General features: G+C 32.2%; 3 protein-coding genes across 3 annotated transcripts; all 3 read right to left on the bottom strand.

The window, feature by feature from the left end:
* Positions 1-13,687: 13,687 nt before the first annotated feature.
* On the bottom strand, positions 13,688-19,117 carry LOC7489764 (casein kinase II subunit alpha). Its single transcript, XM_002306465.4, has 10 exons — positions 18,527-19,117; positions 18,161-18,290; positions 17,101-17,295; positions 16,323-16,480; positions 15,530-15,620; positions 15,160-15,225; positions 14,528-14,610; positions 14,371-14,434; positions 14,209-14,277; positions 13,688-14,002 (listed from the first exon to the last, which is right to left on the bottom strand). The coding sequence occupies exons 1-10, from the start codon at positions 18,946-18,948 to the stop codon at positions 13,946-13,948; spliced, it is 1,335 nt and encodes a 444-aa protein (XP_002306501.2). The 5' UTR covers positions 18,949-19,117; the 3' UTR covers positions 13,688-13,945.
* A 7,470-nt stretch (positions 19,118-26,587) lies between these two features.
* On the bottom strand, positions 26,588-31,482 carry LOC7489763 (casein kinase II subunit alpha-2). The gene is made up of 10 exons (XM_002306464.4): positions 31,202-31,482; positions 29,962-30,091; positions 29,633-29,827; positions 29,108-29,265; positions 28,366-28,456; positions 28,180-28,245; positions 27,961-28,043; positions 27,737-27,800; positions 27,567-27,635; positions 26,588-26,925 (listed from the first exon to the last, which is right to left on the bottom strand). Exons 1-10 carry the CDS (start codon positions 31,285-31,287, stop codon positions 26,866-26,868), a joined length of 1,002 nt encoding a protein of 333 aa, XP_002306500.3. The 5' UTR covers positions 31,288-31,482; the 3' UTR covers positions 26,588-26,865.
* Positions 31,483-36,150: 4,668 nt separating this feature from the next.
* On the bottom strand, positions 36,151-38,590 carry LOC7476422 (uncharacterized). The gene is made up of 3 exons (XM_002306463.4): positions 38,304-38,590; positions 36,996-37,197; positions 36,151-36,908 (listed from the first exon to the last, which is right to left on the bottom strand). Exons 2-3 carry the CDS (start codon positions 37,074-37,076, stop codon positions 36,345-36,347), a joined length of 645 nt encoding a protein of 214 aa, XP_002306499.3. The 5' UTR covers positions 37,077-37,197; positions 38,304-38,590; the 3' UTR covers positions 36,151-36,344.
* Positions 38,591-72,089: the final 33,499 nt, after the last annotated feature.

Below are 72,089 nucleotides of genomic sequence, written 5' to 3'. Positions count from 1 at the left end.
CTTTGTCAACAGGCCTTGTGTGGTGGCGATTGAGTTGCTCTCTAGGCTCTTGTCTGAGACATTGTTTTCTTACTCTTTAACTCACATTTATGCTTTCATTCACACACCTTTTTCTTTTTCCTGCCCTTTCTCCAACTGCTAGAGCTTGCCTTGCTTCTGTTCCGAGGCAGGAAGTGACGCGCATAGGATCTGCGCACTCAGTGGTGCTTGCTAGGTGAGCAAACTGAACGAGCCTTGGCTTGTTCGTAGCCAGAAGGTATGTTGGTTGCAGCATGGCTCTTCATCTGTCAAAAATATACTATCAAATATCAAAGTTTGTATTTTTGAACCTCCTCAACCAATTTCAATCCATTTTTGGGTGCTTCGGCATCCTTTTCTTACTGTTATTATTTTTTTTAGGATTTTTTATTTTTAGTCCGAATATATTTTTTGATTTTTGGAAGAGAAAAAATGAATTTGAGAAATAATCTAAAAATGGGTATGACAAATATTTTCTTAACCTTTCAAAGAGCTTTCTTAGGATCTGGACATAACTTCTTTCTTTAACTTGGCAATCAAATCATCAACATGCACATCAATCTCTCATATCATGGAATAGAGTCACCATTGCTCATTAATAGGTTGTCCTTATGTTTTTTTTTTAATTCAAATAGCATGACTTTGTAACAAAAGGTTCCTCAAGGCGTGAAAAATCTTTCGCCATCCAAATCTAATTCTATCTAAAAACTCCATCCAAGAAAGAATAAGTGGAACTCCTAGCAACATTATCTACAAGGACTTGTATATGAGACGAAGGAAAATCATTTTTTAGGCTTGCTTTGTTCATATCTCAAAAATCAACACACACCATAATCTTGTTGATTTTTTTAAAGAATGCTATAATATTTGACACCTATTGAGGGTACTTAACCACTTTCAGAAAATTAGCATCTTATTGCTTTTGCACTTCTTCCTTGACCTTATTTGGTACATCGAGCCTTATTCTTTTTAAATTTTACTTAACCGGCTTGTAGGCTGGGATTAATGGTAGCCTTTTGTACCACAATATTTGTATCTAAACCTAACATATTAGTATAAGACCATGAAAATGCATTTGCATATTCTTTCAAAAGGGCCATCAAGCTTCTTTTCTTATCCATGAAGATCAAAACCCCTATTTGTAACTCTTTTTATTTCTGATTAGTAGCTACATTTACTTGTTTCTACTCTTATTGATTGGGTTTCCAAGCACATTCTCAATGTTTTACTAACCTAGTAAATTCTTTGACATCTCTCCCTTTCCATTCTTCTTTATCCATGGCAATTACGTTTTCATCAAAGTTAGACCAATTATTTTCAATGCAATGGTTTGTGTTTTTATTGAGGATTTGCTTTTCACGATTCCTAATAGCGAAAAGTATATTTTTTTAGTGTGCAAGTTTTATATGGACATATAAGAAAAAATAAAAGGCATAATTTGAACAAAAAATGCATGATTTCATTAATAGAAAATTTTTTAAAGCTTAACACAAGTAAAATCCTTTGTCAGCATCTGGAGTCATAATCTCTAACAGGGTAAAAGTACCATGAAAACAAGATAATTACTTTGGATAAACAATGAGGATTTCCTAGTACTTCCTATTATTGAGTTCTTCCCCCACAACACATCTTCATACAAACTTTATAGTTTGTTAGGTCTCTTCCAGTGTGTTCACAGTAAGTTGAGGCAATATCATATTCTGGTGAACATCATTTTTTAGTGCAAAGTTTGCATCACATACAATATTCCTACTCTTCTTCAGGTGATGTATTGAGAAATTAGCAAACATCTAATTCATATTTTTCTCTTTTTTTCTCTGGCTCCATCATGTAAGCTAGGTGTGGAAAAGTTCCTATCTTTGCTTCTTCTTTTTTATTTCAATATAAGGGATCGATACATTCTTAGCTAGGGATAGGGTTTCTTTAGCCTTTATAGTTATAACCTCCCATCACTACAAACATAAGTCTTTAATGTAGGGAAGATGTTACGGCACCAGCAAAATGGATCCAGGGCCATCCAAGAGAAAAGTTGTAGGATGGTTGAATATCCAATACTTGTAATATCACTTGAGTAGGTTATAGCTTGATAACTAGCTCAATATCAATGTTCTCAATCACCTGTCTTTGTGATCTATTATACGCTCTAGTCATCATAATGTTTGGTCTCATCTACAAGGCATCAATAGGAAGGTGATCCAACATGTGTTTGGATAACACATTAAGGGCCAACCCATTATCAATGAGAATTATTACAATCACAAAGTCTTTGCATTTCACATTATGTATAATAGCTTATTGTGTCATATTCCCTTGGGAACCAACTTATCTTTTAAGAAGTACATATAATTTATAGCCTGGATTCTTTGGATCAAATGCTTTATTGAGTCTAGTGTGATATCCTAGGGAACATAAGCTTTATTTAGAACGTTCTATAATGTCTTCTTATACAACTTTGAGCTCAGGATAGATAAGAGTAGGGAAATCTGAGTTGAAGTCTTTTTTAGTTGTTCTATTATGCTATGCTTAGTGTGCTTCATTAGTTTCAGAAACTTTAAGGATTCTTCTTCACTTATTGGTTTGTTAACCTTATTATCCTTAGTAAACTCTTCAACTACTTTTCATTTCATCATTTTTTATCTTTCTAGTTCATCAGGTGTGAAACCCCTTTCACTTCTCGTCAACCCTTATATTTCAGCTTACATAACCGGAAATAGTACCATAACATCGAAGGTATACCTATAGCTATGAGATAATGCAATATGATCTATATTATCTTGACAAATTGGCTTTGTTAAAATTATTTTGGGTGGGTCATTTGCAGTTAATTGATTTTTGCATACCTCTATCTTTTCTTTTTTAAATGTCACCATCCCTACTTCACACTAGGGGCTGTTTGGAAGTGTGGTTGCGGTTGCTTTTCAAAGTGCTTTGCATTCTGAAATACATTAAAATAATATTTTTTTTTCATTTTTAAAAAATTATTTTTGAGATTAGCGCATTAAAACAATTCAAAACATAAAAAAAAAAAAATTAGCAAAAATAAAATTGAATTTTTTAAAAACACGGATTGACCCACGTTTCCATACACTCGCTAAACATAGGCTAAAATTTCAATAGGCTAAACACTAGTTAAATGTGGGTGAAACTATCGAATAATATGGTTGCATCAAATACCCTCACACTTAGCTCTTGCTCGTCCTCGAGAAAGGATAAATAAAATCAAATTGACAATAACTATGATCAATCTCTTAATCCCCCATCAATGTCCAAGAATATATGCATTATAAACCAGAATACAATCAAGAAGGATAAAGAGTATAAATTTTCATGCAAACTTCAAAACTCAATTAATCGTCGGGATTTAAATGAAATCTATGCCATGCCAAAGTGATAGGTCCTCTTACCTGTTTCTCTTATTGTTTCTAAAAAATGATATTTTAAACAAGATATTCCATCAAAGCACATAAATTTTCCATCTTTAATCACCAATGCTTAACTTCTTTTGATTTCAAGCTTTTTCAAGATAAAATCATAAGAACATAAAGGAACACTTCTTCTTTCTTTTCACATAATATCCAACCATAATTCCATGAAATATCACAAGTATATGCTCTACTAATCCTTGGCTAGGGGAAAAGGAAAACATATATAAAGTTAAGGATTATACATGAATAAAGCAAAGAAAAGATAAACAAGCTCAAAAGGGGTTTACTAAGAATAATTTGCTTTAAGTTGGCTTTTTGGCTTAAGTGGTTAAAATTTATAATGCCTTTATCATCTTCATGTATATATGTAATGCGAATGTAATCTCAACAAGATATGAATCAAGTTCTAGAGATACATATCATTGAAAGAATGCACAATCAAAAAATATAATGTTAAAGGCTCAAAAGCTTGCATTGGTATAACACCATAAAGTCAACATGGCAAATTCTCAAAGTCAAAATCCCTAAACCAATTAAACATTAAAACTTGCATGCACACTCATTCATTTGATTTATATCTTCATCTATCTCAACTAATTCTCATACATAATACTCATATTCTCAAAACCCATTGGGAGTTCAAAAGATCAAACATAATTTTTTTTTGAAAAATAACAAAGAAAACCAAAATTCTCTTAATACCCCCACACTTAAAACACAACATTGTCTTCAATGTTGAAATAAAAGAAAAGGAATATAGGAGAATGACAAAAATAAAGTAAAATGCAAAAAATAAAAGATAAGGGAAAAAGAAAGCAAATCTGAAATTTTTTTTTTATGCTGGGTTGCCTCCCAGTAAGCGCTGTTGTTTTATGTCATTGGCTCGACATGCTGCATGCTCATTCTTCATAGATTGGTTCAGCTAACTCCACAGAAGTGGTGAGTTCTGTTGTCCAACCTTCATAGAAAGGTTTCAAGCGATGCCCATTGACCTTGAGTACTTTGTTGGTTTCTAAACTTGTAATTTCAACAGCACCATAAGGAAAAACATTAGAAACAACAAATGGTCCAATCTAACGAGAACATAACTTTCTAGGAAAAAGTTTCAAACGCGAATGATAAAGAAGGACTTTGTCTCTAACAAGAAACTCCTTTCTTGTAAGCATTCGGTCATGAAGACTCTTAGTCTTTTCTTTGTAAATCCTTGTATTCTCGTAAGCATCATTTCGAATCTCTTCCAACTCTTGCAATTGCAACTTTCTTGCAATCCCAGCAGCATCATAATCCATGTTACATTGTTTAATGGCCCAAAAAGCTTTGTGTTCAAGCTCTACCGGTAGATGACATGTTTTCCCGTAAATCATCCTATAAGGTGACATCCCTATAGGTGATTTGTAAGCAGTCCGATAAGCCCAAAGTGCATCACCAAGTCGTAGACTCCAATCTCGCCGGTTAGGTTGCACTGTCTTCTCCAAAATAGACTTGATTTCTCGATTTAAAATTTCAGCTTGGCCATTCGTTTGAGGGTGGTAAGTTGTTGAAGTCCGATGCGTCACATGATATTTGCGTAACAATTCTTCCATTGAACGATTGCAAAAATGAGTGCCACGATCACTAATGATAGCTTTAGGGATTCCAAACCTGTCAAATATGTGAGTCCTGACAAAATCTAAAACAACCTTAGCATCGTTAGTTCATGTGGCTTTCGCTTCAATCCACTTAGACACATAATCAACAGCAAGAAGGATATAAAGATTGCCAAAAGAAGAAGGAAATGGACCCATAAAATCAATACCCCAAACATCAAAAATTTCACTTACAAGAATATTCGTTAAAGGCATTTGATTATTATGATTGATATTACCTGTTCTTTGGCATTTCTCACATGATTTGCATAAGTGATATGCATCTTTAAAAATAGAAGGCCAATAGAAACCACTTTCAAGTATCTTATGAGCCGTTCTTTTTGCTCCAAAATGCCCACCACAAGAATGAGAATGACAAAAAGTGAGAATGAAATGAAATCCATCCTGTGGTACACATCTCCTTACTACTTGATCCACACAAAATTTCCACAAGTAAGGAGTATCCTAAAAATAATATTGAGCATCAGCTCGTAACTTGTCCTTTTGGGATGTAGACAAACCTAAAGGGAATTCTTTGGTGACTAAATAGTTCACCTAATCAGCATACCATGGTCTTGTAGAGGAATGTAGCACATACAACTGTTCATCGGGGAATGTTTCTCTTATTGTTTCGGTATGTATATCCTCGGTCCTTAGTCGGCTCAAGTGATCAGCCACATGGTTTTCGGCACCTTTTTTTGTCTTTGATCTCAAGATCAAATTCTTGCAAAAGCAAGATCCACCTAATCAATCTTGGTTTGGACTCCTTTTTCTTCAAAAGATACCTTAAAGCTGCATGGTCAGTAAAAACAATGACTTTTATACCAAGTAGATATGACCTGAACTTTTCAAGAGCAAACACCACTGCAAAAAGTTCCTTTTCAGTTGTATGGTAATTGCATTGCGCTCCGTCCAACATGCGGGAAGCATAGGCGATAACATGCAAATTTTTCCCTATTCTTTGCCCAAGCACAGCGCCTACTGCATAGTCACTCGCATCACACATTATCTCAAAAGGCTCATCCCAGTTTGGTGGTTGGATTATAGGGGCAGATGTGACACGCCTCTTAAGCTCATCATGGGCATCTTTACATGCTTGATCAAACACAAAATCCATTTCTTTGGCTAATAGTTTGCACAAGGGTGCTGTAATCTTCTAGAAATCTTTGATAAAGCGTCGATAGAAACCTGCATGACCTAGAAAAGAACGAACTTCCCTCACGCATGAGGGGTAAAGCAATGATGAAATAACATCTATTTTAGCTTGATCAACCTCTAATCCACGTGAAGACACAACATGCCCAAGAACTATTCCTTGTTCTACCATAAAATAACATTTTTCATAGTTCAAGACAAGGTTAATTTCAATACACCTTTTCAAGATCAAAGATAAATTTTCTAGACACTTATCAAAAGAATCACCATATATCATGAAATCATCCATGAAAACCTCAATTATTCTTTCAACATAGTCAGAAAAAATACTCATCATGCATCTTTGAAAAGTTGCGGGTGCATTACAGAGACCAAAGGGCATTCTCCTATATGCATATATACCAAATGGACATGTAAATGTAGTTTTTTCTTGATCCTCATGATTAATAACAATCTGATTGTATCCACTATATCCATCAAGAAAGCAATAAAAAGACTTACCTGCTAGGCGTTCAAGCATTTAATCCATGAATGGTAATGGGAAATGATCTTTGCGTGTAGCAAGATTTAGCTTTCTGTAAACAACACACATTCTCCATCCACTCGAGATGCGAGTAGGAATGAGTTCATCATTTTTGTTTTTCACCAACGTGATTCCGGTCTTCTAGGGCACCACATGGATTGACGCCACCCATTTACTGTCCGTGATGGGGTAAATGACACCTGCATCTAACAGTTTCAAAATTCCAGCTTTCACTACCTCCATCATAGGCAGGTTCAACCTCTTTTGCATTTCCCTTGTTGGTTTCACATTGTCCTCCAATAGTATATGATGCATACACATTGAGGGACTAATGCCCTTAATGTCGGCTAAAGTCCATCCAATGGCCGTCTTGTGATCACACAACAACTTCACAAGTTTTTTCTCTTGCGTACTTGTCAAACCTTTTGCGATGATAACAGGAAGTGTATTGTTGTCGCCAATGAATACATACTTTAAATTATCGGGCAAAGGTTTCAATTCTAGCTCGGGGCCTGTAAAATAGATGGCAAAAGCTTTTTATGTGAAAGTACTAAATCAACAAAGACATTACCATGGGAAACGGTTTGCAAAGCTTGCAAAGCCAATGCTGATTCGTGCACGTTTTGGGGAACACCTATGTGCCTCTCCATCTCTTCTATCTCGGTAAAATCATAGTCATAGCTCAAAGCTACGCTTAATCCATCCTCACAATCAAAATCAAAAACTTGATGCACACACTTATCAACTTGATCATAGCATGTGATAGAATAAACATTGTTATAAAAATATTTCATTGCATCATGAAAATTAAATTCAATCTTTTCATCTTGTACTTCCATAGACAAAGTATCATTACCACAATCAATCTTTGTATTGGCAGTTTTCAAGAATGATCTCCCAAACAATATAGGAGTGTTGTTTGATGAATCACAAGAATCATGTTCCATATCAAGAATATAAAAGTCATATGGAATGACCAAACTATCAATCTTGACTAGGACATCTTCTATCACACCAAGTGGATAAACAAAACTACGATCCGCAAGTTGTATTACAATACTAGTTGTATTCAAAGGCTCAAGACTAAGAGAATCATAAACATGTTTAGGCATAACACTAATGGATGCACCTAAATCATATAAGGCTCTTTTAAAACTAGCATTACCAATAACACATGGGACAGTAAACACACCTGGGTCTTTTTGCTTCAAAGGCATATTCTTTTGAACAACAACAGATACAACTTCACCCATACTTACCGTTTCATAACCTTTCAGTTTGAAAGCTCTCTTGGTAGTACACAACTCCTTCAAGAATTTGGCATACTTGGGAATTTGCTTGATAGCATCAAACAAAGGAATGTTAAGTTCCACTTTCTTGAAAACCTCTAAAATCTCTTTTTCTTTGTCTTCTTTCTTTGACCTAGAAGAACTCACAGGAAAGGGTGGAATTGTTTTTAAATTAGAATTCATTGAGTGAGGAATTACCTTTGGAGTATTGGTCGTTGTTTCAGTTTGGGAAGGAGAAGGATGTTTCTTCTTTGTACTCAATTTAGTTTCTATCTCTTTTTCTTCCTCCATCTCAATCTGTTTCGACCTTTGTCTTTCAAGTTCTTTCCCACTTTATAGCATTATTGCACTAACATTCTCTTTTGGATTCAAAGCTTGGGAGGGCAATTTTCCATTCATTTTTGCCTCCAATTTCCCTACACTTGAAGCTACTTGCCCCATTTGCTTTTCCAAGTTGTGAATACTTGACCTTGTTTCCTGTTGAAAAGACATGACATTTTGTTGCAAGGTCACAGTGTTAGAAGCCAAAGTTTTCATCATCTCACGAAGATCATCACTAGATAACGACCCCATAATATTGGAGTTTGTGAATGGAGGGGGTTATCTTACTTGATAATTCTGTTGGGATTGAAATCCATGGGGATGGAACTGTCGGCCTTGATTGCCTTGTTGACGTGGGTTTCCATAGCGTAAGTTGGGATGATCTCTCCATCCAGGATTGTATATGTTGGAAAAGGGATCATATTTACGCTGGGGCTGTCCGTTGAATGCTCCATTAACTGCATTAGCATGTTCAATGTAATCTTCTTGCATTGTTGGGCACATATCTGAGGCATGTCCTTGTAAGGAACATATGCTACAAACTTTCACCTGCTGTATATTTCCACAAGCCAAAGAACGCACAAAAGAAGTAAGATCATTAACTTTATTTTCAAGGTTAGAAATACTTACCTCATTAACTCGTTTGTTTGAGAAGTCTCCACGGGTGCCAAACTGTTTTGAGTTGGCTGCCATGTTTGAAATCAATTGGCGTGCAGCCTAGGGTGTCTTATCTATCAATGCCCCTCCACTTGCAGCATCAATGATACTATGGTCAGTAGGCATCAATCCTTCATAGAAATATTAAATGAGTAGCTGATCGGGTATTTGATGATGAGGACATTGAATGCAGAGTTGCTCAAATCTTTCCCAATAGTCGGAGAGTGTCTCTCAATCAAATTGCTGAATCCCACATATTTCTTTCCTTATGTTGGCAACTCGAGATGTTGGAAAATACTTTTCAAGGAAAATCTTCTTCATACCATTCCAAGTTCCAATTGAACCTGGGAGAATGGAGAAAAGCCATGCCTTTGCTGCCCCTTTTAAAGAGAAAGGGAAAGCTTTCAACTTAACATGTTCTTCATCAACTCCGTTCGGTTTCATGCCAACATAAACCATATAGAACTCCTTGAGATGAGTATGAGGATCTTCTCCTGCAAGATCATTAAATGTTGGTAGCAAATGTATAAAACCAGATTTGAGCTCAAAGTTTACATTATTGTCGATGTTTATGCACAGTGGCTGATTTTCCACGTTAGGAGCAGCAAGCTCCTTGAGTGTTTGTTGTCGTGCAATAGCCATGGTGTTTAGGCGAGCTTCCTTTCGTAACCTGCGTAAAGTTTTTTCTATTTCGAGATCCAACTGCATTTGACTTTGATTAGTAGAACGAGTTACTGGCATAAATCATTAAGAAAACTCAAAAGAAACCAACCACACAAGAGATCGTAAACAATGCAAATTGTATGAAAATCCTACGGTAGAAAACTAAAACTGCCTAAAAACACTAGAAAACAGCGGAATTTGGCCTTGATAGGGTGGGCTAGTGGAAACCACTAGTCCTGTTCAGAATGTCGTTTCCTTTCAGGAAACAAAAGGCCGATACCTAATTCCACCAAAAAATCTGTTTTGAACAGTACCGCTGCCGTAAGTGAACAGTACCGCTGCAAGCAAAAATTCTGTTTCTCTTTTTTAAAAAAACATAACTAAACAAATAAATAAATAATAGTCACAACAAATAAAAATAACAGTACAAGCACAAGGATCAACTAAAATTACCTCCCCGGCAACGACGCCAAAATTTGTTGCGATGTCGCGGTCGCACAAATTAATTACCCTAGCTTAAAACACAACACACAAGATAGTATAGAGCAAGCAAGGGGTCGATCCCACAAGAAAGATTTAGTTCAGATTTTTATGCTATACGTTATACAATTGGGGGGTTTTGATTTGTGATGATCTAAACTATGAAAGAAATTAAACTAGCAAACAAAATCAATTGAAACCGAAATTTATCAAGAAAACAAACCTTGGTCGCAAGCACACATCCACCAACGGAAATTAGAACTGATCCTTGAAACGAAACTTCAATTTATATTCTGAAATTTTATCTTTTCTTAACATTGGTTAATTAACGGATCCGCCGTATAACTAACTCTAACCAACAAACAATCACAATGTCTGCATTAATGATTTAGTTCAATGGCAGCCCTAAGAACTAGATAAATTGAAAGCTGTCCGCAGCTTGTGTTTCCTTTGTTTGAGTGTTCTCTCTAAGTTTAATAACGTAGTTCCGCCACAATTATCAAGCTTAGTTGCTTCACAAGTTCATATATCACAACTCTGGTTTTGATATCAAACTTAGCAATAGATTGTTCACAATAATAATTTAGAGTACGCTCTAGCAATTATCAACAACAATCATAGAAAATATGCATAGGAAAACAATCATACTTATTCATAATATAAACTGAAAATAAAAGGAAGAATAAATCTCATGGTTCTTGAAATCTGAAGGTTTGTTGTGTCCTTGCAACCAAGAAAACGAGCTTAGCCTTGCATATCTATGGAACAACTACTCTTAAAGATAGAAGAAAGCATTATTTCTGGTTTGTAGAGAGGAGAGTTTGTGTTTCTTCCTTCTGGCTGCTGCCTCTTTTTTGCCCTCTTTCCCTTCTCTCTTTCTTTTTATATGCTAAGAAACCCTAGTCCCTATTTTACAAAATAGTCCTCCCTTAAGTTGACAGTTTACATTTAAGTACTTCAATAACTATTTTCCTAAAAAGAAGAAATAGCCTTGCATTAAATCTTCAAGCTTTGACTTAGAGGAGCTAAATTGCTGAAATAAAAACTTGGACGCCGGTTTAGATGCTTCGAAACGTAATTTGGACATGTTCCTTCACGAAACCTGTTTTCTGGCAGAATTCAGCTGTCATCTTTGAAAATTAATATCTCCCTCATATGACATCGTTTTTGGCTGAAATTTGGAGCATTGATAGCTCTTTAAGTCAGGAATCCAACAAAATTGAGTTTGCATCAATTAGACTTCTGTAGCTCCAGATATTGAATTTTGGATGGACAAAGGTCAACATTGGCAGAATGCGAGATTTGACTTTGAAGGATGTGATTTCCATGATCTTTCTCTTTTTATTTTTCTTGCATTAAATTTCCAGAAAGGTATGAATGTTTGCTTTTTAGTGCTACTGGAATCACTTCATTTCGACTCTAGAACTCACGCTCTGCACAAAACATCGACTAAACGTCAAATCTGTCAATTACCTCAAATTTACTCATTTTTGCATCTTTCATCCAAAAGTGCCTTCAAAATATAAAATAAGGAATATCAATGCATTTTATATATATAACATAGACTAAACACTAGTTAAATATGGGTAAAACTATCGAATAATATAGTTGCATCAAGCTTTATCCATTTCTTATTAACTTTTTCAAATATAAAACAACATTCTAAAGAATATTACTGAATTAATGACCGTATGAAACCACTAAAAACAAACGATGGAATAATAGTACAATTAAAACAAAATCTAATAACTCTAGGAATCCCAAGCTTATTAAGCTAAAAATATATATTTTAAACACTATCAAATTTACTTTTGAAATTCGTTCAAATAGAATCATTTTTACTATAATTTAACGTGATGTGTATCATTTATAATTAAAAAAATGATCCAATATTAAAATTTATTCCCTTTGATATAGTTAGAAAAAAATATAAACTAATTTGAAAATTAGTAAAAACAAAATCATTAATAACAAATCAAAACTAGATTGTTGCTATTTAAACAACATTAAATTAATTGCATATAGATATACAAATGTTTTTTTTCCAACATAATATAAATACAAATAAAATATAAAATAATATTAATGAGACCCACAAAATATGGGTCTTTTATCATTTAAACACAATTTGATAAAGTTTTGGAAAAATAACAGATTAGAAAAATAACACAATATGAACACAATCGCTATTAAAAATAGAAATTACACACAACTACTATTGGAAATAATGATTCACATCTTATTCAAATTAATCAAGATGCACAAAAGTCATTTTATGAAGATCCAATAGATAAAAAATAAAATTTAAGATCCAATGGACAATAAATAAAAAAGAAAATAAACTAATATGGCATAAGAGGGAAAAAAAAAAATGAGTCATCGAGGATACACCAAAGCTCTATTTTCAACACAACTGGTACCATTGGAAAGATTTTAATGAGACAATTTCAACAACTTGAAAAATCACAAAACAAGGTCGCAATTGATTGGAGATTTATTCAGGGTTAATTACGGCATTATTGTGATTTTTCAATGTATAGTTAGAATAGCCTTATCAAGATCTTTTCAACAATACCAGGTGTGTCAAAAAATAAAACCTCAGTGTGTTCATGTTGACTCATTCTTTCTTTTTCTTTTTTTTTCTTTATAATTTATCATTCTTGCCACGTCATCTTATCTCCCCTTTTTTTCATGTTCATTAGCATTGAATATTTTTAAAATTTTAAGTTAATTTTTATTTAAGTTAATTAATTTGCAAAAAACATAGTTTGAAACATGATTAAACAAATATCAATTGTGAACAAAACAATATTCAGAGAAACACAATTGTATTTAAACTATGCATATTATCCAAATACTTTTCCATCCTATATCATTCTCCCAAAAATTTTACCAACTACATAATTTTTTTAAAAAAAATCCAAAAGATAAGATCCTTAAAACCACTTATCCTAAAAACCTAATGCAAAATAAATAAATAAACTATTGCAAGTTTACGAGAGTACAATCAAGTATAAAATACATTTTGATAAATCGATGTCATCCCACAGGATGTGATGCGAAGCTTTACCTGAGCAGATTAAAATACTATAAATAAAAGAATTTATAAAATTTAAATATGCAGTACATGCAATTCAGTCATACAATTTTATCACTATATTATGGAAAAAATAAAAATAAAAATAAAAATAAAAATAAACATATCTCGATTAATGAGCTCAGTAGATGCATATTTTAATTATTATTTTGTTTATATTTATATTTTGTGTTTCTTGATTCCACGTTTACTTCTCATGAAGTGAAACAATGCAAAGGTATATTTGATCCAATGAAGATTCTACACTATCAAATTTCACAAGTATAGGGATCGAAAAACCTTTGTTTCGTTGGATTTGGTATCATTTTACAACAGAAGAGGGATAAATTGAGTTGCCTCGCCCCAAACCTCGAATTTCTTAATGAAAAAAAATCCTCGACAAAGTCAAAATTCAAATGTATCTTCTAAACATAAAAGGAGTGAAATGCCAAGCAAAACAAAAAATCAGAAATCAGTATTTCATTCCCAGATTAGGAGCACATAAATTCAGATTAAAAAAAAACAAAAAACAGTATATTCAGTCAGGAGAAGCTTAAATTGAGCAATTTAAATATGGCTGGCTTTATAACAGAAACATGGAAGACTTTCCTAAATGCAAAGGAAAGTCTTGAGATGCCAGGACAAATTACATAGGAAGGCCGCAACAAAGAACAATGAGATGCCAGGACTAAACAGCATCTTGAGATTTGAAACTAGGTACGAGTTCTGCTGCTTTCTGCATTTCTAATTGGATAGAAGTATGGATGAGCCTGCATGGTATGTGGTATGAAGGTCTGTCATAACTTACAAGGCAAAGATACGAGTTGATGGGAAGGGGAAAAAAAAAAAAAACCCAACACAATCTTCTATAACATACACCACTCAATCATGGAGTCATTAATCTGGGAAGTCGACATGGACAAGGCAAAAACCACCACTCATGGATGTTTGTCAAGGATAAGTAGTAGAGGCTTACCATAGCTTCTTTTGCGGTTGGCCTTTCCAGGTGATCATATCGCAACAACTTGTCAAGGAAGTCAACAGCCTTTGAAGAGGAAAAAAAAGATAAAAAAAAAACAACTTAAAATTATATTTAACAGAATAAATGATACTTTTACATTTGCAAATTAAATTCTACCTCAGGAACTGCCAAATGTTGATTGTCAACATTAGTAAACTTGGACCATGGTTTGCGGCTATGCCTTTAAAATAAAATAAAATAAAAAATCTCAATCAAGAGAACTGGATCGGTAAACATAATTAATTGATAAGAGTTATCAGCACATATGACCAACCTCCCAACAAGGGCAGCAAGATGTGGATCTAACTCTATGCGATACTTATTCAAATATGCATTCAGGTCATCTGTTCCAAGCACCTGGGCAGAAGGGAAAGAATAATTACATTTCCATCATCTGTTCCACTCTTCATAGGCATATTACAGCTAGATTCCCACAGATACAGAGGACTTGATGTAAGATGGCAATTCTGCCATATCAGTTCTCAGGCACGGCCAAGCACATTGGGGGGAAAAAAATTCTCCAAGAGTAACGGACATTCCTTAGAAGGCAAGCACATGCACACTCACAGGATGAAGTATGTGCCCCATACCTCTCCAAATTTGCAACTTTCATCCTTAGAATTTTACAACTCCCGATCTCCATGGGTTGTCAAATTGTTCTAACATTGTCCTTACTGTCCAGATAGATGACAGGGCTGGGGTGAAATTTGACTGACAGAACACAACATGAACTTTCCAAACCAGACTGGACAATACAAAAATTCACATGGACCAAAAGATACCCAAAGACCAATATGACTTGCTTATATGTAGTCATCTAGAAAGTGATGACGAGATGATTTACAAAATCGGATATGCGTGCCTGTTGCTTTTTACTCTAATCTTTTATCCAATTATTCCACATACCTTGGCTATTTTGACCAGCTGATCATAATTATCATGCCCATAGAAGAATGGCTCCTTACGGAATATCTGCACAATACAATATCAATAAAGAGATTACCACGTGTATCTTGACATTATCTCAAACTTCATAGTAACCTATCTGCCATCCAAGCAAGAATATGCCAGCAGACCAAGGTCCATTTGTCTATGAAGAATACTATCATAGAAACTAATACATGGACAATGGGCAATAGCAGGCCAGTCATGCAAGTTCATGGAGAAGCAAGTTCCTTCTGGGCAGTCCCCCAATTCTTGTAAGGACATGTGTTCTTGCAAAGCACAGCATGGAACATGAAAGACAAGGAAAGTGGAATTTGGGGAGGACACTCACCATTCCAGCAAACATGCAACCAAGGCTCCACAAGTCCAAAGAATAGTCATAGTCTTGCAGATCAACAAGAAGTTCTGGGCCTTTAAAGTATCTGCAGAGCAGAAATGGAAAAACAGGAGAGACAAAAAAGTGACCATATCAGTTCACCATCAAGAAAAATGATGAAATCTAAGGAGGGCTTAATTAACTCAGAAACAGATGAGTTCATATATCATCTAAGAACCAGCAATAACCACAAGGAAGCATAGGAGTATGATCAAACACAACATCAAGTTTTAATATAGTGCTATAAACTCTATCATGTTGCATTTATCTTAGTTATATGATTACTACTGTGTTTATTTAGTTAGATTATTAAACAAACAAGTGCATTGCATAAAATATACTGAAAGTCGCTCAAGATTTGGGGCTGCTGTCACCATGACCATTAGATTACGCCAGCAAAAGCCATGATCACAACCATGATTAAGACTACAATTTAAGACATACTAGGTTCTACATCAATAAGTAAGCTGTCGTAATAGAACATATGTAGCTAGGACCATGCCTTGGTACATTTGTCATAAATAACTTTTTAGAGGTTACCAAGTGCATGGCAGATTGAAAGGAGAAAAACCAAGGAGCATTTCAGCAATAACAACAGCAAAGCCTTCACCCCAAACAAAACTGGGGAACATTAATTCACTAAAAACAGCTTGGGGAAGCAAAAGAACAACATGCGATATTGAAGAAAAATAAAGGAAACAATACCTGGGAATGCAAATTGTTAAAAGCTAATGAATAGGAAACAAACCTTGAAGCAACCCGAACATTGTATTCTTTCCCAGGGTGATAAAATTCTGCTAGGCCCCAATCTATCAGACGAAGTTTCCTCTGCTCATGATCAATCATGACGTTATGAGGCTTCACATCTCGATGCATGATACCTTGTGAGTGGCAATAATCTAAAGCCTACAAAAAGGATACATAGTACTTGAACATTAAACAAAACAATTTATGTTCCACAATGCTAACATTAAACAACAGAATTTCAATTTCAGATAAATTTTATAGCAAATATGAATCAAACAATTATATCTGAAAATTAGGCCAGTATTTCCAAAACCAAACTAAAAAAAAACTACTTTCAATACATCATCCACAGCCTCATCATTTGTCATAGTAGCAGAAGATGTCACTAGAACGACAACTAAATGCAACATTGATTTTGTTCAAACAATATTTACGATAGCGTAATATTTTCAACACCATCAAAATGAATTACAATAAAGAGAGAAGATGAACTGCATTGCTGAAGCATCCAACAAAAATCACTTTCACCATTGCACTAGGGAGAGAACAAGAGCAATACAATTGACAACAGCTACCTTCCTACCTGGCTATGCTATCTAATCTATGTACACAATAAATAGAAACTTCAACCTTCCAACACTAAGAAAAAATTGGGGGCAAAAAGCATTAAGTAGGTCACTGTCGATGTCTTTTCTGTCTTTTTAAATGCACGTGTCAATGTCCTTGTATGCTGTTAATGCTGATCTTGTAAAATGGAGAGAAGTAAATGATGTGCTTACCTTCAGAAGCTCGTAGATGTAATACCTAGTATCAAAGTCTGAAAGTGTCGGATAAAGCACTTTAAAATCAGTATTTTTCACATATTCAAAAATGAGACTCGGAGTCTTTGATTGTTGATCTCTAACAATATCAAGCAACTTCACAATATTCGGTCCTCCACAGAGATTCTGCAGTATTTTAATCTCTCTTTTAATCTGCATCATGTAGGAGAAAACAAAGTCAACCTAAAAAGCACAGGCTGGGTCCACAAGCCAGGAATTAGCAAGAATAAAAAAAGGGATGGATATAGAGTCTACTAAATGACATGCACAAAGAAAACTTCACTTTAGGTCATAATCCAGGGGCACCATGAAGCTACTGGCATAAGCTATCGCTCTAAAAACATCTCAAGGTTGCTTTGGGTCATAATCCAAGGGCACCATGAGGCTACAAAGAGGCTTGCTAATAAGGTATGAAAATTGAGAAAGTGCAAAGCAATTAGCTAAAAGGGGTGAGAATTGAGAAAGTGTAAGAATTATCTAGATTAAAGTAACATGATTAAACATTATCCACTAGACATACAGAGTCACAACATCTCTGAGTGAGAATGACGGTAAATGACAATAAAGCCATACTTTTTTGGTTGATGAATGATAAAAACAACTCAACAATATCATAAAAGATAATTGTAGAAAACATCCACAAAATAAAATAAATAAATAAAATCATAGAAAGACCTTCACTCCATAACTTCTAAATAAACAATACATAGGAGAGAAACAAGATTATTCTAGAAGCATAGATATCTTTCAAGAATGGAAACTCTCTTATATGCACATGCGCATGCAGTTGCTACCAGCAAAATAAATCCAATCTAATGGTCAGACAAAATTAAATATTTATTTCATATAAAAAAAATACAAAATGCTCAATACTCATGTGTATAGGCTAAATAATAATAGTTAACAGCACTGAAAACAGCTAAGATTAAGAATTAAAGAAGAAAAGAATCAATCAACAGAGCAAATCCACTAACAAAAGAAAAGGATCGATTAACAATGCTTATCTATTATAACTCACTTTCTTTTTCTTCACTGGTTTGAGAATCTTAATTATGCATTTCTCATTATCCGTGCAATGCATCCCCTCGAAAACCTCACTGTATTTCCCTCTCCCAACCTTCTTTACCACCATATAATCATCCTGCTCCCTGCACACCATTAAAGCCAAAAAAAAATTATAACCACTCGAAAATAAATCAACTCAACGCGGCAATCACCAATCTTAACTGTCTCGGTTCAACAAATTTTCACAACACGTTATTGTCTATAATAAAAACTAAATATTTAAGTTCAACAATCAATCAATCAATCGAAACAAAAGAAAGAAGAAAAAATAAAAAATCGAAGAGAGTAATGATAGGGCAGGGGCAAAAGACGAATATACCCCCATTGAACGGTGAGAGACTCATAGTCCCAGTAGTCTTTAGGACGTATCACATTGGCATCAGCATAAACCCTAGCCTTGGAAGGGGCACCGGGTCGGCGAAACGATTTGCCAATTTTCTGCGCCAGCGTGTCCGGAAGAGGCACCGAGGACCTAAATCGATGAGGAAAACGGTGCAGTATCTGATGATTTGGTGGTGGTTGTTCTTGTTGTCTTTGTCTTTGGTGTTGGCGAGAAAAAGCAGTGCTTGAAAAAGCCAATTGACGGAAGCAAGTAGGAATGGATGATTGAGAAGAAGAAAAGAGAAGAGGATTATTGTTGGAAATAAATGAAGGAGAACAAAAGAGGGTTTTGTCCTTCTTCTTCTGGTGGTGGTTCAAGATTGTTGTGATTTTTTTCTGTAGCAAAGGCCTTATGGCCATCAAATCAAATTCGTTTAGGCACAGGTAGTTGTAATAAAAAAAATTGTGCTCCTTTTATCTTCGTTGTTTTAGTGAGCCGCCAACGGAATCGCATTCTCTACCTCCATTTTCTTTTCTTTTTTCAAAACCTTGGAGCGCTCCTCCAGCTATATGTGTTTTCTCGATTTAGCTCACTGACTACCAACTTTGTCAAATTTAATTCTCTGTATATCACATTCTTTTTTAATAGAATTAGAAATTGGAAATTGTTATTTTATTCTAGTATTTTCTAGAAATATATTATTCATTTCATATTTAGATTTGAATGAATTCTTTTATAATAACAATGTAAATATTATTATGAATTTAGCATTTATACAAATAGTTTATATGTACTTAATTTAGAAATACTCATGTTAAATATAAATAATAATAAAAATAGGTAATTAATTCTATTTATGATATAAAAATAAATATTTTATAACGTTTACTAATAATAATTCTAGATATAATTATATGTATTTGATGAAATATAAATATTAATCATTTAAAATGTTTAAAGAATTTAAAAATGGATAATATTGGATATTTAGCTTAAAGTTCAAATACAAGAACTCCATAAATCTAATAAATAGGTCACATTATATACCAAATATATATAAACTTCTCATAAAGTTAAAAATAATGAGTTGTTTATAGGTCTAAGAAATATTTAATATTAATTTATAGAAATAGCTTGAGTATATAAAATTTAAAAATAATTACATTGATGTTGGTTGAATAAAACTCATTGAATATAAATAGATGTTTAAGAGAAATAATGGAAGAGGCATGATTGTTGGACTGCTTCCATACCACCTTATAAAATCTATTCAATTGCTGCTTTGATTGGTCAATATGATAACAAGTTTTAGGTCTTATTTATTTTTGTATTTTAAAAGTATTTTTAAAAGAATTTAAAAATATTTTTTTTATTTTGCTTCAAATTAATATTTTATTTGTGTTTTTAGATCATTTTGATGTACTGATGTTAAAAATAATTTTTAAAAAATAAAAAAAAATTATTTTAATACATTTTAAAAATAAAAAACACTTTAAAAAACAACCACAATCACACTCCCAGACACATGAAAAATCGAATGCTTGGTTCCATTCAATGTTGGGTTTTTTTCCCCGTAGCATTCCTAACATGGGCACATTTCTCTTTGCAGGTTATTCGCATTAACATTTGTTGAGGATCCATTTTGAACTCCTCGTTTTGTGAGATGGCTTACAAAGGCCTTCTATATCTCTGTTATCCTCATTTTGCTGACAGATCCATTGCTGCATTTTGAGCTAATGATCCTCTTTCTTTTACGTTTCGCATCAAATGTCAAACCCTATCATGTATGTATGTTCTTCTTTGTTGCTGTCAGAACTTTCATTATTATGTCGAACAAACTTTGCAAGAAAGCATCGTTTGGTTAGCAGACTCTGCTGCCCTGTTTCTGTTTGTCTATTCGTTTCTTTTTCTTCTTTTTCTTTTTTCGTCTCCCCTCTTTTTCTTACACTTCTTACTGTTTTGCTTAGGCCTCTTTTCATGCAATTCAATTTTACCTGCTGTCTCTTGCAATCGGCAGCTTTGGCAGCTCTGTTTCTTACTTTTCTATTTTTCCTAGATCGGTGAAACTTATATGATCACTGCACTATAGGGCCAGTAGCTGTCCAGCGGTGCCTTAGTGCTTTCGAAAATTCGGATGGCTGCCTGAAATTTTGCAATGCTGAAGAAGCTCTGTTTGTCTCCTCAGCTGCAGTTTCTTCGTCAGCTGTCTTCCACCCCCTCCTCTCCTAATGACTCTGTTTCTAGCATGCTTAAACATATGTTATGCTAGCAATCTGCCACTGTTGCTGTGGATCTTAACACATGCTTTAGCCTATACAATGCTTTCAGAACCACTGTTGGTTGATTTTTTCGAGTTTTGAGTTTTTAGACGTGGTGGGGTGGAATGGGAATCGATGGTTCCAACTTACTGTTCCAAAAGAACTTGTGGCTTTGATGTCATGTCACGCTTTAAGGAAGAAGTGTTAGAGCTGTTCTTGTGAAACTTGCTACCAAAGATTGAATGATTGACTATAATTGATGTTGAGATACCGCTTTCTTTCCTTTCTTCATGCTTTCTTCTCTTTGGCATCATATAACTTCAAGGAGTTGAGGCTGTACTGTATTCCCTTGAAAGGTCAAATAATTTGTAGGAAATAGCCGATCCATGTGGGGAAAGATTGACCGTGACAAGCTCTATTTCGAAGTTTATTTTGTGGCATAAAAGTAGGTATTTAAATTTAAACATGTCTTAATTTAATTACAACTTCTAACCTCAATCTCAACATAATTTTTAATTAATAAAAAACAAATAACAATTTAAGAACTTAGATGTAACACTTTAAAATTTTATAAAAAATAAGCACAAAATAATGTGAATCTGTGCAAGTTTCAAGCCCAAAAAGCTTTCACTTGAGAAGGTGTATTAGAGAATAATATAAATCATATTTTGGGACCTTACCTAGAAGTTTAAGTTATTGGTTTGAGATGATTCTTAGACACATTCCAACAACATCTACACATTAAGCCTTAGTCTTCTCAACCAATCAACCACTTTGTCATTACATAGTAATATTTATAAAACATTCTAAACTATAACACATGGTTTACATTAAGGGTCAATTATATATATATATTAAATACAATACAATTTTACTCAAATACTAGCCAAGTTGCAAACTCCATTTTTAGCTTATGATACAGCCCTCTGAAAAATATAAGTTTAATATGAAACTTCCCAATTATAGCTTAATAGTAATCGAAATCAGCATGCCTTAAAATCATCACTAGAAGATTTCTATTACCATATCTCATATAGTATATAAGGAATCCATATAATATATAAGGAATCTATATGCATATCAATCATATCCCTTCATGCCCTACCTTAATAGACATTTCTTTCCCTATACAACATCAAGTCTTTATTCACCCTTTTTTTCCTTACCCTTTTACGAATCTTTTACCTTGATTCCCATTTCTATCTATGTTATTAACTTGAACTCATCATCGTGTAAAAATCATTATCAACCTTTAAAATGTTTAATCATCTCTCTGAAGAATATAAAAGGCACAACTCCTTACCAGGAAGTAACGTCCCATGCAAAACATTCCCTGCGGAGGCTAATTCCTCTAAACCCCCACCTCGAAGGTGTATTTCTTACGTCAGTCCATCTCGCGGCATTATCCCTCATGATCTACGGAGGTAGGATGAGTCCTAACCTGAAACTCTTGTCACACACGCATCTAAAACATAGAAACTATGTCTTGTACCTCCCTACAATTTACGCAATAATAATCAATATTTTAGAGATCATCCCCGTGCATTGATCATTTAATGTTCATTTAAACCCATGTTAGTCTGTACCATACACATCATCACCAATTTGTATCGGCCATATTTCTTGTATATATACATGACTAGGGCATTACATGCATACCCACCACTTGAGCTAAGGTTCTTAACACATAAACATGTTTTCTCAAGATCAAAGGGTTTAAATCGAGTTACTATACCAACCCTTCTTCATCCCACTTCTAGGATCGCCCTAAAGGCGTATTTCTCTTTACTTTTTAGTTAATGTATCAGTCATCACCTCAATATATTTAAATTATCATAACAACCATCAGTTGTTACACATTTACACTGTCAAAAGCAACTTTGATTATACCATTTTTACACCATCAAAACATCCCCAAATAATCCACATTTACACCGACATAACCAGCCCCAATTACACCTTATCCACGTTATCAAAATAGGTCCCAAACACATCATGTTATGCTAACAACTCAACCCCTAATGTATCACTTATTCACTGCAAAAAATAAACCCAATAACTCACTTTCATGTTGTCGTAATAGCCCTAAATATTCTATATTTATGTTGTTAAAAGTAACCCTATTTGCACTTGTTCATGCTATCAAATTAACTTGAAAACACATAAAATCTCGCTTACAAAACAACCCCAACTCAGGCTACAATTCCATTATCAAAACAAGCCTGAAAGCACACAATTTTTATGTCATTAACTCGAACTTATCATCATATTTTTATTTACCATTCCCACAACCTGGAACTCGGTTATATACCATCCATGTTCTATAAAAATATCATATCTTATTTATTTTAAAAAATCTTCCAAACACACTTATTAACAAGTAAGCATCAGTAAAATATAGCATTCACCACCACATAATAATTCAACATCAACAATTTCTTTTTTTCAGTCATGGTTCCCAGAGAAGTCCATTTTCCTTTTAAATACTCAAAATCTCTTCCTGAGTATTTGCTTAGTAAGTAATCCTTAATCTGCCATCTTTACATGTGACCAACCATATAATTCTGATATCAGTATCAATTGATATTGTTAGTCTTCACCTCATGGAAGACTAATCATAACTAATTCTGCTATTAATATCAATTGATATCATTAGTCTTCACCTCTTGACATATTAATAAAAACAAATCACAGTATCAGTATCAACCAATATCATTAGTCTCCACCTCGTGGCAGACTAATAAAAACAAATCCCAGTATCAATATTAACTAATACCATTAGTTTTCATAACATGACAGACTAATCAGTCCTTCATAATAATATTTTCCTTTCTTATCCTTTCTTTTTTCCCCATTTTTTATGCATTCATTTGTTTTTTCAGAATCAATGCACAATTTAAACAAATAAAACTACTATGGAATACTTAATTTAAAATTTGTTATTTAGGTATCGAACACCTACCTGCTGCTCGTGACGATCTCACTTCTCCCTTCTATGGTCTAGCTCCTAAAGCCTCCTTTGTCATAACAAGATTTACCAATCATTTTCATCATATCCATTTTACCTAGGAACCATATCCTGATTCCACAATTAACACACATTCACAATTTCTAATTATAGTTATTTCATATCTCATCCATATATGCAATGCATTCATGTTTGGAAAACATGCTTTCCATATTTATTTCAACCATCCTAAAATAATTTAGGCTAAAATCATGTCATATCATCATTCATACACATCAAGTAAAATTTATATCTTAAGGTTCTAAGCATTACCCTTATCATGATAACACCTTCACTTATTAACACATTATCTTTTTTACCCAACTTTTTTTTACACATGTTGCATCATTATATGAATTAAATCTTCAGCACAATTTCATTTAGTATAATGACCTATTTCCTGCCCTTTTTCTTAATACATGTTTTTTGGTAATAAAAAGAAAAAAAATCATCCATTGCATTACTTTTCTCTTTCAACATTTACTAAACCTATTAAATTTAACATTTCAAACCTAGATTAGAAATTAGAACATATCAATCCCTCTATGTCATTTGAAATTCCTTCCAATTACATTTAGCCCAAAACACATCCTTAGACTAAATAAACATATTATCCCTTTTCGCTTTCCAATTAACACATTTTAAGCAACTCATTTCTTCCATCAAATGGAAGTTTCAGCCACAAAGAACATATTTGCTTGTTTTTAATTCCTAACTCAAACTCATCTAATAATAACAACTTCCATCTTTTTTATTGGCAAAAGTTTCGGCCTAAGGGATTTTCATTCCTTGGAATTTTCTTCATCTTTCATTATGTTTCCGGACATTAATAACACTACTTTAAAACATAAAGTTTGAGCCAAATAAGGTCTCACACCCGAGCATTTTCATCATTTTCCCAATTTATTTTTATGCATCAACAACATTATAAAGGTCATATAACATGATTTCAATCAACAATTCCTTCTTCTCAAACTTTCTAAACCCTACCCCACATATTTCAACATAGTAAGATTTTCAATTCTTCAAATTACTCATCATAAGCAAAAGAATTAAGAGAAAGAACACTTACCCAAGTGTTTTGAAGATAGATTTAAACATGTTCTCAAAGCCATTTTCTTCCAAAGCTTATGTTCTCTCTCTTGAGCTTACATTTTTCCTCACTTAAATCCATCTTTTTTCCTTTGTTTTATCCCTCTTAAATCCTCTCTTAACTTGATATTTTTTCCAAAACTAGCTAAATCTCATGATTTTTCAAAACAATGGATTTTCTCTCAATTTTGGTGGAAGATTCAAGAACAACCATATTTTTGTTGGTTTTTTTTACAGTTCTACCCCTCTTAATACTCTTAGATAGTTCACATGTGTTTTACTCGATCATATCCACTTTTCCGCGCAGTCTTTTTACCAAATTTATTCTCAATTATCACATTATCTCTTCGAGACCATTTCCTCATTTTAAAATATATTAATTTTTTCTTTTCATTATTTATTTCTTTTTTGAACTTATTATCATTTCATAGTAACATTACCAATTTTTAATTGAAACTTACACTTACACTTTTTCGTACAATTATTCATTAACTTTTATTTCTTATAAACTAATTTCTTAGAATCTTCTCTTTCTCAAAACATATTTATTTTAAACTTTCATTGTACTTTTCTCCATCAAAACTCATTACTAGTTTCACCAACGTTACAAATTTTAAACTAAAAATTCATAACTCTCATTTTAACTTCAACAATACCTTTAAATTTATCTTTGGAGATCATCATTTCCATTACACCTCATATTTATTATTATTATTATTATTTATTTATTTCTCTTCATCTCGAGGTTCTATTACTCAACATGGTCTTATTACCTTCAGTCAATGTGTATATCAAGGTTTACGTTAAAAGTTTGAATTGATAAACATTATTCAAATATCAGAAATACAAACTAAATTTGAAAAAAATACTACCTAAACTTAAATTTTTAAATTCTCAAATGATAACCACGATCTATAATTAAAAAAACACAAATTTATTTTTTTAGATTAGTCGAATTTAGTTTAATAGATATATTCAGCTCTTAGATATCTACAAAAGAAAATTAATCTTGGATCAAGTATCGATAGAACTAAGTCAATTAAAAACCCATCCACATTTGAACTGAATTATTCAAATATAGTTGAGTCAAGTTTCACGAGTGAAGCTTCAAGTTCAAGGTTTCACAAGTCTAACATGTCAGGCATAAGGACAGGCTATAAAACATTCAGCAACACCCATTTGTAATTAAATTGTTTAGCAAGATAGCAATTACTTTTCAAAATACTTTTTCGTTTAGAAATAAATTAAAATCATTTCTGACATCGGCATATCAAAATAATTTGAAAATACTAAAAAAATATTAATTTAAAGTAAACAAATAAAAAAATTTAAAATTTTTTCAAATACACTTAAAACATAAAAAGATACTCAATTTTTTTTTAAGTTTATATGCCTGCTGCACAAGCAAGTCAATGGTGAAATTGCAGATGACACCAGGCAACGTTATCTGGAGACATGGTTTGATCCAGTCTCGAATTAAAATATTGTTTGATTATGCAAGAGGCTGTTCAGAAAGGGAATCCCGGCACGGTGAAAAAAATTGCATGCAAATTGGCCTCTTAGAGGCGGTCATACAAGTGCCAATCGTGCCTCCACCAGTCAGTCCTCGCAAACATCGGTTATTGACAGGGATTCATGTCAGATGGTGGAATGTGAAAATCAGAGCAGGTAAATACTTGAAAAAAAAAGAGGCAAAAAACAAAACACAAAGTGAATATGATGCGATTATATTCTCCCAAACAATTCTTAACTGCCTGCAAATAACAGAGGGCAGCCACAATGTTAATAGGGCAAATAATTATAAGCACCATACATTGTCCCAAATGCAACGGCCTGACACGCTCCACACAAACATCAGCATCGCAACCTGCTACTGTGTCAGCATCCTGCTATTTTCTGTGGCCCTCACTTGAGAGAAATTTATGGGTGGATCTCCAGTCCACTGACAGAATCTATGTGAATACTAGCGTAGTAATCTGTTACTGTGTCCGCATCCTGCTACTTTCTGCAGCTCTCACTTGAGAGAAATATGGGTGTGCCTTTATAGAAAACATCAGGGGAAAAAATTAGATGCACGTTAGCATATCCAAAAATCAGAAGGTTTTGTATCAGCCAGATATTAACCAAAAATGGCTACAGGCAAGTATGTGCTAGCAGGTTCAAAAGCTTACACTGTCCCATTACCAATTACCGAAACTACAACGCCAAACCAGAGAATTCCAACCAGTTGGATCATTACTCACATTTTAGCCATGGAAATAAGACGAACAAACTAAGTTTAAGGAACAAAAAGAATGTTAACTAAACCTATTGCCAGTTTGATCTATCACTCTCTGACACACACAAAGCAAGCCCCATGGACTGCAACTTGCAAAACTATAGCAAGTTTGAGCTTTTCTCAAGCCAATATTGAAATATTAATGTGCATACAAAGTGGAAGCAGAAAACAATGCTGTACAGATTATAAAAACTAGTGTGTCTAGATGCCTGGAGTGACATTTCTAACACAAACATTTTGTGCACACCCTCCCTTCCCATTGTAGGTAATTCAACATGCTTGAGGGAAAGACTGGATGGAAGATGTCCCCGCCCATTTTTTGAACCACACACTTCCAAAAAGAAAAAGGAAAAAAAAAAAAAAACAATAATAATCTAGCTGACAAGCCAAAAATGGAATTACCATTGCTTCTCTAGCAGTTAGCCTATCTTGATGATCATACCGAAGAAGCTTATCAAGAAAATCAAGGGCCTGCATATTAGCACCTCAAAAGAATCATCAATAGTTTAAGGCTACTAATGATAGGTGGAATAAACTTAAATTGACTTGACAAATTATGTAAGATGACTAACCTCTGGAGACACAAGGTGCTGATTATCTGAATTAATAAATCTTGACCAGGGCTTCCTACTGTGCCTGCAGCAGTATAAAATATGACACATTAATTCAAATTGACTAACAAATTATAAATGGCCATAATATTGGAAAAGAAAGTCACATTATTGTGCAATCAGACATTTGATTAATAATGGCAAACTAATTTGTAAAATGGAAAAGAAAATCATGATTCACAAACCTCCCAACGAGCGCATCAAGTTGAGGATCGAGCTCTAAATGATATTTGTTCAGATATGCATTTAGCTCATCAGTCCCTAGTACCTGAAATCAGCTCAAAATCAGACATTGGGCAAGTGGTAGCAGTTTATTTAAGAAAAATCTTTTCTTCATAATCTTAATAAAACTATTGCTTAAATAACATGTGCAAAACTTTACTGAACATCTGAATCAGCACTACCTTGGCAACTTTGACAAGCTGATCATGGTTGTCATGGCCATAAAAGAATGGCTCCTTCCTAAATATCTGCATCAAGAATAGGAACAATCAGCAAATCACAAGATGATGAAGGATCAGCAAATCACACATGATAGATCTCATAAAGAAGAAAGAGTCACATGAAGGCTCCACATGCGAGATTCTCACCATTCCGGCAAACATGCAACCAAGGCTCCACATGTCTAAAGAATAGTCATAGTCTTGTAAATCAACAAGAAGTTCAGGCCCCTTAAAATATCTGAGAAACAAGGAAACTATTTTATTCTTTAATTCAAAGATGAAGCCATAACAATATCACCATTATTAAAAAAGGTAATGGTCAAAGTGATATTTCTTTTGCTTGGACCTTTCAGAAAATTGTTCCATTCTTGAAGTCCAGGAACAAAAATTACAGTATGTCAAGAACCACCACCTCCTTGGAAATTAAGGAATTGAACCCAAATCTAAACATAGAAAAAAGAAAAGGAATATTTTGATGGTTGACTCATGCAATCTGCTATGCGGGTCATGGAAACATGCATTATCAGAAGTTCACTCAGCTTGGGTTTGAATTTAGATAAATTTGATGCAAAAAATGCATCATTATGAACCACTCAGTTTTCAGATACTCAACTGATTAAAGGTATAGGCTAGACAGAACATTACATAACCAACCACTGAGTGGAATGAACCTTCACATATAGTCCATAAGATCTAATTTTGAGTTACGGACAAAAAATGTTAAATTGCTTTATTAGTATGTTCTTAATATTTTAGCACATCAATAAAGGGCAGGAGGGGTGTCCACTACAATTTATCCTATATTCAAGGGCTAAATGTAAATAACATGAACAAAAAGATAAAGAAGCAGAATGTCATTAAGATGATCTATAATGCTTTCAACCATTACCTTGAAGCTACCCGGACATTATACTCCTTTCCAGGATGATAAAATTCAGCAAGACCCCAGTCTATCAAGCGAAGTTTTCGCAACTCATGGTCTATCATAACATTGTGAGGCTTGACATCTCTATGCATTATTCCCTGTGAGTGGCAGTAATCTAATGCCTGCATTTTCAAGATATATTTATTTGAGCAGAAACCTTAATGTCATTACCATACCACATTTGCTTCATAATAAAAAAGCATTTTCCCTTTTTCAACAGGGAGCAGGCCCACATACACAAGAAGGATATACTTTGATCTGAGATGATGACCTACAAGCAGTGACACTAATGAGCCATAGGAAAGGTCAATAGATGAGAGATCATATCAATGTATGCACTTGAATAAAAGCAAACATATTGTATACTCTTCAATGACTTGCAACATAATTCCATCCATAACAAATTTTTCCCCAAAACCAGAAATTTCTGACCCGTCAACATAAAGGTTAAAGGGAGAGGGGAAGAGAAAATTCTCATGCATAAGATACCTTGAGAAGCTCATATATGTAGTAGCGTATGTCATAATCAGTCAAGGTGGGGTACAAAACTTTGAAGTCTGTACTGTTCACATATTCAAATATGAGGCTAGGAGTTTTTGAGTGCTGATCTCTGACAATGTCAAGAAGCTTTACTACATTCGGGCCACCGCAAAGGTTCTGAAGTATTTTTATTTCCCTTTTAATCTGCAAAAGGATCATAGAATGGTAATCACTATGCCTCAAACAAATTTCTAGCTAAGTTTAAGGGAAAAACATTTATTTATTTTTTTTTAAAAAGAAAGCACTGAAATGTTAGATATAGAGATATTAACAATCACCTTCTTTTTCTTAACAGGTTTGAGGATCTTGATAATGCACCGCTCATTGCTATTGACATTTATGCCCTCAAAAACCTCACTGTACTTTCCCCTTCCAACTTTCCGAACAACCTCATAATCATCTTGATCACTGGAAAGATCTAGAAAAGTTAAAACACAAAGGAAAGAAAACACACCATAGCTACCACTAGAGGATACAAATAAGAAAAAGAGGAATGAACAGATCTGCCGGCTATTATATAACACAAAGCTTGATACCACTAATCTGGTATTTTACTATAGAACACTGAAAAATCAAGCCTAAGCTGCAAGAGATGGCTAGAGACAGGTAAAAAGATGGGAAGCCAAAATTTTAATATAGAATAATCAGAGATGGAGCTAAATGGTACGAAAGTATTCAGCGAAATCCATTTTAGCTTTTAAAATTGCTACATTTTGCATTCTTTAAGAGTCCCTGTTCATTTACAGATTTAAATTCTGCATCAACCAGTGAAACTTAGTATCAATAATATCATTTCACATAAGCCAGTCCTCAGTGATTACCAAATATAAGCCTGCTTAGAATCTCAGAAATACTTGAAATAAAACAGAAGCATCCATTTTTAGTGAATAAACAGCAAACGAACTTCACAGAGAAGAAAAATCTTAATAAAAATCACTTCCCCTTAACTGAATGAGATTTTACGCTTTTGTTATTTACAAGAGGAAAATCTTCCTCATTTCACCATATATCCAATTCTTGGACAGCAACTTTATGACCAGAAAACAATAACACAATGAAAACCATACTTTCAGTACCTAGGATGCTATAGCTTTTGAAAGCATTATCCAAACCAAAGAAATGGCTCTCATCCATATGGACAACCAAGCAATTTGGATACCGTTCTAGTCTGTTAGCAACATTTCTAATACATCACATATATCTTAGAGTCCTCTCTCTCACGGCTAGTAGATCCACCAAAGATAAAAACAAAAAAAATAATAAAAAAAGGAACATAATATAGCAATCAATTTAACCAAATAATAATAATTGATTATTTACTATGCCCAAAACCTAAAAAAAAAATTTGCTTAGCTTAGTACAACTCCGATAAATTCTCTTCATGTCCCAAGCACTAAGAACATCTTAAATTCTCAAGCCCATGAGTCCCCCAATCTCAAAAATAAAAAACAGATTAATAAAAAACAACTAAAAGGAGAGATTCAGAAACCGATTAGGGTTTGATTAAAACTTAATTACCCCCACTGAACAGCGAGAGACTCGTAATCCCAATACTCCTTAGGACGCAGAACATTCACATCGGTATAGACTCGCGCTTTCGACATGGATCGCCGCCGATTCAAGATCTCGATGATCTTGTCGGTATTGCTTTCTTCGCCGTTGGAGACAGTGGTGGTGATGCGCGGGTTTGGTAATCAGAGCGATGCTACTGCTGGGTTTTGGGTTTGCTCATGTTTTTTTCATGTGCGAGGCAGTGCCTAGTACTCTATACGCTATGCACCACCGCTTTCTATTTTTATGTTTTTTTAATTAACATGGTGTTCGTACAGCTTCCATGGATTTTTATTAATTTTATAAATTTTAAAATTAATAATTATATAAGCCTCAATAACCCTAACACTACTTCATTTATGAGGTGGAAATATAGTAGAATTGTACAACTAATTAGATTAATAACTTATTGGTTAATTTAGTGAGTTAATTACATGTAAATTAAATAACAATTACACTAAAGAGAAATAATAATAATAATAATAATAATAATAATAATAATTAATTATAGAAGAGTATGAACATTGAGATCTTTCTCTTATCATCTCACGTAACATATGTCATCGTAGCTTGCATTTTTTTTCAATTTAATATTTTACTCATTGACCTATGAGAACTCATCCCATCATACTAGTCTTACTGATATGTGTATAAATAAGGAAGAATATATATATAATATACTCATTTTACACAATTATAATAATTAACCTTTATATCATATTTATTCTGCAATTCAACATAATTAGAGCTTAGCAGTGCCAAATGTCATTTTGTAATCAGATTACTACAATTAACCCTTCTATCACGTATGCATAATTTTCTTCATCACTTTTTGCATCCTTTAATTGGTAAAATTGGGTCTTGTTTGTTTTTTTATTTCAAAAGCATTTTTAAAAAAATATAAAATTTTTTATTTTTTTATTTGCTTTAAATTAATATTTTTTTAGTATTTTCAGATTATTTTGATGCGCTGATATCAAAAATAATTTTTTAAAAAATAAAAAAAAAACATCATTTTGATGCATTTCCAAGTGAAAAATACTTTGAAAACCAACCAGAACCACACTTCCAAATAGGTTAAATTCTTCAAACTGATACAACCTTACCAGCATGTATCCATCATCCTTTCCACATCATAAATCAATAAGAAATTGTACAAGGTTCCATTAGCCAATATCTCTTAGTATACAAAATGATATAACAGTAACTATGTTCTCATCATGATCTGGATAATTCATGTCATACTTCCCTAGCTATTTCAATGCTTGAGCAAGTACTTGTCCATCTAATATTCACGTACTCTCATGTCTATTCATGACATTTTCTCGTTTCCAATCACAATCCATTCCATATATTCAGGGAATGATATTTGTTTTTTTACATAATTTAACTATCTATAGCCAATACAAAGCCGCCAAGTCTCATCCTACTTATCATAACAAAGATTGTCATCAAGTTCTTTCCAAAATTCACTCCATCATTGTCTGATAACTTGACAATATTGGCTATATATTATCAATTTAGTTTTAGATTCATTAATGATTTCACCCCTAAGTTCATATTTGTTTATAGATTCATTAAACCAACAATACTCACAACTAAAGTTTAGAGAATTAGATGTATTTGTCAATCTAAACCCAACGACCTTAACTCGTACTACATGGTGACCGAGTATTTACTATTTCATTTTAATATTCATAGTTCACATATTATTTTGGTCGTACATCCATGACCCATATTATGCATGTCATCAGAACTCATTGATTTATATGAATACTAAAAAACTTATACCCTAAAGTAAGTCATATTCATGAATCACATTCCATTATCCTTAACTCATACTATAAGACAACCATATTCAATGGCCCATTTTCAATCATTGTAACTCGTACCTTGTATTATCCATACATTTACTATTTAATTTCAGTAATCATAACCAAAATTCAACATCAATTATATATTTCTCAATTTATTATGGCAATCCAAAAACCATGCCTTATCTTAATTAATCTTGAAATTTCATTACTCCACCTTAAAGGCAATTCAAATCTTGGAATTCCATTATCCCGCCCCAAAAACAAATTAAATCTTTTGATATCTACTTTCACTATTTTGAAACTAACAATTTATGTATAACCAATAGTTTTTCATTAATTTGAAAATCCTTTACCTGGAGCTTCTGAGACGCGTGCTCCTAAAAGTATCAACTCCACTTTGAACAAACCTTTTATCAACACCAACGTATCAACAACTTAATTACCATTTTGCCCATTAAGCCTTTCTATGTATTAAGCATTCATTTAAACTTATATATTTATTATTTTCTTTTTCTTCCATCCTCATCATCAACATTTCATTTCTTTTTCATATTCTAATTTACTTATATGCATGTATATTCACTTTATTTTCTAAAAAATTTATAAACCACCACAACCCCATAACATTCTTTCCTATTAACATCACCAAAACAATAACACTAACCAAATTTTGCTAAATTCTATCCCTCCTTATTTTCTACCCATAGTCGACCTTACCCAAAAAGGAAAAACCACATTCCAATTGAAATTTTCTTCTTTTCTCATTCTTACCCACACCATTTAACTCAAAACCAATCCAACAATACACTACTTTCCTCTTCCAACTCAAATTCAGCATAAACTCTAATTTACATAAATTTGAGGTTTTCAATTATTATCAGAAATTTCATAATATAAATGAATTTAAAGTAAGGAAAACACTTTACAATAACCAATTAATCAAGCTTTCCTTTTTCCTTGAACTCTTTATCCTAAAAGTGTTCTTCTCACCAACCAAAAATCATTATTTCCCTCTCTAATGTTACTGGCAACGACTTCTCTCTCTAGGGTCCCCTTGTCCTGTTTGTTTCTGCATAAGCGCTTTTGAAAAAAAATTAAAATTTTTTTTCTTTGCTTCAAATTAATATATTTTTTGGTGTTTTCATAATCATTTTGATGTGCTGATGTTAAAAATAATTTTTAAAAAATAAAAAAAATATTATTTTGATACATTTCTAAATAAAAAATACTTTGAAAAGCAACCGCAATTACATTTCTAAACAGGAACTTGCCTAATCCATTTTAGCCCGTTTTGTTTGGTAGAACAAGAAAAGATGAATGGAGAAAATGAAGACTCTCCTCCCTATTTTCCTATTCTGTTGTCAGCTTTAGTGCAAAAAGGAGGGGTTATTATTTTCTTTATATTGACAAAATCACCCCTCTCTCATTTCTTTATAATTTAGTCTAGTTATATTTTAAATCGTGAGAATTTTATTTACATGTTGTTTTTCATTATCATTCATTTGCGTTTCCTCGCTATGTATATTGCAATTTCACATCTTAATTAAATTTTATCTATAGTACTTATCCTTAATTTTTTCTAAAAATTCATAGGTTTAAATTTTTAAACCGGTGTTTACAATATATATAAAGGGGAATTAAAAAAAATGCAATAGGGATTAAATAGTGAAGAAAAAAAAGAGAAAATGGTTGAAATTGGCTTATTGAAAAGCCAAGTATAGAATGAGAAAAGGTGGAGAAGTTGAGGGGACATTTATAATATAATTAAGGGTGAAATTAAGAAGAAATCAAAATAAAATGGTTAAAATTAGCTAAATAATTGAAAATTTGAAAGCTAAAAACCAAGTTGAAAGAGACAAACAAATGCAAGGATCCTTTTTAATACAATGAGAAATGAAATTGAAATAATTACAAGAAAAAAGTCGAACTTAACTAAAAATAAATTAATTGAAAAAACCAAAGACTAAATTAGAAGAAGTGGAAAAACTGGGGATTGTTTTTTTTTTTTTTTTATAAATGAAACTTCCATTTTAAATCAAAACTGTGCATTTTGAACTCAAGAAAAAAAAAAGCATGCACCAAAACAACATTGTTTTGGTGTATGAGGGTCTTCTTCTTTGACTGGTTTTTTGTGCATGTTTGTTTTCTTTCTTTATCCTTCATAGTTTTGACTGGACTTTGGCCTCTTATTTCTCTTTTTCATGCCTCCCATGAATGCCGAAAAACACATTACTTCCCTTATATGCATGTGTATTACATGCTCAACCCAAAAATACACAACTTTAACCCTCTGAAACACTGCAAAAAGTGGTGCGAAAATGGCAATCAAGTATACAGGGTATCATAACTCATAACCCAAAATTTAACCCCCAATTCCAAAATATGTTCCAAAAATTAACTAAAAAAATGTTTTCGATGCATTTCGGTCATTCTTACACCCATTTTATAATTTTTAATTATTTTTTTTTGTTGATGTCATTTTAAAAAATCAAATTCAAAGAAATATGTTTTCGACACTAACGCATCCATTTTATATTTCTTAATTACTTTTCTTATTGAGCAGACGTTGATGTTATTTAAAAAAACAAAGAAAAAAAAGACAAGGGGCTAAAGTGCAAAACAAAACAAAAATCCCCAAGCAACTCAATTTTATTTTGGTTCCTCATTTTCTTCAAAGTTCAGGTGACATGCTGAGTAATATCATCTATGTAGCGTATTTTTAATCATTCATATAACATTGATATTCAGCTTAACTTCTTCATCAGCATCCTTAATAGAGGAAGAAGGAATCAGACTTTCAAGAATATATAAATTTTGTTACTGCTTAAGAATAATTCTCACAATGCGTAGCAAGTCTAAAAATTTTAGTATAGTCAATTTATTAACATTAAATATCACATATGGATATATAACTACACATTTTGATATATCAATTTATTAAAGTAGATATAGCAAGTATTAATTTCAAGCATACTACAAACAGATTCAATGGTATATTGAGGTTTTGTAAAATCCGTCAACGAATAGAGATACTAATGCCTTGGGATGAAGCCTAATTGCTAGAAAATATATTTGGACTGGTACAGAAAACTATATCTGTTCACTGAAAGAAGAAAATATCTGGTCAATCTTTAGATGGTAACTTGCAATGGGTTTTGAAAGCCACAGGGGAAGAAAGTCATCTTTACACAAGACACTCAGCATTGTAGGAACTGTGCATAAAGATAAATACAAACATAATTGATAGAATTAGTCGATAAGAATCAGTCTAAAATCGACTTAAAAGATACTTTTCAAGCCATGTTCAGACTCAAAACCTGGCAAAGCCAAGGGGGTTGTTTTTGTCTCTCCTGTCTCAGTTGTTCTTCAACCCCCATACCCTTTTTACTTTCATTTTGGTACCCCAAGGTCATGTCAGGAACTTGGAAAATCCCCAATTCGCAGCATTCTTCTCTTTTGGTGCTTGTCTTTTGATGTTTCAAGGAACTTGTCCTGTTTATATGGCTGGATCCAGTGGAAGACGAAGAGAGGCTTGTTCCTGAATCTGAAGTTAGTGGTGTTTCAGGTTTCTTCCTTCTGTCATAACTCGAAGGTCCCAATGTTAGCTGAATCTCACTCTCTTCTATTAGCTCTAATACTCTATCTGCATTTGATTCTGCAACACAATCTTCGGAAGGCCACTCCAAGTCAAGTCTCCCTATCGACTTCTGCTGCATATCGCGAGCATGATTAGGCTGATTAAAACTAAAGCCATTCTTGTAGCTCCATAACTCTCGACTCCGCTCATCTGGCCTGCTGCTTTCAATGTTTCTCATCATTATCTTTTGGATTCGATATAGACGATGAAGTTCACATATCTGCAACATTATTCACAAACTTGGAATCTCTTACAAGGAAAGAAAATATAATTAAGTAGAAGACATATTCATGTGGAGAAAAAGCACCTGCTCTTTGAATGTCTCTTCGTGTTTTAACATGGCCATTCTCATGTCTTCCTTGTCGCAGGGCTTGAGAAATTTCCCCATGATTTTAGCTTGTGTTAGACTTGGCTCAATTGTCTCCTGCAATGCCTACTTTCCAAGAACTTGCAAGCAGAAATGCGTTTAAATCACATTTTCAGTTTGGTCATGCATTTCCTGCTTGAATCTACAAAAAGAGGATAAAAAGAAACAATTTAAAGCTAAAGCTCCTTGATTGATAATAGATTGCTTAACAATAAAGAAGTGATGTAAGATAGAAGCCGGCATTATTGCTTTCAAATAGTACTAAATATAAATTCATCATTATAACGTCAGCTACTTGTTGTATTGTTTGTCTGTTTGCTAGCTTGTGTTTTCTTCCATTCACTCCTCCTGGGCCACAATCATAATTTCCGTATACAAAAATCTACCACCATGGACGATACTGTTGCTTTAGGAGTGGCTCCTACTATGAAATTTACCCATAAATTTGCACATTCCATGGAACATCATTATTTTTAATTACGTGTGCTCCTTTTCGAAAAAAAAATAAGAATATGAATTTGACCACAACAACATACAGAAAATTTATCTCACAGCATGGCTGAATGGAGAAGGTGGATCCATATAACTAATCCAACGAATTTGAATTGAGTTTTCATTAATAAATGAGTTGAGCTGAAATCATTTTCAAAACGAGAGAAGCGTATGTTTAGATTATGGAAATGAAGTCCCTCTTGGGACAAGAAATATGTAGTAAAACAATGGATAAACCATTCGTAGGTATATATGTCGTTCTTAGCTAGTAGCAATGTTAAACAATTACCCTGTGTTATCCAAGACAAAGTCAAGATTAATCGCAATGTCGTTAGCAATGATAAACCATTTCTGAGTGTAATTAAACAATTTCTCTGTGTATCCAAGATTAAACTCAATAGATCATAAAACTGACAATATCTATATACAAAATCAGTTTTTTTTTCCTTCAAATTCATGAGTGAATGAGGACGAAACGAGATATGGCATTCTTTGCGAATAGTCTTAGGAGTAGATAGTAACATATATGTATATATAGCTTAATTATTGCTAGTCAGAATAGAGACGGAAGAAGTAAACTTTTCTTAGTTTGAGATCAAAAGTTTACAAAGCAGAACTGCATCATCAGGAATATGATTGAAACGAAAATGTTAACAATTTTACTACCTCCGTCCCTTTCAATATTCTCTACCATATAATTCATGCAAAAAGAAAAAAAGATGGCAATGAAGGTTTAAAGATTTATGATCTTCTGACCTGTAAGTGGAGTTTTCAAGAGTTGAGAAGACGATCAAAGCTTGTGTTTTTAAGAAGAATAAGAAGCAGAACAGGAAAAAGAACACTTTCTAGGAAAAGGCCAGAAGTTCTTTATCCACCGAAAACCTTTCACCCCTGAAGCTTGTAAGAGAAAGACTTGGCCTTCACATTCTCCATCAGTAAATACTGCAGAAGATAGGAATAAATATAACTTGAGAAGAGTTAAAGATTCTCTCCCCCTCTCTCCCCCTCTCTCTCTCACACACACACAAACCAAATTATTCGTCGTATTTGTGGTTTGAGGCATGCCAAACAAATCCCAGTGCGTTAGCCAATGCGATTCAAGTTTTGTGACAGAGATGCCTCAGACAGGTCCAGCAATGCAGCTATATAAAATTGGATAGAGTAATACTGAAACTGTTATATATCTATATTTTTATAATAAAGTTGTTGAGGATCACAAGGGCTTCGCATTACTCCAAACAATCAACAAAATTAACAGCTTAGCCTGCTGAGATGGTCACATGCAACCAAGAATTCTTTATCACCAGTAATAGTTGTCTCAATTATCTGGCGTCATATTTTATATACTAATGCTCATTAATACGAGGGAGCTTAAGGTGACATCTCTTGTCCAGCCGACAAACAGATCTCGACTGTACGTTAAGTGAGTACCTCTCAATCACGGTCCAAAAGTTAAAAAGGGACTGGCCACAGAATCACAAATCCAATTCCACGAAATCTAATACTTCTGAATTCATTGAATTACCATACAGGACAACGAGGACATGGAGGAGGGTATGTAAGTTGTACAATTCATCATTCACAGAAGCTCCTTCCACAGCACTGTTTTTCTATGTACCTTGATATTATTATCTATTTACTAGAGTAGCTCCTCCGTTTACTGTACATAAATGCTATTCATTATTTCATTTATCGCTGTGGATCGGAAAGGTGATTTTTTTAAAAAAATTTAATTTAATCATTAAATTTTTATTTTGCATGATTTAGTCATTTTGAATCCAAATTAGTACTCAATTGCATATTTTTTTTTGAGAGGGAGAGTTGAATTAAAAGACAAAGAACTAAAGTGAAAAAAAGAGTGAAAAAGATAGCGACTTTGAAATTTATCTTAAAAGTTCATTTTTACTTCTCATATTTTTTGGATTTTAGGTGACCGGTCTCTTAATTTTTCAAAAAATTAATTTTGGTTCAAAACTTTATTTTTCTCATTTTCCAGTTCTTTTCGGTAGGAGGAGAAAGAAGGACTCATTGGATTCCAACGAAGAGAGAGAAAGTTGTCATTGGCAATGATTCTACCACTAAAACGATCGATTTTTATGTCAAATGATTTTTAGGGTGTTTTCTAAGAGTTTTAGGTCAAAATGGGTTCAAAATGGATTTTCGGGTGAAAAAAACATGAACCATGTTTAACCAAAACAACACAATTGGGGTGAAAACGTGAACCCAAACTTGCAAGGTCAGGCGGCCCAAGCGCGCATGGCCTTTTATTTTTATTTTTAAGCCGTGTCATTCACTTCAATTTCTTTTGTGAAAAAAATAGACAAGTAAAAATGGGTTGAAAATCTAGGAATCCAGACGACACCTTGTCTATTTTTTTTCCAAAATAAATTGGAGTGGATGACATATCATTCGCCCCATTAACTTAAAAATAAAAATAAAAGGCCTGCACGCTTGGGCCTGCCTTGCAAGTCTGCGTGCGAGCCATTTCTTAATGAGCTAGGTGCTTGGCCTAGCTTACTAGGCCCAACAACATTTGGCCTTATTCTTTCCTTTTTAAAAAAAAAAAATGATTTTTTAATTAATACCTTTTTATATGTCTTTTTACATAATTCTTAAGTTTATATTTTAATTAATGCCTTTTCTCTATGATTTTTTGGCTTATTTAGCATTTTTTTAAATGGCGTTAATTTTTTAATTATATTGGGTGTATTTAATTTTGGAAGAGTGTACGCATGATTCATTTTTATTTTTTATATTTATATAGATTAAATTTATTTTTAAAAATTAAAAATGTTTTATTTTTTTATAATATTTTAATATGTGCAGCCTTGCATAATATTTTTTTTCTTTATTTTATTCAATAAATTTTATGTGTGTGTCGATTTATGTTATAAATTGATTTTAATAAACAAGTTCATTAAATACAACCGGGTAAATGATTTGTGCTGTAATATTAAACATCTTGATCTATATTTTGTCTCTCAATTTTTCCAGTTTCGTTTTTATTTATCATTAATTTCTTTTTCTATTGAATTATCCTGACTTTATGACCTAGAACACATGATAGATATGTAATCTGGACATGTCTCATGTCCAGATCACGAGTTTCACATGTTAGCCAAACTTTGCTCGTGGCAATATTTTTTTAATTTTTTGTTGTTGTTGTTGTTGTTACCTTATTTTTTTTTATCGTATTATTAAATTAATCAAGATTTAACATGGTTATCGAATTTTTCTTGCTTCTTTAAAAACATAATCGTCTCCTAAATTTGTTCTTAGGTTAAATTTTTATTTTGATTTGGTCTACAGCATCGCATGGGCCACCAATCTGGTGTATTATCATAGTGGAAATAGCCCTAAACTCTTAAACCAATTTAGAAGTAGAATTATATATATAAAAAACTAGTATAATCAATCATGCAAAATAACCCACAAAATTCCTTGATTTGGTAGTTTAGGTCTACCCCATGGGTGAGATAATAAGAGAAATTCATTAAGAAAAAATAAAAAATTACAAGGTGTCACATAAAATTGCTCTCCCGTCTAAAATTTCAAAGTAACCCAAAACTCACATTTTCTCTCATCTCTCTGGCCATCAAAGTGTAGAGAATATAAGCACTCATAAATAAGCATTATTATATAATATAACAATTTTAGGCTCTTATATGGACTAAGTACATGAGTATTTCTTTTCTCACTTGAATCTATAATTTAAAACAAACCCAACAAATTTTCACATTAGCTTAAATTGAGCCAACTTAAAAAACTTGAACTCTTTTTTAGTTGCCTCCACCATGCACATCTCAAGTATTACATAAAATCAATCAAGTTCAAGCAATGCTTGAACTTGACTGCAAAGATAAGTTTCATCAACATGCTACAAGGTTCTCAGTTATAGCAATCTTCTTTACTGATGCAACTCTCTATGATATAATATCTAGAATTAAGTTATACTTGACATTAATATGTCTGCTCCTTTCATAGTACATCTGGTTCTTGGCTAGATGAATATAACTTCAGCTATCACAATGTATAATAGTAAACTTATGAGACAAAGTAAGATTACTAACCAAACCTCTAAGCCATAAAGATTCTTTCACTACTTCTGCAAATGCCATATACTTAGCCTCTAATGTAGACAAGGCAATAGTTGATTGTAAATGTACTTTCCAATTAATGAAACTGATACCATCTAAGCAAGGTTAGATTTGGATTTTGGCATAAAATTTCTTATTATCCAATTTTATGCTATCGAGCATAACTTTCAACTCAACCATTGAATTGAATTGAATTTTTTATAGGCATTTCTTGACATGTTTTTCTACATTAGGTTAAATGTTCAGATCAATGAGAGTCTAGGAAGGTATTATTTTAGAGGGTCAAAGTTACTAGAAGAATCTTGTCAAATCTGTCTATTTGGACCTTCATCTAATGTTTGGACTATATCTTAAGCTATAAAATGAATTCTGATGAGATTCTAATTGTTTTAGAAAGTATACATCCATACATGTTGTAGATATATGGTAGGCTTGTTAATTCATCTAGATGAGAGAGAACAACATGTTTGAAATCAAGACTGGAATCTTCTAGAAATGTGTGAAAATTAAAAAAAAAAAATTGTTTCCTTGTGTATTATGAACCAATCAATACAAGGATTCCTTAATGCTCTTGGAAATATATATGGTAGTTATTGGCTTACCTATTCTACATGTCAAACAATGAGATATTTATAGAAACAACTATTATTCATAGTTTACAAGGATTCTATATCCATTATGGAATGTATGTGGTGGCAAGGAGGCTTGAGATATTTTTTGTTATTCTTTTTATTATTTTATAGGATTTCTTATAACATCAAGGATGCTAAAGGGAGGAAATTTAAGAGGATAATTCCAACAATTAAAAACAAAGTTTCCTAGCTAATTTTGAGCATGAAGTTTTGACAAAGCCTCTAAGTAAAGCAAAGGGGGAGTTCCAACCATGTATAAAGATTTCAAACAAGAGGACTTTGTTTTATGATTTTTATTTTATTTTAGTGTTGAATATTATTAGCTTTGGACTTTATTCTTGTTTTTAAGGTTTGTTTCAGTATTGAACTTGTATTAGTTGATTACTAGCTAGAGCCTATTGGTTTGGAACCCAAAAGAAGTCTATTAGGGTTATTTAGAGGGGACTATATATTACTTTTATGGCTGCAAGTTTCGACAGCGATGATGATTTGAATAAACATGACATTTTCCTTGTTTTGCATTTTGCAAAAAACCTTTCTTTGCAGGGATAAAGATCGTACATTGACGTATCAAAAGTTATCTGACTTCACGGTGTTATGTGCATTCTGGTTCTTTGGTACAAGGTTTTCTCTGGGTCAGAATTTTTTTTCCAATACCTTTGATTCTTAGATACAAGGTTACCTTTAGGTCAGTGTTTCAAACCTTATATTTAGCTTTCTTGGGTTGGTTTTTAATTTTCTTGGAGGTTGTGTGACCATATGATCACAAGATTTGCATCAGTTGGTATCAGAGTAAGACCTAAAAAATTAGGTCATATCCTTTATTTTTTTTCTTGTTATTTTTAGATTTCTTAGCTTTTGTTGTCTTTGATTCAATTTTCAATTATTTCATGTCTAAAGTTTAGTAGTTTGTGTCTAGGGTTGTTTGATAAAATAAATAAATTAAATTGTGTTAATTTTTCTACCCAAAAGCAACCAGATCACAAATTCAGGTTAAGAGTTAATTTGTTTTTTCTAATTTTCTTTAAAAATCATATGTTCGGGTCAATTCTTTTTGAATTTTTAGTTTTGATTCATTTCATTTCATTTTTTAGTTCAAGTAAGTTTAGTTTTATAATTTTTCAGTTTATATTCGAGTCAAATCTTTGTCTTTCCATATCATATATTCAATTGTTTTTGCGTCTTTGTCTTGTCATGTTATTATCTTCGTGATTTGCCATAAGAAATTTGTGTGAAACATGAGAGTAGTATAAACACGTGAGGGAGTGAGTGAGGAAACATTTTCTTTATCATGAACCAATTTTTTAGATTTAAGGAAGTCTAAGTCAATCAATATGGCACCACCAACATCAGGTAATGACATTACTTTTTAATTACGAGTCGTTGCTCAATTGTTGATAAAGTTCACTTTGGTGATGGGTGATATGCAAAATAGAATGGAAAGATTGGAGGGGCATGCTAATGAAAATGGTGGGGTTCGACATAAGGCTGATTAGAGGGAATTCAATATGAGTAAGGTAGAGAAACCAAGGTTACAAGTTTCAAATATTATGATCATAATGCTTTTATGGTTTTAGATTAAAAAAAATTATAATGATAAATGTAAGCCCTAAATAAAATTCATAAAACTAAGAAGAGGAATATTGTGTTAAAAGTATAAAGTGAATATTTAAATTATAGGGATGATGATATACTAAGGAAGTTGAAATAAAATGTCTATGTTAATTTAAAAAATATATATGAAGAATGATGGAGAAATAAAAGACAAAGAAAAGCAAATAAAAACCAAATGAAAGAGATTAAAAAAAAAAAGAAGGAAAACATTGTTTTGGGATATAATGTAATGAAATCCAAAGTAGTTAGTTTAACCTCGTTATTAAAATGCTTCAAGACTTAAAAAATGTTATCTGGCAAACATAAAGATACAATGTAAACCCATAACCTAAAAATTGATAAACTAGTGCTAAATAAGGAGAATGTTTCCAAATCTAGGGTGAACATATTTAGAAAAGTACTTTATAATTTTCAAATAAATTAATGTATGGTTTTATGCGTGAATGACCATCACCGCCGATATAAGCCTTGCGTATAATATTTGGATTTAAGCAAGAAAAATATAACACAAATTTGAATTTTGGTGTAAAAATTACCTGATAACAAGTTTTACTCTACTAAGCATAACTCTCAATCCGACTATTGGATTGGACTAAAATATTTCTAGGAGTCTCCTGAAAAGTTGTGTTACATTGGGTGAAACTATCAAGTCAATCATATTTCGGGAAGACCTTGTGATAGTATTGACAGCCGGGTAGAAGAATATTAAAAATAGTACATGGACAATAAATAAGGGAAAAATTTTAAACAAGTAAAAAATTCCTTAATTTTCCTTTTAAGAGGCTGACATTCAATTGGTTAGAAGGGTTAGAAGGAAAAAAAGAGTGAAACGTCCATTATTCTTCCTTCTCTTTGTTTTTGTTTTTCATGGAAAAAAAATTGGTTAGAGAAATAAGAAATGAATGAAATTTAAAGGGGAAACTTATACTTGGATGCTGAAAACTCTTTGGGAGAGGAAAGAGAGAGAGAAATGGCTAGAAAGAAAGAGAGTGATGCTACGGGATTTTAAGGAAGAAGAACGATTGGAAGAATTTTGACTGGTGCATTTCAAAGCTCAAATAATTACCAAGTAAGGTGCTTATAATTCATTTATATAAGTTTGAGTAGAATTGAAGTGATGTTTTTAGCAATTTGAGGAATTTAAGTTAGGGTTCTTGTGTAAAAATTAGAGGAAATGCAAAATTAGTTTTAATTTGTTAAATTTAAATGAAAAGAATGTTAGTATGGTAAAAATTATGTAAATTATTGAATTAAATCATGGGGTAAAAGAAACATTTAGGGCCGGCCACTTGAAAGACAATAGGAATTAGTTTAATTTGGCTTAATTATTATAAATTATGTCTAATTGATATATATTAATGTGTGTATGGTGATGTATGATGAAATAAATTATTGCATGTAATTATATTGAATTGTTAGTGTGCTTTGAATTAGTGTCTTAAACAATAATCAGGAGAAAGCATGAATTTGATTGACAAAGGGTATATTGGTATGGAATAGATGGTTAGAGTGTGAAATTTTGGTGGAATGGAGAATAAATCATGGTTTCATGGGGAGTGCTGTGGCTAGCCAAGATGGTGTTTAAGGGAAATAAATTAATTTGATTTAAATACTTATGAATTATATGTAATTGATAAGTTGTGTTATAGAAATATTGGTTGGAGGTGAATTGAATTACTTATTTTGAAGTATTGAAATTGTTGACATACTTATTGAAATTGAAATGGGGCTTTTAGCTCAAATTAGGGAGAAATGTAAATTAGGTCTTGAATAGAATAGTTTATATATTGTAAGAGATAATTTGTGAGGAGTATAGATGAAATCAAAATTGAAACATAAAGCTAAGAGAGGACATATAGTCAACCATAAGTGGGTTTCTGGGGAATGAAATAAATTGATTGATGAGTTCTTATGAATTGTGATTTAATTGTATGTATTATTAATGAAGTGATGTGTGTGAGAGAGAAATGGTTGTTATTTTGCATCAGTTGGATTTGTTAGTGTACTTGTAAGTAAGGTAAATATGTTTTTGAAAATAATAGACAAGTGATGATGGATGATTTGAATCAATATGTGGATGATACTTTATGATGAATGTATTTATTGAATTTACTTGTATTAGATTTCTTGAAATAAATTGATTGATGAGTTCTTATGAATTGTGATTTAATTGTATGTATTATTAATGAAGTGATGTGTGTGAGAGAGAAATGGTTGTTATTTTGCATCAGTTGGATTTGTTAGTGTACTTGTAAGTAAGGTAAATATGTTTTTGAAAATAATAGACAAGTGATGATGGATGATTTGAATCAATATGTGGATGATACTTTATGATGAATGTAATTATTGAATTTACTTGTATTAGATTTCTTATTATACTTTAATCTAGAGATCTTGGGATTTAAATAGACAAAATGCATAACTACTTGTGCTTTTGGTTGATAATTATATGGTTAATGATTTTTGGTCCAAATCATGGATAGAGTTAAAGAAAACCATGGAAGAAAGATGAGCTTTAGAGCCGACCATATAGGAAGTTGTTAGGAAATGATTTAATAGATTTTTATTCTAGTAAATTTCATGCTATCTTAATGTATATGTGATTAACAAGACACATAATTTGCCTTAGAAAATATTTACTACCATTATAGTGTTTCCTTTTTGGTCACTAAATAATCTCAGTTTTAGGATTTATCAATGTCTCTTTTATTATAACAACCCAACAAAAACCCCCCTTTTGATTATCAATATCAAATATTCATAATACCATTGGACATGAGAGATGGTAATTTATCCATCCTAAACAAGTATATTCATTATTATCATAAATCTCCATTCCTCAAATGACAACTTAGTTTATGCTGATATCAGTACCTATGATATCATTAATTACCCCACATGATAATTAATTCATGTCGACAATGATTTTTATCATTATCATTAGTCATATTTTCTCAAGCTTCCTTTCACTTTTGCTTTCCTATCTCTCTACACCAAGTTTTCTCTTGTAAGTCTTTAAACCCTATAAAATTACTCACTTTCGCTATCTAATTACTTTCTAGCCTTTTTAATTTCCTAAAACCAGTATGTTTTAAAGGATTTCTCAAGAGACATGAAGAAAAATTTTAAAACCCCAATTCCTTTTCTCCATTATATTGTCGACCTCAAATAAAGAAGAAAATGGGTATTTATACTCCTTATTTTTTCTATTTACAAATAGACCCCTCTGGATTTTAATGTCCTTTAATTTTTCCCTTCATTCTTTTAACAATTTTTAATGTTACACCGAACTTTTAATAAATATCAACAGATATTGTGCTTACCTTTTTACATAACAAAATAAGTATCATAAATGTCATAATAAACATAATCCACAATGGATGCTGATAGAGAGTTGGTTAAGAGTTCACAAGTATATGTTCACCTTGAATCTATTTGAGGGTTAAATACGGGAAAGACAAACCTTGTAGTTAGAATGAGAAGAGTTTTCTTAGGTCTCTTGGTATTCCTAATTTGGGAGGAAAGGAACAAGCAAATATTTGAAAACACATACAAAAGGATTGAACTTATTTTCCACAAGTTCCAAGTTCTTTTTTACACAGTCCTGCACTTTCATGAAAAAAATCATATCATTTTCAATGCTGGCTGATGGTGCTAGTCTATGTCTGGCTGTTTCCTTATGGTTGGGTTGGCATTTGTTTTTTTTTTTTTCAAACCAATAACTTGGGCAGTAATCAATGCTATTGGAATTTATCTCCAGCTTTTGTCTTCCTTCCTTTGTCTGTTTTACTGCTCTATGTTCTGCTTAGCAGCTATGTCTCTTCCTCTGTGCTGCGGTGCTAATTCCTGGCCCTCTGCTGTAGTGGGGCTTGCATGCCACTACCCTCTAAATGCTGGGGTTGTATTGCCTATTATCTAGGACTACTCAAAATAGCATGGAGCCTTGCTTATTGAAATGCATCTCATCTGCTGTTGTTTTGTCTTGGCCTATGTTTTTTTTACTATTTTGGTTCAACTAGGATTTTTTCTACTAGATGTCTGGGGGATGGGGCTCCTGATTTTTCTTGATTGGTTGCTATGATGATACATGTCTTCAAGATACTGCTTCTCTCTTCATTCTTGTGGTTGTTCTGCTCCTGTGTCCTCAAGCTCAGGTTTAGCAGCTGTTATCACTCAAGGCTTTGCTGCTCTCTTATGTGGACTAGATGGCGATAATTTATTCCTAATATGGTGTGTTGATGTCTCTGATTTGCTACTCATCCCAATGTATTGTTTATGAGTGCTTAATGAGCTTCGATCTTATTGAGATTTTGGTAATGTTGGGAGCTACGCTTCTGGCTGTCTTGGAGATGATGCCCATGCTTCTTCATCTCACTGTTCTTTTTTGTGATGCTGTTAGGGTTAGTTTAGACACCACCATTTATGGATTGGTTTCTTCTCTAACCATTGCTACATACTTGTTCTCTCGGCCTTGCATGACCAATTTTGATTAGGAGTCTATTCCCATCCCACCTTTTGTTATGTGTATATGTCGCTTCTTTTGCTTTCCTGGTCAGCTAACGCAATTAAATGGTTTGGTTGTATCCAGTTTGATTTCATAGGGAGTCTGTTCCCTTTCCTATCTTCTCTTCATTTATGCACATTTATATGGACTTGCTGGTTTCCAGCATGGTTACTTTGATCTTAATACATACTTACATTCTAATAAAAAAAACACAAAATCCACAGTACCCTTGATACGATTGTCATAACCTAATTTTAGGTTTCCTCCAAAATCATCCTTTTTCCTTTTAAATAATAATAATAAGAAAAGACTGGCAACTTGATTTGCAAAGATAGGCTGGAGAGGGATTTAAATGCAAAATTAGAAGCATAGTTGCACCCTTGAAGTACCCAAATATAAAGAAAAATACAGATTCAAAGTTAACTTGAGTGAATATCAAATGAATTTGCATAAAAATTAAGTCTGAAGACTTAGTTAGACTTTTAATAGGTCAATTTGATTTAATCATGAGCCCAATTAAAGATCTAATTAAGTTTAAGAATTAATTTAGTTAAAAATTAGAAGACTCGATTAAATGCAAGGACTTAACTAGACTTTTAAATGGTCTAATTAATTTTATTAAAGACTTAATTGGTGAAAAATTAAATTTGAAAGCCTAATTTGGGCTCAATTGAGAATATTGAAAATTTAGAGGACTAGATTTGATTTTTACAAACTCAATCAGATGAAATCAAGGGCAAAATTATAAGAAAAATCAAAGTTTGAGGGTTAATTAAGGGTTAGATTGAAGAAATTCAAGACCAAAGATTTTATTGTAAAAGGCATGTGAATTCGGGGATCAAACTCAGTTGAAAATAGGGGTGAAATTGAAGAAATTAGAAGTTTGAAGGTCAATTAAGGATGAAATTGAAAATATTCAAGATCGAGGACTATATTGTAAATGGAACCTAAAGTTAAAGGTCAAAATTAACGTGATTAGGGGCGTAATTGAAAAACGTCCTGAGAAATCAACCAAAAATGGTTGAACTTAATGAAATTAAAAGATTAGGGACTACTTTGAAAAGAAAAGGAATGATTTAAAAGGAGAAAATGGTATTGTTCAGTACTGCTATTCATCTTCTTCTTTCTTTCCCTCCAAAGGAGCTGACGGGGAGCCCTTTTGCAGAGTCATTAAATGCCCTCCCATGCCTCAATTAAGACAAAAGGGATGCTCCTCCAATAGACTTGATGTCGTACTATGTCTCCAGCATGTTCCCATTGAATTGTCATTTAAGAGCTACTATAATGAACATCTAAAACCCCTGACTCAATCAACCTTTGACAACCTGATGAGAGGGTACGTGTTTGTTGGTTTGTTATGAAAGGCAAGGATTGATTAGAAAGGGGTTGAATGGTTTAAACACAGAAGAAAATTGATACCCCTTTAGAGATCCACCTATAAATAAGAGCTTGTTAGCTCAAAAGAGGGGTGAAAAAAAAAACAAAGGAAAATGAGAGAGGAAACTAGAGAGAAAAGGCAATAATAAGAAAAGAAACAAGTCTCCACCCCTTTACACATTCCTTCCAAACCAAAACCCTAACACCAACACACATTGTCACCTTTCCTCTACACCCTTCCCTTGTATACACTGTGAACCTTACCATTGCTTTCTTTTCCTTCTCGATAGCTTCCTAACCTCAAGACTAGCACCAACAGCCTTCATCGTGGACCACCACGCTACGACAGCAACCCCACCAGCTAGAAAACACCTTCCCCTAGCTAGGTAAACTTCTTCTCCTATCACCTTCTTACGTAAATCCTGCATGAATATTACCTAGGATTCTTCTTCTTTTTTTTGCTAGAAAAGAAGAGTTATGGGTTAGGTTATTTTAGTTGGAGGCTCGATCGTGGCTGGACTGGGACTGGTTTTGAAAAAAAAAAAGCCTTTGGGCCGCCTGCTCGCCCAACAAAATTTAGATTGGGTTGGGCCTGAGCCCAACCCATACATGGGCTTGGGCCTCATACCGAACATCCTCAGCTCATGTGGCTGGCTAAGCCCAACCCAGACTTAAGGACGTGTTTGGCGCACCTTATTTTTGCCAAAGAAAAATTTATTTTTTATGTCCTTAAGGCATCTTTTGCCAACACACAACCTCAAGGCATTTTCCATGCCTCTGGATTTTGGATAAGAGTGTGTTTGGCAAACACGCTCTACTGTCCTTTTTTTAACCTTAATTTGTCATTTATTTTAGACTCTAGCCAGAGAAGCCTTAAATAATTCAAAATTTCTGAAAAAATTCAAAGACTATTTTAAAATTATTTATGAGTTTCTCATGTGTTTTTTTTTTAGCAATTTCATTTAATATTGAGCTATAGATTTACATTGTAAAATACTGACCTGATATTAAAAATACCTGGTTTATCTTTGAAATTTCACAAACTTCTTTAAAAACCCTCATTTCAAAAATATAAAAAATATATTTTTATTTGCATGCATACGACCATATTTTAAAAGTTTTTCTTACATATCTTTATAAAAATCAAGAATTGCATTTTTATCGTGTTTTTAAAAAAATACAAGATAGGTATCGTAAATAGTTTATTTATCCATTAGGATTTGGCTGAAATTTCAAAAGTATAAAAAAAATTAATTTATTTAATTAATATTCATGGTATGAACTTTACAATATAATACATACTCCTAGTATTAAATTAGATGAATTAATAGCAATAAATATTAGAAATTAGTTGTAGACTTTATTACTTAAGGGTGTAAAATTATATTGTAAGGTATATCCTCAGATATTAAAGATACAAAGTAGAAAATAAATGTGATGCTAAAACTTAGGTCCTAAAACAGTTAGAATTTAACCCGATAAAGTAGATACTTCCCTACAAATAGAGATCTGCCTTGAACCTAAATAAGACCAACGAATAGAAACATGGCCTAGCAAAACAACCAATCAACAATGCAGCTTACCATAGGTAGGGTGTATTGGCGGTGATGTGTCTTTTCCTTGCACAACTAATCCCCTTACTCAGACTCTTGTAGACCATTAGGTTTTCTAATGACTATGATAATAGGTGGCGATTCCTTTAAAATCATAATTAAATCCAAACCCCTTCAATCTAGAGGAAAACTTGTCATTCAACATTGTGCATGCCACAGAAAATGATGAATAGCCGTATTGAGTTTTACCCCACACTGTTTTCTCATAAACATAGTGCTTATATAAATCCAATTTACCTATTTTCTAATCATACAACAAATCTCATTTGCTTAACTCTATTATCCACCTCTTGCTCATATGTCTCTGCAATATATGCCATCATACATCCTAATTTGAATTTTATTCATACCAATAATAAAAAGTCCTTTATTGTCTTTTAATAAAACAATATTATTGATAACTTTATAAGAGTTAAACCATCTTATATTAGAATAAATATAAAATATAGAACCCGAATAAAGAATCCACTTATGACTAAATGTTTTTCAGATACAACCAAAATACTTTCAACGTCATAAAATTTTTCCTTCTCACTAGCAATATTTGCAGCACCAGAGGTTTCCTCCTTCTTTCCCTTATCTTTTTGCTTAGAACACTTTTTTCCTAAAGTTTCAAATTCCATGACATTCAAAGCATTTAATGTTACTAGACTTCTATTTTGATCTATATTTGCCTTTACTATTCGAACTCTTATTATTTGTTTTACCCCTCACAATCAAGTCCTTTATATGATCATCATTATGAATCTTTAACACTTGCTTTTCAACTCCCTAGAGTTTAAGAAAACTTGAACATCTTTTGAACTAATACTATCCCTTTCATATAGCAAAGTATCAATAAAATGATCATAAGATAAAGGTAATGAACACAATAAAATCAAAGTCTGATCCTCATATTTAATAAGCACACCTTCTTTTATCTAGAGAGTATACAACTTATGCTTCAGATACAATCGGTTCGTCAAGGATTCGATCGTGTAAAGAGTTTCCAACTTTGTCCATAATTCAACAGCTGTAATCTCCTCGACAACCTCTTTTAGAACCTCATCATACAAATAAATCTAAATAGTATTATGTGTCCATTCCATGAGATTTTCTTTCTCCTGCTCATCCACCCCTTTAGACAAATTGTCTACATCTTTAAGTGCCTTAGATAAACCTTGCTCAATTAACAAGTCACATCTTAATATGTCACATATTAAAATTATTCCTACCATTAAATTTATCTACATCAAAAAATTCATTGTTGATGTTACTTTTGTCGCCATCATAAAAGTCAACTAATAACCACACAAGCAATATCGCACGAAATGATACGGATTATAATATGAACTAGTTATTTGAATTATGATTTGCTATGGATTGGATAATTTTTTTTTAAAAAAATAATTATGTAAGTTTTTTAAATATTTTTTTAATTCTAATTATAAATTAAAAAGTTCCATGCATGCATTTCAACCACTTATGCCAATAAATGTAAAAATAAAGTGTTAACATGTTTATTCAACTTGCTTCACTGCAATTCGAATAAGTTTTTTTTTTCTAATACAAAAGAATTAATATATAGGTGTTATTAATGTGTTTTTTTAACTTCAGGTAAAAAATATAACCGTTAATTAAAAATTTAATGTTTATATATAATAAAATATAGTAAAGATTATATGTGTTAATAAGAAAATGGAAGATCTTAACTTAATTTTTAACGTAGCAAAAAAATAAAACAATATTGTAATTGCTACAGTGAAACACTATTTTCTTAGTTTTTGTATAAAAAATTTTTCAGAAAAAAATAGTATAAATAAGCCAAGTGTAGAGTGATAAATATTTAAAGTGTAAGAAATAAAAAATAATATATTTTTTCTAAAAAAAGTGTAAAGAAAAAAAGGGAAAAACTAAGAAATATAACGAAAAAAATAAAGATAAAAAAAATTATGATAAATAGATCAAGTGTAAAATGATAAAAATATCAAATATAAAAAGAGAAAAAACATATAAAAAAAACTTGTTTTTTTTTAAAACACTTGAAAATTATAATCTTGTCACCGTAAAAATTTAACAAATTTTATAATTATATCATTTCTACATGAAAACACTATTTTCTTTTAGTATATGTATAATAATTACCCCATCTAACAAAATACTGTATATATATATATAGTTTAGGGGGAGTGAATGAGCTGGAACTGTATGTCATAGTTATGTTGTGACCATAAAAATGGATCTAAATACTACAAATTATAATGAGAAAGAGAGACAGAGATTTATTTATATCTATATATGTTATGACAAGACAAACCATACTGCAAGTAAACAAAAAAATCAAATCCCATCTGTCTGCTCGTGCTTATCAAGAATCATAATCACACTCACATGCACATCTAGGCCTTATATAAACTCATTCCAAAAACAATGCATCGCAAGAATTTAGAAGAAAGAAAGGGGAACCAGCCTTGAGAGAGAAAGCCTAGAGAGTGACACTTAAGCACGCGTTGCCGACCAGGGAAGGTACAGTGCAGCCGTATGGGGAGGTGGGTCCATTGGGCTTGCTGTAAAAGGCTGAGCCATGGGGGTTGGGTGCTTGTGGGTGTCGTTTGGTCCCCCCTTTTAAAAATAATAATAATAAATAAATAAATAACCATCCATTGAGAGGGAGACTGCCAAAGCAGAAACAAAGGTAAAGTCAAAATTTATTTCCTTTACAGGACAATGATCAAGGAGGAGTGCTGTATAAAGTATTTTCATGGCACCTTCACACCAGATCTCAATGCCATTGACAAATCTTGTTGGCTGCTATTTTGGTGTTGTCCTCCCGAATTCTTTTATAGGATTTCTCCAATCATGGGAAGTTGGATTAAATCTTGTTCAAGAATCTCTTGCCAACGAACACGATTCTTCAGCATTCTCCCTTTTCTTTAAGGTCAGATTTAGTATGACAACATTAACATGATTTTTTGTTTTTTTGTTTTTCTGCTAACATGATCTAGTTATTTAAAAATATCTATACAAGTCTAATTGGTCAAAGAATATTTTGAACTTTCTATCAAGGGAAACTTAGTCCCTAATCTTTTTTTAATCTGATTTAGGCCTTTAATTTTTTTTTATCTACAATGCCATCCTTCATCCAACCTGTTAAGTTTAATTAAGTTCTCAAATTTTTTATTTTAGGTTTTAATCCACGTGTATTGTTACAAAAGGGTGTCAAACTTAATAAATTGAACGGTGACATGTATAGAGGGATGACATTGCAAAAAATTAGAAGAAGAAGGTCGGTGACCTTATTTGGAATAAAAAAAATTAAGGACTAAATTATTGTTGATAAAAAATTCAAGATAGTTTTTGACTAATAGCCTTTCAATAACTAATCAAAATACTCCACATTAAGGGGTGGTTTGCTGTAATGCCCTAAACTTTTTATGCAATTATTATCTTTTTAGTTGTCATGTACATAAAATTTAGGACTAATTTTTTTTTCTTTTACACCATAAGAATAGTCACAAGCTCATCACCCAATAATTTTTATTTCTAAGTTCTATAATACATTACTTCATTTTAGAGATTACAAACCTTTTAAAATTTCATACAAATAACTTATTTACATAATGTTCATCAGAAAATACCAAGACATAACCAATATAAAATGTAAGGTAGCTTTATAGAACATTTTGAAAACAAAGCTATCATAATTGTAAGACATATAGGATCATAAAATCTTAATAAACATTTACATTATCTTAGTTACTATCATTTGGTAATTATACAAGCAAAGTCATTATCCTTTAATCTTTATGTGAGTACATCAAATTTATGACAGTTTCTAATTTAATACTCTTTCATATGCTTCAATGAACTTTTTATTCATCATCATATGCATTAAACTATCATAATTGTGTCGTAGTAATTCTTGTTTGTAATATATTTTTATTTTTTTGATTAACATGGGTGTCTGGACCAGATTGCGCGCACCTCGATTAATCACACGGACCCTGAAGTTAACAATCATGTAAGCCTCTAGTGACCTTGAGGTTTGTGAGTTGTTCGTAATACATTTAACTCATACCATCATTTGTTTCCTTAAACATATTTAACTCATACAATGGTTTCATCTCATAAATATATTCAATTCATACCCTATTTTGTTTCACGGTTGTATTTAATTCATACCATTATATCGTTGATTCTATCTCACAATCACATTCATCTCATATCAGTTACATGCAATCATCATAACACCCTTATTTCGTAATCCAAATTAATTTAGAATTTCATTTTCTCATTATTAAATCATACTCATTCAGAGCTCACTTGTCTGATATTCATTCTTAATTTTTAATATTTTTTGTATTCAAATATTTGTTTTGCACGCTTATATATATATTTTTTGTTTCAATTATTCATGTGTCCCATTTATAACTCATGTATATATATACACCATAAATGAGCTAAATGAATAATGTAAAGGAAGAATAATACATATTTTTCATTCACAGTCTTTGATTGGTCCATTTATAGCCCATACACTACCAGAAAACCGATAAATACAAACGGAAATACCGAGGGAATATTTCTGTCGGTACATTTCCGAGGGATTTTACCGACGGACATATTCCCTCGGTATATACCGAGGGAATTACAGAGGGACAAAAAAATTAAAACAAAAAAAAATGATGACGTGTCAGGATTTACCAACGGAATTACCGACGGAATAAGTTCCGTCGGTAAATCCGTTGGTAACCTTGTTTACACTGTTCATCATGTCAATTACAAAGGGAATCACCGACGGACAAAATCCGTCGGTATTTTCCAGAGAGCTCCATAACTGTTAATTGTTGTTCTTTACGGACAAAATCACCGACGGATTGAAAAGTCGTCGGTGTTATTTGGCGGTTTTCTGAAAAAATTCAATTGATTTAAAATTTTCATTTAAATATTACAGACTGAATCACCGACGGACTGAAAAATCGTCGGTAATTGTTGGCGGTTTCTGAAAACTTTGTACGAAATTAAAAATTTAAATTAAATATTACCGATGGAATTACCGACGGAATAATTAAAAAATATTAATATTCAATTATCCGTCGGTAAATCCGTCGCTAACGCGCCCCAATAAAAAGCCCGAATCCTTTATTTCATAAGAGACAGACTTATTTCTTCTTCTTCTTCTTCTTCTACTTCTTCTACTTCTACTTCTTCTTCTTCTTCATTATATGTAAAAAACATCAATATCTATTTCTTTCTCTTCTTTTCTCTCCTCATCTCCTTCTCTTTTTCTCCATGCTCGGGTATGTCTTCTTCTTCTTTCTTCTTTTATGCTCTTAGTTTTTTTTAATTAATATGCTTTACGAAATTTTTTTCTCTCCTTAGCTTCACTTGCAACTACATTAAGGTAAGATTTTTCTTCTTTTTTCATGATTTTTTTCACTATATTTGTTTTTTATTTTATTTTTAATTGTTTTTGTTCTTAATAATTGTATAAATGTTGTTGTGAGATTTGTTTTTTCATATGAGATTAATTTTTAGTTGATTTATTTATAGGATTTTTAAATTTTTAGCAATTGCAACTTCATTTTTTTCATATGAATTTTTTTAGTTGAATTTATTTTTTCATTTTATTTATTTGTTGCAAATTTGTTTGAGTTGATTTTCTTATTTTTTTTTCAAGCATTTTGAGTATATATTATACAGTGTTGATTTATGTTAATTTAATTATTTTATAATTTTATAAAATGAATTTTTTTAAAATTTTTTTTTTAAATAATTACCGACGGAATTACCGATGGAATTTCCATCGGTAATTCCATCGGTAAATCCGTTGGTAATAAAAAATATTATTACCGAGGGATATACTGACGAAATGAAGCGGGTAATTTTATTTTTTATTTCCGACGGATTTACCGACGGATAAAAAATTACCGATAAAGGATTCACCGACGGAGCATTTTCGTCGGTGATGTCGTCGGTAATTTAATTACCGACGGAATATATGTCTTACACTGATGGAAAAATTCCGTCGGTAAAACTGTTAAATCTTGTAGTGATATACATATTTAATAGTACTTTAGCTTGAGACATTTCAATCTAATTTTTTAATCCAAACTTATATATAAAATTCACACCTTTTTTTCACATTCTAATCTCATTTTGTCCTCATAAAACGTTGAAACATTAATAAATTAATATCTATAGTTATGTTTAGACATCCAAATATGATATTATATCATCCATAGGTCTTACCGTTGTTGCGGTCAATTTCATTAACACTTGTACATCCATACATACATACATATTTATACATACATATGTTAGAAATTACCTTATCGATTTTTAGGGCTGGGGTTTACACTTGCATCAATATTAGTATTATAAAACTAAAAACTAAGAGGCAATAACAGAGTTAGAAATTTATTTACTTGTTAGCTTTGATATCCTACGTAATATTTGAAAATATTTAAAAAAAATGATATATTGGCACTTAGGTGATCAATATACAATTATAAAAAACAAAATATGGAATTATACACGTAAAAATAGATTCACAGAAAAAATTAGCACATCTCTTCCGTTTATTAGCACTTTCACTATCCCCTGAACTTTTTGTCAAATCCAAATAGGTCCCTTTTTTTTTTCATCTAACAAATCAAGACAGTGTGCTGCCTTCATGTGTGATTATTCGCTCTCAATTTTCGTGTATGTAAGCTTAAGGGAATCTTAACAGAGGCTGTGAACTACCTTCAACTCGTAGTTTAAGTGATCAAAATTAGAAAAATTAAAAGTTAAGAGGTTTAACTGGATATGACCAAAAGCTCGCTCCTAAGAATTTAAAAATTAAAAGTTTTTGATGCTATTCTTGTTGAGTGAAACAAGAAACCCGGTCCGGTCCAGTGGGTCGATTCGAGATCCGGCTAAATCGGGACTGGAACCGGACTGGGTTGAAGAAAAAATAGAGGAAGAAAAAACCCGATGTAAATCTGCAACCTATTGACTTTTGTTTTTTTTTATTTTACTAAAATAATATCATTTTGATTTAAAATAAAAATTAATCTGATGACCGATGAAAACCGAAATCCAACTGGCTGTCTGAAAACTATGAAAGAACACGTTCGCTTAAACTAACTTTGAGGTGCATGTTTTTTTCCGAAAGAAACAGTACCACTTTTTTTTATCGGTTTTCAACCAAACCAAATTGATGTACCAATCACTGCCATACTGCATGTTTTCTTGTGTCGTTCGAGGGATTTGCCTCCCCATGTACATCCCTCGGGGATACTTTTAAATATTGTAACTGGAAATGTATCCATGTATAATTAGTTGGTTGCACGTATTAATATTATTTATGCAATATATATTTGTTTTATTAATAAAACTATATTTTTATTTTTAATATTCAGTTGAGTTTGATTAACAAATCTTGAGTAAAGATAAAGTTTTTAGAACAAAATTATTTTCTAAAAAAATTATAAAGTTATTATAATTATAAAATTTTTTATTGTTTGACATCCTAAAATACATAAACACAGTGAAAATAGTTATTTTAGACAATTTAGAGTTGTTTAAAATTTATGTAAAGATTATTTGAACACTAATTCTTCTTTTTAGGGTTTGATAAACTCTTTATAGCTGAATTATTATAAAGCACAAGTTATTTAATTATTCAGCCTTTAAAATTACTATGTCTTCATCCTATTTTTAATTTTATTTTATTAATATTTTTTTTAAAAAATTCAAAAATAGCAAAAAAAAAAAACCAAAAGAGATTTTTTTTGATGTATTTGTGTAATTTTTGGCATTTTCAACTTTTTTAAAAAAGAATTTAAAATTCAAAAAAATTATTTTCAATGCATTCAACTTTGAATGCACCTATTTTAAAATTATTGTTTATTTTTTTTATTGAGTTGATGTTGATGTTGTTTTTTTTTTAAAAAATATCAAAATACAAAAAAAATAAAAATATTTAGATAAAGGGATCAAAATGCCAAGAAAAAGAGAGGTATCTAAGTGTTTTTAGTTACTTGATCAGGACCAAGCAATTTAAAAGAAAATGACAATTTTATTTTGCCAATAAATAGATCAGTGAAGAAACACAAACAAAAAGGAGAGGGGGAATTTTGGAGAATTATGAGGAAAAAAAAAAGAATTAGCTAGAGTAGAAATTAATAGCGCGCGCGCGCACAAAAAAAAAAAAAAAAAAAAAAAAAAAAAACTATCTCCTTAACAAAAAAAGACCATCCTGTGACCTCCACCCATTCCATCTTCCATACACCCATCATCTTCAACCTTCCCTAAACCCATCTCCTTTTTTCCTGACCAGCACACCACACAACCGGTCATAGCAGCTCTGTTAGCCAAGTTCCCCCAACAAAAGTCTCTCCTCAGCAACTGACATCACCTTTGCGCGCCTTCACCGTGCACAACTATCAACTACACCAGCATGAGCCATTCTGCATGCACCGGTGACCTCTCCTCTAGATCCAGCGCACGTAGCTCTAACAACATCTCTTCAGCAGCGTCAACAACATCTCCTTTACATCAACATCCCTGGTTCCACCGTGACATACTTCGTCAGTAGCTCTCTCCTCAGCTATGCAGCAATGATACAATTATATTATTTAATAGTTCTATCTATATTTATCTAATATTTTATATATAAAATATTTTAATAGTTCTATCTATATTTATCTAATATTTTTTATATAAAATATTTTAATAATGTTTGTTTTATATTTTAAAGACACTTTTAAATATAAGATTTGAAAATAAATAAATTAAAGATAAAATTCAGATTATATTCCAACCCATGTCAAATATTGACAAATTTAATATCTGATCGATGTTTTATATATAATTTGAGCTGTAAAAGTCAAAGTGAAGTGATTTCAGTGACATTAGAAAGTTAATATCCATACCTTTCCATACATATATGACAAGAAAAATAAAAAAAGAAAGAGCATGAAAATCATAGCCTTCAAAGACAAGTCTCGCATTCTGCTAATTTTGACCTTCGACCATTCTGACGTGAATATCTTAAATTAGAGAAGTCCATTTGATGCAAACTTAATATTTTTAGATTCCTAACGCAAATTTCAGCAGCAAAAGAGCTCATATGAGAAAGATATGAGTTTTCTAAAACAACTCATAAATTCTGCCAACAGACGGGTTTTAAGAAGAAACAAGTTCAACTTACTTCCAAAGCATCCAAACCAACATGAAAATTATTTATTCGTATGGAAAAAGGTCTTTATTTGGGCAATTTAACTTCTTTAAGTCCAAAGCCAAAGCTTGAAGATTTTATGCAAGACTATTTTTTTTTCTTTTTAGAAAAATAGTTATTGTACTACTTAAATGTAGATTGTTTATTTTGAAAAAGACTATTTTTATTTTTGAATGATACAAACAGATTGGAGGGATTTGAGGATTATGTTTCCTATCAAATAAAAAGAAAGAGAGAAAGAAAGAGAATGGGGCAACCAAAAAGAAGAAAACTGTCACTCTTTTCTCATATACTTGAAATTATGTTTTCATCATTTCTCTTCTTTAGTTTTTTTGATAGACATGCAAGGCTAAATTATTTTTCTTGGTTGAAAGGATACATAAACCTTGAGATTTCAAAAACTGTGAGATCTATTTTATCTTTTCTTTTCAATCTATATGATAAGTATGAATGTTTTTCTATGCTTATTTTTTATAATTGTTTAGTTTGATTGTAATAGCGGCACTAAGTTATTATTCTAACTAATCTATTGATAAGTTTGCTATCAAAACCGGAGTTGTGATATTTAAACTTGTAAAGCGACTACGTTTAATAATTATGGCGGATCTATGTTATTAATCTTATGGAAAACATTCAACTAAATCGAACATGGACTGCAGACAGTTATGTTGTCTAGATTTATCAACCTATCTAGTTTTTAAGGTTACTATTAAATTAAATTAAATTAAATTACTAGTACGGACATTGTGGTTGTTTAATGGTTAGAGTTAGTTACACTGCGGATCAATTAACTGACTAATATTAAGGCCCCGTTTGTTTGCTGGAAAGTTGTTTTCTTTTGGAAAGTGAATTCTGGGAAAGTGAATTATTTTCTGATGTTGGGTAGTGTAATAGAAAATAAGTTAGAAAACACTTTCTAGTGTTTGGTTATGTCATGGAAAATGAGTTGGAAAATAACTTATTAATGTTTTATTTTTTTCAAGTTTATTAAAATAATGAGGAACAAATCTTACAAATTAAAAAGTTGAATGAGAATGAAATTGAAAAAAAAATATAATTTCATAAATTATCTCAAATAAAATAAATAATAATCAAAATAATAGAGATCAAATCTAAAAAATAAAAAAAATAAAAGATGAAGAAATTAAAATAATAATAATTAACATTTTATAAATTATTTCAAATAAGATAAGTAACAATCAAAAGAACGAGAATCAAATTTGATAGATAAAAATTTTTAATAAAAAAATGATAAGGGAAAAACAAATAATAATTATAAAAATGAGGACCAAAGTTAATATAAAAATTAAATTTTAAGAGATGAAATTGAAAAATAAATATTCAAAACAAAATATATATAACAATCAAAAGTTTGAGGACCAAATTTGATATAATCAGCAAATAATATGACATTTCTAAATTTTTCACAACTTCCGGAAAGTTTTTCCGCCCAAATTTTCCAGGAAAACACTTTCCTGAGAACCAAGCTAAATTTTCCTTTGACTGAAAAGTGTTTTCCGTTGACCAACTTTTCTAATGACAAACAAACACAGGAAAGTTTGGAAAGTGGTTTCCCGGAAAGTGAATTCCGGAAAACAAATATAGCCTAAGGGAAAATAGATATTCAGAATATAAATTGACGTATTATTTCAATGATTAGTTTTGATTTTCGTAAATGAATGTTTACTTGAGACCAAATTTTTTCTCTTAATAAGTTTCAGTTTATTTAATTTAGCTTAATTACTTTATTTTGTTTATCATAACATAATCTAATCTAGATAACTTCAAAACCCCTCAATTTTGAATCATCTAGCATAAAAACTTGAACTAGATGTCTCTTGTGGCATCGACTATTTACTTCCTCTATACTTTTTTATTTGTTTAAATTAAAATAATTAATTTATGTTAGCTTGACATCACAGCAAGCTAAAACACTGGTTTCAACTACAGTCACGCCATCAACAACAAACACAAACTCCAATAGATCCTCTACATTCCAAGGCTAGCAACGTGAGCATCTTCTCAACAACTTCTCTCAGAAGTTGAGGTCATCTTCTCAGTCTAGCTGTAACCTCAAGCACGCCAGCAAGTTGCCAATGTAAGCAGCAGAAGGCTTCCTCTCAGCAAGCTGTCACCGTGAGCAACGTCTCTCACAACCATTCTAGCATCTCTCATCTTCAACCATGAACAGCTATAGAAGATCCTCCTTCCAGCAGCAGCCACAACGGTATCTCATGGAAACAGCAATAGTCCAACATCTGCACCTGCCATTGTTGATCTCTTCTCAGCGTAGTAAACGACGACTTCAGCTCCAGCAGCATCGCTGTCCAGCTCCTCAAGCAAGAAGTACCTCCTCTACACCACCACCGTGATTCATTCCAGCAGCAGTAGTGTACGTGCAGTGTTTTCTCCAGATCTAACAGTGCACCCTTGAGCCTTCAACATCATCTTTAATACAGGTATAACCCCCTCCTTTTATTGTTACCATAGGCTTGCATTTTTATTTGTTGTGTTGATGGACTAGGTTCTCTATAGTTAACACCAGTTAGTTTGAAACTGATAAATGGTGCCGTTTCCGTTTGTTATGAAAATGCATGCATCTGGGTTTAAATATGAATGCTGGGTTGATTAGAGTAGGGGCTTTAAGTTTTGTTTGGGAATATTGGGTGCAGATCTGTGATTTTTGTTTTGTTTTGGATGGGCTGGGCTTCAATATGAGATAATTGAAAAAACTTCTTGGGCTGTTTTGAGTTTTGGGTTGTATAAATTTTTGGATTTTGGGTCTGTACATGAGGCCTGATCCATATGGTTAGGTTAAGCTCTTCTTGTTGAATTATTTGAGATTTTGCCAAACAAACCCTCAAATAATTTCTGAAAATTCTAAAACAAATCAGAGATTATTTTAAAATTATTTTTGAGTCTCTCGCATATTTTTCTAACCATTTTACTTAATATAGAGATTGTAGACTTATATTGTAAGATACTGACCCGATATTAAAAATATTTGCTTTTCTTTGAAATTTCAAAAAAAATCCAAAAATTCTAAAACATTTTCCCTCATCTAAAAAATACCAAAACATGTTTTATTTTATGTGCATACGGTCAAATTCTAAATTTTTCATGCATATTTCATAAAAAGAAATATATAAATTGCATTTTATCATACTTTGAAAAATACAAAAAAAAAATCTTTAATGGGTATCATAACAAGTTTGCGATTATCCATTAAGATTTAGCCAAAATTTCAAATAAACAACCATAATTGTTTCTTGGGCTTTAGAATGATTATAGTTTAACCTGATGAGATAAGGATCTCCTTACTAATGAGGACATTTCTTAAACCTTAAACAAACTATTTTGGGGGCTTTAGAATGGTTGAGTTTTAACCTGGTGAGATAAAGATCTCCTTACTAAGGACTTTTCTTAAACTTTAGATTGATTAACAAATTGAAACATGACTTTGAACAATCAACAATGCAGTTTACCATAGCTAGGGTGCAATGAGAGTAATACATCTTTTCCTTACACAACCAGTCTCCTTACCTAGACTCTCGAAGACCATTAGGTTTCCTAGTGACCATAATACTAGGTGATGACTCATGATCCATTTCAAATCATAATTTTATGATTTATCATAATACATTCAAAACCCCTCAATCCAGGTAGCATTGTCGCATGTGTGTGGCGCTGCGACGATCATCCTTCTGGGTCGGGATCTCTCTAATGATGGGAAAAAGAACAAGGAATTCTTATTTCTTATCATTAAAAAAAGGATGAAATCACTATTTAGTATTTTGATCACTAAAAACCTTAACCGGTTTCAGAATTTAGATAAAGGGACTGATTATGTAGAAGGAGGACGTATCATGCCTAGCGCACCTTACCCACCTTACCTACGGTAAGGTGCATTGTTTGTTTATCTAATATAAACTAAGGTATTGTTGTGTTTTTCAGCTAGTGTGTGTCTATTTAAGGTTTAAGAAAATTCATTCTCGGTAAGAAGGTCCTTATCTTATCAAGTTAAAACCTAGCAATTCTAGAGTCAAAATATATATTTGCATTTTTTCTTTTAAAATAAGGAATACATTCTATGTATAAGTTTGTAATCCTTGATATTGGGACAAACAATTTGTTTTTTGGTATTTTTCAAATATAGGCCAAATTATTATGACTTTAATAAACTGGTTACTAAATCCAAAAATACATGTAAAAATAAAAAAAGACTATTTTTATGGTTTTTTTAATATGCTAAAACATGCAAATATAATTTATTTTTAATAGACTTGGCCAAATGCAAATTAAAATAAAAAAAAAGAGATTTTTTTGTGTTGTTTTTATGGAAAGGAACCAATTCGTTTAATAAAAAAAAAGCATCTTGTGTGTAGGTCACAATTCCAAATAGTAAATATGTGAGGGTAGCAAAAAATGGGGAATTCAAAATTAATTGCAAAGTGATCTTCCAAAAATTAAAAATTTATTAAAAACTGGACGAAGATCGTGTTTGGCAAGACACAGATAAATTTTTTTATCAAGGCTATTTTAACCACGATATCAATTCAAAATAAATTATCGTTCATCGAACAACACCAAACATCCACACAAATCTTATCAATTTCACGAACTTATATTCAAATTTCATGCTAATTCAAATAAATCAACATCAATCCAAGCATAACCCATGAATCAAGATTTAGTGTTCAAATCAACATAAACTCAACCTAAAAAATAAAATTACGATTCAATGCAAATTATCAAACCAAAAACACAAATGAATTCAAATCAAATAATGCATCCAAGCAGTCCAAAATTATACACAACAATGAGATTTTATCCTTCACAATTTTTACTCAATTTATCTAAAAAACAATTTGAGATTATGGATCGACCTTCCAAGGTGTTCGAAGTCTCTATGCTTTACTTAAATCAAGGTTAGGAGTATAGGAACAATGAGGGCACATAGTCTCCACATGCCACTGCCACTGCCGGCGTGTGGATCCACATGTCGCCATGGGTAAAACAAAGAATTGGATGGATTTGAAACATCTTTTTCTTCTCTTTTTTCCTGCACTGGCGGTGGCTTTAACCAAATACCTGTAAGAGAGAATCAACACAAGCAATTCTCTTTCATCTTTTTTTTCTTATTCACTTATATGTGTTTTTTTATTTTTTCTTCTCCTTCTAGTTATTTCAATAATAAACAGGGGGAAAGGCGCGATGGAAGAAGATGGGTCATGTTGGTAACAACGAAAGGGGCAGGTTGGGTCAACAACAATGTCAGGTTTGTGGCTTATTGGTTTCAGGTTTAGGTGGTTTAGTTTGATTAGAGGGAATGATAGATAAGTCATGATTTGTTTTAGGTTTGTGTGACTTGGTTTGATTGCAAGGGAGGAGAAGGTTGAGGGTCACAAGTTGCCACTAATGATTGTTGTTGTTGGTCGTGGCTGGGTATGGTTGAGTTGTGTTCAATGACCACTGGAAGAAGAGAGGTCGTGGTTCTTGGTGGTGGGGAGTGTGTTGTCATTGCAATTTTAAGAAAAAATGATGGGGAAAGGGTGGTTGACTGTTCACCATATGTTAGGAAAATGAAAAAGTCATAGTGATGAGAAATTACTGGCAGTTGAAAGATGAATGAGAGACTGCTAATTTTTATGTCTTTGACAATGAAATTGAGGTTGTTGGTGGTTGTGGGTATGGATGTCAGTTGTGGCTCTCTTTTTTAATGGTGGAGGAGGAAAAGGACTGGTAATGGTGAAAGCTAAGAGGGAAGGGTGAAGAGTTGCTGGCCTTTTGTTTTTCTTTGTTTTTGGTCTGAGAGAGGACCAGTAGTTGTTGTGATTTTGGGTTCTAGAGGAGACTTGTGTGGAGGCACACAATGGGTGTCCTTTTTTGTATGGTGGCTGACGGGAAGCACGCTGTGGTGTGAAAATAGTTATCTTTATTGAGAGCTATGGAATATGAAGAGAGCTCACGACAACTTTTATTATTCAGGTGGTTGCAGGTTGTTTTGGGTGGGAGTGATATGCTAATATTGGCTGGCAGTTGGGTTTTTTTTAAAATAAGGGGTCTAGGTATTTTTTTGTATTGCATGTATAAGTGTCTTCTAGGAGAGTGTGTGAGCTAGAGAGAAAAGTGTGTAAAAATAGTTTTTGGATTTTTTTTCGCTCCCCCCTAAAACTTCTCCCCCCTTTGTGTGTGGTACAACCACCTATTTATAGGCAAAACAAATTTGTCCTTTTCCTCCCCATTACTTGGTCCCTAAGCAACTAAAAAAACACTTTGGTCCCTCATCTTTTTCATTTGCATATTTGGTCCCCTTGTCCATATATTTTTGTTTTTTATTTTTTTGTTATTTTGATATTTTTGAAAAAAGGCAACGTCAATGTTGACTTTATAAAATTGATCAATGATTTTGAAATGAGCGTGTCAAAAATCAAACGCGTCAAAAGTAGATTTTTAAATTTTTAATTATTTTGAAAAGACGTTGAAAATGACAAAACAAAAAAAAATACATCAAAAATATATATTTTTAGATTTTTTGTTATTGTTTTGCTATATGTTTTGGAATTTTCAAAAAAAGTAAAAACAAATGGGATAAAAATCGAGTTATGACAAGCATGACCTGCCATCCAACATCATGCTCGGCACGACAGAACTGTCATAACCTAATTTTTGGTTCCTTTAAATTTATCCTTTTCTTTTACTAAAAATAAAAAAAAAGAAGAAAAAAGGTTGTAAAATAAAAAAAATACAGGAAGATAAACGACTTGGTTGGCAAGAACAGGTCGTAGAATGATCTATATGCATAAATGAGAGATGAAGTGCAACCAATTGCACCATTGAAGGACTAAATTGGATCATTGACTTTTTTACAAACTTAATTGTACCATTGAATGACATAAATGTGAAAGGAAGTGCAAATTGAAGTTCAACTAAAAACAATAGATGAATTTGTATAAAAATTAAGTTTGAGGACTTAATTATATTTTTAATAGGCTGATTTGAATTAATCATATATACAATTAAAGGTTTAATCAAGTTTATAAATTAATTTAGGTTGAGAATAAAAGAATTAATTAAGTGTAAGGACTTAATTAGACTCTTAATATGTCAAATTAATTTTATTAAGGACTTAATTGATGAAACATTAAGTCTGGAAGCTTAATTTGAGCTTAATTGATAATATTAGAATTTTGGAGGACCATATTTAATTTTACAAGCTTAATTGAATGAGATCAAGGGTGAAATTGTAATAAAATCAAAGTTCAAGGGTGAATTAAGGGCCAAATTGAAGAATCTCAAAACAAAGGATCAATGTGAGGCGCGTAAGTTTGGGAATTGATATCAATCAAAATCAGGAGTCAATTTGAAAGATATTGAAAGTTTGATGGTTGATGTGGGTCAAATTGACAAAATTGAAAACCAAGGACCAATTTTAAAAAGGCGCTCAAATTAGAGGATTCAAATCAAAGTTTTCAGGGGTGCGATTGCAAAAATTAAAAAGTTTTAGGGTGGATTAAGGATGCGTATGTCAGAATTGAAACAATAAGGACCAAATTGAAGTTTCCAAAATCTCAATTAAAAAACCCTAATTTCTAAGGTTTAATTTGAACAACATGTCACTCATCTTTAATGAAGTGAACGAGTGACACATTGTCTAGTCCTTGTTTGTCATCTTTTTTCAACCAAGAAGGCTGATTGAGTTTCCATCTTCAAACGAATGAACGTTGCATCTCTAACCACCTCATAGGCTTAAACAATCACTGATGGACTGAGAAACACCTTTCTATAAGGATCAACTATCCTCATCGCACGTTTATACCTACTTTGGTTCAATAAACTCAACACCATTTTATCCCTAATCAGCTTCCCCTGTATTTGATAGTTTTAAACTGATCGAGAGCTCACTTTCCAATTAGATGAGATTTGATCCCTATGGTAGATATACATTCCCTTTATAAGGATCATCTACTTCTATCCAATGTTTACATCTTGTTTGTCACGATGATCTCTATAAAGTGGCTCACTTGGTCAAACATGATTGAAGGAAAAAAACCACCATGATTATTTAAAATTTGTGGTTATCTTCTTTTGATAGGTTTGAGCTCACAAAAAGACAAAAAGAACCAAAATACACCTTTCTAGGGAGTTTAGAAGAGAGAATGAACAATAATCTTATCTAACAAACTCTTGGCAAAACCAACATGGTTTTGCCATTTTTGGTTTTGTTAGCTTATAAAAGGTTGTTCTTGAGCACACTAAAACAGGGGTTGGAAAAAAATTATAGAAAAAATCACAAAGAAAAAAAAATACAAAAAAATCAACAGAATACTTAGAATAAAAAGGAAAAAAAGGTAAAAAGATTGTGTTTTAAAAAGAAATGAGGAAAATCTAAATGAATCTGAGATTGAAAAGAATTTGGAAATCAAGAGGAAAGCAGTAAAGAATCCAGAGAAGGAATCAACTTTCTCATTGTTATGTAAACCTTAAAACTTTAATAAGAAGGTGGAGCTCAATGAGCACACACCCTTCCTTTTTATTTGTCTTTTAAATCATTGTTTATAATGTTTGTTCTGTATCATTTGAAGTCATTTATTACTTTTAAGACCATGATTATTTTCTTGGAATGTTTAAACATGCTTTGAATATAGATTGTATATGCTTGTTATGCATCATTTGAAGTCATTTATTACTTTTAAGACCATGATTATTATCTTGGAATGTTTAAACATGCTTTGAATATAGATTGTATATGCTCAAGTTTTGTTGATTACCTTGTTTTAATGTTTTGGAATATGATTGGAATAGAAAATGCTGGTATATAATATTGTTTTTGCATGCTTTGATGTTAGACTAATCTTGTTTGAAGTTATGACAATATATTTTAGGTTTTGATATTGTTGTGGTTTAGTTTGTTTTAGGTTGGTCTGCTGGGTTTGTTGAAATTATAGGCATGTTGTTTAAGTTTCAAGACAGTGTTTATGATCAATGAAACAATGATTATGTATAAGGATAAACTTTTTTTGCTTGTTGTTTTTATGGTTCTTGCTTGCTTTTTTTGCTTTTAATCTTTTGTTTCATATTATTTTGATGATTCTAGCAATTTATGGTAAGCATGTTTAAGCTTAGCTTGCTAGGTTTATGTTGCTTTTCTAAGTTTTATTGCCTTTTTCTAGGTTTAGAACTTTTATTGGGTTTCTAGGTTTGTTGTCTTTTATTTTTAATTCATTTTGCATATTCATTGCACATATATATACATTCTCATAAATTTGCATTCATACATACATGCATGCTTTGGGATTTTTAAATTTCAACAAAAAGTAGTTTAATGTGTTTGGTTAAGAATACTTTTCAAATTGAGGTTATAAAATAGCAGAAAAAAAACATATATTAATATTGATGGTTTTTAATTGAAATATTGTAGATTTAACTACTGCTATTTCATTATTAAATAAACAATACTTTATATAAAGTATTTTTTGTTGTTCCATTAAACTATCTACAATTCTATCACGTACGAAATCCATCTGACAAGGACTACATTTTCCATAGCTTCCTGAGCGTGTAACAACATCAGGTAAAATATCATTAGGAACAAAATTAGGATTGCGATCAAATTCTGCAAATGCTACATCATCATGCAATCTCTTTCTAATATAATTATGTAGTGCCATTGAATAATGTTAAACACTAGTTTTTCGAATAAAACACAATATTTGAGAAAATTTATGGATTTTTATTTATTTTGCTGGGTCAGACCCGGTCCAATGCATTTAGGTTTGGGTCGGACCCGGACCGGCCCATGAATAGTGGAGACGCTCTCCACTGTTCACTTTGCAGAACAGTGGAGACGGGGAAATGCAGAAAAAGAAGAAGAAGAAGAAGAAGGAGAAGGGGACGAGCATGCTACCCTGCGCGGCGACAATGTTTGGCTAGTGGTCGAAACGACGGAGGCCGGTGGTGAACTGAGGGAGCTGTTTGGCTGATGGACGGCGGTCCTTTTTATTTTTCCTTTATTTCTGCTCTTCTTCCTTCTCTCTTTCTCTTCCAAACTTAGGCTACAATCTAGCCAAAAAAAGAGATAGTGGCCAAGGTCAAAAACCCTGCTGCAATATGGCATCCATGCAACCAACTATACATGTACTAGCCCCAAAAGTTGCGAATGAATTTGCTACTGAGTCCCCCAAGTTAAGATACCATAAGGATATTGAATATGAAAAAATAGAAGCATTAGAGGCAAGCATGAGGGCCAATGAAGGTGTTGACTTCTAAAATCATGTTTAAGCTATCAAAATATGTGTCGTTCCAAATATGGTTCTACCGAAGAAGTTTCATGTACCAGAAGTCAAAAAAGTATACCGGAATTCAATGTCCTTCCACCTATCTCAAATATACTATAATAAGATGGCGAAGGTTATGCATGATAAAAAAGCTTTTAATGCATTTATTTCAAGATAATTTGAGTGGAATTGCATTAAGCTGGCACATAAGGCTAGATAACATATAAAACCAAAGATCATGTAGTTGCTTTCATTAAGCAGTATAAATACAACATGGACATTGCTCCTAACAGGTCTAGTTTGTCTCTTCTGGAAAAGGGAGATAAAGAGACTATGCGTGAGTACGCTCAACGATGAAAAGATTTGGCCGCCTAAATGCATCCCTCACTCTTGGATAGACATTGGTCACTCTATTTATGAATACCTTAAAGCACCGCACCCTACTATGAGCATGTAATGGGTAGCTCTGCTTAACAATTTATTGATGCTGTAATAGTTGTTGAACGTATTGAGTAAGTAATATGGAGTGAAAGGATTTCTGTACCCATGGAGAAAAAAAGTTTTGAGAAAATAAGAAAGATGTTGATAATGTTAAAGGATGATAATTTCTATAATTACAACACTTAAGCCTCTACATCCCAAATAGCCAATGTCAACTTCAATTCATCTTTTCTGCTAAAAAACCTGAAACATAAAATAACCAAACTAAGAATCGCCCAAGAAGAAACTACCAAAGAACTAAAAAATAGTTACCCCCATTAACCTTACCATTAAATAAAATGTACCAAAAACTACTAAGTATTGGACAAGTAGCTCTGGTCTCTCTCACACCACTAAAACCACCTTATCCAAATTGGTACAAGTAAGAGCTTACTTGTGAATATCATGTGGGCATAGCTAGGCACAACATTAACATTTGTTATTCATTAAAAAACAAGCTTTTGTAATTGATCAAAGAAGGATGGATAATATTCTGCAATTGATCATACCTCGGGTAGTGGACCAGTAAATCCATTAAAGACGGAAGGCCCAAGAAGCTTAAAGATGTCACTAGATAAGGTTTATGACATGATCAAACGATTGATGTCTTATCCCAAGTGCAGGAGTGTCAAAGTAATAAATAACCCGACAAGACCATGGTCGATCCACAAGGAGATCAACTATATAAACCACAAATAATAAAAGAATGAGAGTTGAAGAGAATTTTGAGATGTGACATTAAT

The sequence above is a fragment of the Populus trichocarpa genome, chromosome 5 (genome assembly GCF_000002775.5).
Source record: "Populus trichocarpa isolate Nisqually-1 chromosome 5, P.trichocarpa_v4.1, whole genome shotgun sequence".
Lineage (NCBI taxonomy): Eukaryota > Viridiplantae > Streptophyta > Magnoliopsida > Malpighiales > Salicaceae > Populus > Populus trichocarpa.
The sequence above is the reverse complement of the archived record's forward strand: the minus strand, read 5'-3'. Positions and strand labels throughout refer to the sequence as shown.

What these genes read in the sequence shown, in the direction of transcription:
- LOC7489764 (XM_002306465.4), bottom strand. Translation starts at nt 18,948, where the DNA reads ATGGCCATAAGGCCTTTGCTACAGAAAAAAATCACAACAATCTTGAAC. An exon ending in ACATCTACGAGCTTCTGAAG is followed by an intron (nt 16,481 to 17,100) that starts GTAAGCACATCA and finishes TCCTTTTTGTAG; the next exon opens with GCTTTAGATTATTGCCACTC. An exon ending in AGCTGGTCAAAATAGCCAAG is followed by an intron (nt 14,611 to 15,159) that starts GTATGTGGAATA and finishes CCTTCTGCCCAG; the next exon opens with GTGCTTGGAACAGATGACCT.
- LOC7476422 (XM_002306463.4), bottom strand. Translation starts at nt 37,076, where the DNA reads ATGGGGAAATTTCTCAAGCCCTGCGACAAGGAAGACATGAGAATGGCC. An exon ending in AAGAGACATTCAAAGAGCAG is followed by an intron (nt 36,909 to 36,995) that starts GTGCTTTTTCTC and finishes ATAATGTTGCAG; the next exon opens with ATATGTGAACTTCATCGTCT.
- LOC7489763 (XM_002306464.4), bottom strand. Translation starts at nt 31,287, where the DNA reads ATGTCGAAAGCGCGAGTCTATACCGATGTGAATGTTCTGCGTCCTAAG. An exon ending in GTTGCATGTTTGCCGGAATG is followed by an intron (nt 28,246 to 28,365) that starts GTGAGAATCTCG and finishes TTCTTGATGCAG; the next exon opens with ATATTTAGGAAGGAGCCATT. An exon ending in TAACTGCTAGAGAAGCAATG is followed by an intron (nt 26,926 to 27,566) that starts GTAATTCCATTT and finishes TTTTCTATAAAG; the next exon opens with GCACACCCATATTTCTCTCA.